Source organism: Hydractinia symbiolongicarpus, chromosome 6 (assembly GCF_029227915.1).
Source record: "Hydractinia symbiolongicarpus strain clone_291-10 chromosome 6, HSymV2.1, whole genome shotgun sequence".
Lineage (NCBI taxonomy): Eukaryota > Metazoa > Cnidaria > Hydrozoa > Anthoathecata > Hydractiniidae > Hydractinia > Hydractinia symbiolongicarpus.
Genome location: NC_079880.1, coordinates 13,519,289 through 13,591,377, shown reverse-complemented (window position 1 = coordinate 13,591,377; position 72,089 = coordinate 13,519,289). Strand labels below are relative to the sequence as shown.

The window sequence follows — 72,089 nt, the reverse complement described above, 5'->3', positions numbered from 1 at the left end:
CGAAAATTTCTTGTGGTAGTATTTCTCTGTCTGCTGTTGATCTCGTTGTTATACTTTGATCAGGCTGAAGCATCGAAACGAAGACAAAATGCATTTGCAGCTAGGAGAAGACGATCTGTGGCTCCGCGCAAACGTTGTAGATATGAACGTTATCGCACATGTAAAAGACATTGTGTTTGGTGGAAATGTTGGCACATTTGTAGGTGGCACATACGACGAATTTGCTCTGGGTGAAGACATGACTGCTCGTGTATGTTTTAACTTACGTATTTTATGCATTTTTTTGGGCTATTGGACTATAAAACTATTTTAAGTAAAACTAAAAGATATATCTAATAATTAGAATTTCTCATTCTGGTGTAACTACTCGTAACATTAAAAAATATATATGACACAGTTCTTTGTTCTGGCAAATTCTAATAAGTTTCTTTGTAATTATATTATATGAAGTTATTGTTTTACGCAATGAATAATCCAAAAGACTTTTAACTTATTGTCAAGCTTCGTGTCGCTATAATGAAAATTAATTGCTTGCTTTTTTACATTTTATATCAAAATGTGTTATGAAACCTTTTAAAATATCTATGCCTACATTCAAGCAAGATAAAGGAAAAATGTAGCGGCACAATTTATGCCTATGTTGTGTACTATTATGTGTTTGGACGTAAAAATGGCATAAGAAAGCCAAAAAATAAAAGAAATAATATTCAAGATCATTAAATGGTGAGATAACCAGAATTGTTTCCATTGTAAGCAAGAAAAGCATTTGAGATTTTTGACTTTTGCCGTCTTACCAAAATGATCGTATGCCTTTACCCCCCCCCCCAGGTTAAATAGGGTTAAAAAAGACAAGTCTAAAACAACATGTCGTTAGTTGCATAGTGCAATTTTATAGATCTGCATGAATCGGCCTCGGAAGTCAGAAGTTTGTTTATACTGCACGCTATGTTTATGTCAAAAAGCGAGTGTCAACACATCTGTCAACCATTGTTACATTTGGTCCGCTAACTCTTATTAAAAAAAGCCTGAAACAAATTATAGGTACGATAGCCATAGTAAGATAGCTGGCGTGAAATATAAAAAATAAATACAGTATATAGTGCAGTACACAGTATTTTGTCAGTGTTAAATTTGTAAAATCACATTATTTTATTTCTGTATAACAGCAAAATAAAAATTTTCAGCTACAATGTTTTAAAAGTCGTAAAAAAAGTAATTTTGCCTCAATTCATTTCTACTTTCACTTCGTGATATTTTTCTGCAACAAGTAGTCTGGACACTAATATTCTTCTGATGTCATTTGTGACAAAAACATTCGCTGCGGTACTTTCTTCCAGTAGTAAACTTATCTTGAAGTAGCTATGTCATATTTCTCTTCTGATGTAAGCTCAAATAGAAGCTTTTTAACACTCTAGAACTGCCTATGTTGTCCCTCCTGGAAAAAAATTGACAGGTAAGTTTATTGGAATTAATGAGGCTAACCACATAAAATATAGATCACTACTTTTTGTGGCCAAGACAACAGAATTGAAAGCACTGTGTTTCATTTGGAAAGCAAAAATTGTATATATTTAAAATTTTCCTAAGCTTGCCCTCATTGGCTTTTTTGGCCAGTTGACACGCATACTAATCTACCATACTGAACATAAAAGTTACGAAAAACACGAAATTTGATTAAGGTCTATTATTTGGTTTCACATTCTTAAAGGGTCATTCAAGAGTAGTTTTTACGTATCGTAACTTAGCTATACCACATTATTGTAAGCTCATGAAACACAACGCAAAAACATAGGGTTGTAAAGAAAATGATGAAGCCCTAAAAATATTTTTTATCTTTTTTAAATATTTTTATATATGTCCAAACTTATCTCCCAAAAACAATAGTTACATTAATGGTCGCTACCATTATCGAACAAAAGTTCACTAGGCCATTCGTGACTTCACATGTCGTACATAGCACACTTCTTGAAAAATTTACAAAATTTACATCAAACCAAGGAAAAAACGTAAATATAACTTTCAAATCATCCATACCTTCGCAACCCACTTTTATTCTGCTGTATGAAAAGGATACAACAAACATGCCAATTCAAGCTGATAATTTGGTACTTTAAAATCTTCTTTTTAATGAAGCCATAAATATAACACGTTTTTGCGCATTATAAACGTTTAAATTAGTATAAGTGCCTTCAAAGAAAGAGTATATACTAGCTTTCCAACTCCAAATATTAAGAAAAATAGCATGCCAGCTAATTCAATTATTATCAGGACTCTGTATAGACTATGTATTTGTGTTAGGTCTGTAAAATACACGATAATTTAATATAGCCGATAGCCGTTTTCTGATTGCTTGAGTGTACTTCCCAGTCTTTTTGCTTTCGGCAAACGGAAAATTGGGAAATAACAGGGAGGAGGGTACGAAAGACGGGGAGTAGGGGTACAAAGCTTTATTGGCATTATTAACTAACATTTATAACAGCTGCTTGGTCCAAACTTACTTGTTCTATTAGACAAAAAAATAACCTACCTTTTCGTGAAAAAATATCAGTCATATTTCCTTACGCTGATGTTATATGATTTTTTTTATCGAAATTTTGAGAATCTCAATAATTCCGTTGGTACACTTCGCGTAGCAAACGTGCTCCACAATTTCGCTTCGCAAAAATTGGCAAAAGCCTAGCTAAGCTTTACTCAAAATATCTTCACTTTACTAAAAGGCACAGAGTTGAAATTTCCACCAGATATTCAGATTATAAAGACCAAGTGATACATAATAGCATAATTTGTAACAGTTAATCATTATTACTTCAAGAACTATTTTAGTTTACACTTGGCAAATGGGCCATTCTTTAGGTTTACACATATTATACAACTGCTGAAAATTTGAAAGCAAACGGATGAAAAGATCTTGAGATATTTCGTTTACGGCGGTCAGGAATATCGTTTTGAGAAAATCAACAAAATATGAAAAATAGAAAAAAAAATAATCTAAAATCCACTAGGATTCTTCCTTTACAATCTCTTTTTCCTTGACAGAAAATCTTTTTTTATTGTTCTGAGTGATTTTCTTGCCCTTTGTCCCTGTTCTGAACTTTTTCTAACTGAATCTGCTATTCTTTTTGCATCCCGTTCATATGTACCGATCCGTGTAAAGCGACCGCTTGATACACCAAGACGTTTCAAAACACTTTCAACTCCTTCAGAACCATCATTATACTCAACGATAGCTTCGTTTATCCCAAATTCTAGCACACTATTTCCAACAAAAACATTTTTGGGTACTTTTGGCTAAATAATTTGATTGAGGGCCTCATTTGCATTCTGCGTTTGCTGCGTTTCATCCGTGTATCAGTGGTTATAGCTCGAAGGTAATTTTTATGTGGTTCAAAAAGCTGAAAAACATCGTTCACTAACAGCATTTGTAGCAGGCATAACTAACATCAATTTTCCCACTTTTATAACTTCAAACAAAAGTAGTTTTCTTGGGTTATCTAACTTTTGGAGAAATGGCACTAAATCTGTCTCTCTTTTTCTTTCTTTCTTTCTTTCTTTCTTTCTTTCTTTCTTTCTTTCTTTCTTTCTTTCTTTCTTTCTTTCTTTCTTTCTTTCTTTCTTTCTTTCTTTCTTTCTTTCTTTCTTTCTTTCTTTCTTTCTTTCTTTCTTTCTTTCTTTCTTTCTTTCTTTCTTTCTTTCTTTCTTTCTTTCTTTCTTTCTTTCTTTCTTTCTTTCTTTCTTTCTTTCTTTCTTAGGAAAAAAATTATTGGGGGCCTGGACGGCGGTTACGGCAGTGAATAGCACTGCACCGATAGCTTCATTCTTCATTGCATATATGTTTCCCAAATTGTTCCTTGTGGCTAAACCAAAATAATTTTGCATAGAAGTTATTACAGTGTCTGTCAACTTCCTTTTTTCTGATAATTTGATGATTTTTTGATGATTTTTTCTTTCTTGGTTATCGACTCCTCCTGCCTGCACCCTTTCACAAGTTTACGAAAGCGGGTACCCAGGCGTTGTTGTACGTGACCAACGCATTTCAATTTCACTGGTGTGAACTGTTGCAACCGAGCCATTTGTATTTCTGTTTTACTGTCTTTTCGGGCGTATTTTAAAGTTTCTAAATATATCAACTTTGAAAAATCGATTTTTTGATATTTTTTCTATATAGTTCACCTTAGGTAAAATCTTAATCTTAACAACATTTAAGGCAATAAGTGACCCTTTAACAAATCCACAGTTGAAACTCAAATCTCTAACTGCGGTGATTCTGCACTGATTTTCTTGTCGTGCAATTCTTAAATACACTTCAGTAAACCGCTCATCATTTAAGGACAACAAGTTAGTCAACTGTTTGACGAGAATTTGCCAATTCATGCAACTGAGGATGTCTCTTTCAACAAGAAGTACAATCTAGTCTCTATCATCAATCACTCGGCTACCTTAACAGCTGGTCGTTACTAGGCTTTTATTAAGGACCAAAATAACACCTGGTTTAATATGTAATGATTGCTGTGTTTTCAAAGTAAAGACACACCACCTACATAATTTTTCGTCCTACATACTTTTTTAAACTACAATTTAGTCAGTTTATGTCCTGAAATAAATGGGGGAGGGAATCCATTATCCTAGCGGTTTTATTTACCCCAGCTGATCCATGTTGGTCAGTGCACCGTGATACAAGAGTTTTCTCACTTTTTTCTCTGTATTGAGAACGCGTAATATGCATAGCAAGGGGGATTGATATCTTATCTTGTTTTGGGGCACTTAATCATTGCATAAAAAGACTTGCAAGGGGGGCAGATTTTCTTCTTTACTCCGCAACAACAATTATCTGTGCAAAGTTGAGTGTTGGAGCTCCGTAACACGTGTAAGGTTACAGCCAGGGTCACAAGTCCTGGCACACTGATAGTTGTTACTCCATTTTAACTTACTCTTGTTAGGAATAATTTTAAAAATTTATCCGTTTTAGGATATTCCAATGATAAGTTGAACTTGTTTTGTGTGCCTATTAAATTCAGTTTGAATTACTTATTAATGTTGTTGTTGTTCTTTGTGTTGTGGCATTGTTGTTGTTTTTCTGGCTTTTTCGGTCAATGTTTTTATGAAAGAGTTTTTGCTGTGTTGCAAAACCTTTAGAGGGTTCCAACCTCTACCTATTGCTTAAGCTGCTGTCTTAAGACAAGTGTTGCATTGCAGCTTGCTGTTTTGTCACCTCATCGTCACGTAGTTTATAAACACTGAACAATTAATTAAATAGACACTGACTTTAAGATCGTTCATGGAAGTCGGCTTACCATCTTGGTTTGACTTATCTTTATGACTACCAGGCTCGGATTGTTATTTAGATAATCGGTTTCACTACTCGGTTCGGCTTTTAAGTTTGACTGGTCGGATTTACTGATGGATTTGTTGATTTGCAGGGTCAGCTTGTCAGTTTCACCGTTGCGTTCTCAAATTAGCATTAAAATAGACTATTTGTCCACAATCTGACTTCATACATTTGGCGTATACTTTTGAACAGAACGGGGTGTGCAAAATTAAAAGGTGAAGAAAACATCGTGTCTCGAAAAACAACAAATAAATAGCAAAGTAAAGGTTGTATTTACGCGAGACATAAATAGACAGTAAAGAAAGAAAATGTTTAACGAAATATTCCAACGTTTTGTTGATTGAAAGTGACTTTGTCAGATTCTTCTTTCTCGGGCTGAAAGATTTTTTTTCGCGGAAGATTGTGCTCACGACTTATTTTAAGCCAGTTTAAATATCTAGTGGAGTTTTTTTATCAATGCTTAGGAAAACAATAGTTTGAACGAATGCTTAGTTTGAGCTACACTATCATTCCCCTTCCTTATGCACGGTACACATGTTCTACACGTTGTTTTTCGATATGAAAAAAGTTTATAAGAACGGAAGGCTTTAAAATCCCAACAATTAAGAACATGTCAAGAACATTATGAAGGTTTCGACGCGATTGGAAAAAAAAAATTAAGGTCAGAAAAAAGAATAATATTAAATCACAAATAAATTCGTTTTTTTAAATTAACAAAAGACCTCAGACAAATAATCTATAATATATAAACATAACTTTTAAACTTTTGTTTTTAAACGTTTTAAACTTTACAATATTTTCAGATCGCGGCAACCAATTTCCAAAACACAACTATGGTCATTTCCTGTTAAAGCCATGTGTCATACTTTTGTCAGCCCATATGAAGATTTGCTTTGGTGGTGGTTTCTCTGACATATTATACGTCTCTAGATTTCTCTCAAATTTTCCATTAGTTGGAGGTGTATTCAGTTTGACATTAAGACATCTACCACTTGCTATATTACCCGCGCCTTATATTATGCATCAGAATTTGTTTTAAGTAAACAAAGAGTTGTCAGACATAAACACATATTTCTGCTATATCATCGGACATCTTCAGTTGAAAAGTTATGTCCCTTCCAGCCAGAGCTGTTTTGAGTCGTTAAGATCTAATTTTTCAATAAAAGCGTTTGCCACTATCGATAGACTTATCTCGAGAGGCACTACTCTCTCCATATATACTGTGAATTTCTCAAATGTGGAATTAAAACTGAAAGTATAACAGTTAAAATGAGTAGCTAGCTATAATACTAAAGTAACAAAATTTTCGCTTGTTTTTAAATAACAAACTTTACCACAACGATCTAGAGTAGTGAATACAGCGGACATTCTAACCAATCCGTAGTGTTATCTGAATGATAGGAAGCAAAACACTTTGCACATTGGTTCTCTTCAACTGTAGTCGAAACGTTATGATCACAGATCAAGCCACCAGCCTTGCTGTACCGATGAGTGTAATACGGCTCCTCATCAGCAGCAGTTTTGTAAAATGCAATTGAGGAATCACCACGTTGGTTGATTGACCTCTCAAACTTGTGAATCTTGAGGGTTTCGCGGATGGGAGAAGCGGCTTCTATACCTTCCGGCTCCGTGATTTCCGACTCACTCGGCATGTAGACAGTGATCACAGATGGAACAAACTGCGAGGCAGCTTCGGCAAATTCTTTCGGGTTGTAAATCACAGCCTTGTTTGATTTCACCTTCCGAAAAACGACATTTTTTAGCGTACCTCCAACCCCATCCATCGGTCCTTTTCCGTGGTGACGCTCATTGTAGAACCAACTCAAACTTTTATCAGCAAGGATGGTAGCAGATAGAATCTTGAACACGAAACGCGAACGAAATTGGGAGCCCATTCCATCACTCCAAACGATTAGGCGATGAAATTTCCGTTTAGTCCATTCTTCAGCAATCTCCACAACTTGTTTCAAGGAGCTCATCGAAGTTATGCGATTGTGATCTGAACTTTCGGTAATAACGACAATGCTTTTATGATCTAGCTTTTGCTCTTCGTCCAGGAAATAACAGCATGATGTAAATAAGGAGAAGCTCTGGTGACCAAAATAAGCGCTCTGAATTTCGTCTTGCTGATCGTTCTTATAGTTTTCTGCAAAATCTACGTGCACAAGCAAATCATCAGCAGTGAGATCTTGTTTCTGTTGAACATACGCAGAAAACTGGATGCGTTTGACCGAAATATGTTCCTTCAAGATTTTAATTTTTTCCTTCATTAACGCGACAGCATCCTCTAAACCAAGAGAAAATTTCGCTTTTGTTATCCTTTTCTCTATGGTTGTCCAACAGAAATATTGAATGTCGTCATCGGCACTGTCCTTTTCAGATGAAGACGAGGATGAGGATTCGGAGTGTGAATCGGACTTTCTTGGACCAAAATCAAAAGTAGAACACTGTTCACACTGACTAGACGCACATTTCTTTAAAGAGAGGTTACATGCAAACTTCTTCTTGATTGATTGTTCTTGAGATTTTGGCGCCAAATCTTTTTTCGTAGCGCCTCGGTTTTCTTCTTTTCAATTGTGTTATTCTTTGCTCGATAATTTTTGTATTTTTGAGAGTTCGTCATGGGAAGCTCACCCTTTCTTGGACGACCTAGAAAAAAAATTAAATTTATGAAAAAGAGAACAATCGAATCGCGACAGATTCATTATGACACACATAATGGTATTTTAGTGTTGGACGGAATGAATAAGTCTTTTCATCATGTTCTGATAGTAAAACAGTTAAAAAGGATTATTTGGTTCAGCAATAAATAATATATAATACAAGAAATCTATGATATCTAAGAAAACTTAGGCTACGTGTTTAAAAAAAACTTACCACGTTTTTTAATAATGGCTGGTGCATTTTCATTGGTCGTAGAAGAATGAGACATTGCTGACGAGACAGACGACGCATTTTCGGTTGGCTCCATTTTAAATGTCAGCAAAGACGTGAATGATTTAAAAAAATAAACATTCGATCATTTGAACGACGTTCGAAAGTTGTAAAATAGCTTAAAGAGCAATGGAGTGACATTATTTCTTTTAGTGTCGGACGGAAAAAAAGAAATCGCTTTAAAATAGTCTTCACATTGAAAAATCTTGACAAGTTATGGATGTATTATCTGTGTTTCTTTTCTCCGAAAGGGTTTAATTGATACTTAGCAACAATTTCGGTTTTAATAAGCTTTCTTATAAACCGTGAAAAATATTCAAAGTTTTGTGTTTTTAGAAGTTCTTGAAAGTATTCATTTTTATTGGACGCACTTTAATTTAAACAGCTTTATTTCAATCTATTTTTTTAATTATTTATCTTTTTTGGACAGTTTTTTAAACCCTCCACCAACTCAAACAGATTTGAGACGTTCAAAAACTTCTTTTTTAAAAAGAAACGCCGGTAAAAGGCTATAATGAAAATTTCCGTCCGACACTAAATTTTTCAAGAGAGTTGTACAAATGGTGCAAAATGTACGAAAAAGTAGCACCTATCTGGGTATTAAATGTTATTTTCCCATAGCATAAGCCTAATTAAAACTAAATCAAATGTTAACGGGTGTTTTTGTAGACTTTTTATTTTTGACCTAAATGATGACCAATTCTCAAATAGCCCCAGCCCGGTCCCTCGACTTGTGCCATTACCCCGTGAATAAGGTTCCTTTCGCTCTTAAATAAAAATTTGATGCAGTATCACAGTTTGTCAAACGATAGCCTAAAGCAATATTTCTAATCATTAGCACTCACGCGCGGCCTTTATCCACAGATCCTAACAATTCATAAACAGCCGGCGTGAGACTAGGTCGCGGGGTCAAGTCTGAATGTTACGGCAATTGCTTCTAAAATTGAACTTTTACAGCACTTAACGGTAATATAACTCTTAATCTCATTAGCTTTTCACATTCTTTACCTCTTCCAATAAACGTTTTCTAATAAAAAAACAACTTAAATTTTATTAATTTCGATTTTTTATCAGTAAAAGTCATTTAGATTTTTGTAACAGGAACCAACTGCATGAAAATTGCAAAATTATATACAAAGTTAACCAAATAGTCGCGAGTTTAGTCTGAAATAGATAGAATGCGGAATAATACGCAGTTGCAACTCCTTAGAGTGTACTCGGTAAAATGTAATCTAGTAACAGGGAACTCTTATCTTATATGTTTTGTTTCGTCCAGTTATAATTTGTCAGATTTTCTATCAATGTGGAAACCATAGAAACGATTGCTAAATCTTTGTTAAAATCTCTCTTAACATTGATTTCAAAACAACAATTATACGATTCACGATAGCTGTGTTTCTTTGTTTAACTAACGTCAGAAGTTTCTTAAATGAAGTGTCTTCCAGGACGCATGGTGTGCTTATGCTGTCTTGTAGGAGGCCGGGGATGCTGCCTGACATTAGCGCCTGCACACTTAGCTTGTTCATATTTTGAGATAAGATTCGTGTGATATTTTGTTCTCTCAGATCTCTAGTCTTAATAGATTTTCTTTCTTCTGGTTAGTGGAAAAATGTTTATTTAATATTTTTGATATTCGAAAATTATATTTTAAGAAGAGAACCGATTGAAATTAAGTTGCTCTAAATTTAACATTGTCAATGAAATAAGTTGAAGAATATATTATTTACATGAATTAAAAACAAACGTGAGACCACAAATTGCGTTGTTGGACAAAACGAAGAAATTACAAAAAAAAAGCTAAAGTTTGTTTGCCTACATGCTCGTGCTGATTAGTATAAAAAAACGGAATAACTCTACCTTTTTCGACAAAATTTCAAAATGAAAATGTAGGCAAATTGGATTTCAATTAAACGAACCCTTACCTCTATTTCCTGCCTTATTTTACGGATTCGTTAAAGGGTAAAATATATTTTCCCCTTTGAATATATATATATAGAATTATAGAAAAAAGTTGGTAATGAGTTTGTCCGAATAATTGCTAAACTATCGAGGTTTGGAGCAATTAGAGGAGGCTGTTCTTATAAAGTAAAAGAGAGCCGTAGAGTAGCACGATCAGACATGCAAATGATCTAAAATATCTTACAGATAAACTTTATTCCAGTAGTTTAATAGGAAATTTTAACTTTTAAAAAATAGTTCGATGTATGTTGTCTTGCAGGATGCAGAAGATGCCAATTCAAATGTCGCACCAATTTCCAGGAACAAATCAAGTATCATAATTTCTCGTGCCTCCAATTGTTCTCTGATTGACCATCGCTCATTTAAAGTATTAAAAACCCTAATGTTGATTCCACTTAGGCTAACTCCCTAGAGGAACCAAACATGTGCTTTTGTTTTTTCTTTTTCCTTTCACAAGGTTTGATAACTTAGACCTAGCAGGTTATATGAAATCATTCTCAATCATGAATTTTAATGAAAGTAATTCCGTTTAGAAATAACATTATGATCCCCACCAGAAAACTTTCCGTTATTTATATTTTTACAATATTTTGCACTTTTTAGAATATGATAGATCCTTGTATACTGCCTTGAACATTTGTTACTAAGCTAGTTCCTCAATATTAGGGGTCATTGGATTACAACTTTAATCAAAACTGAAACCATTTAATCCGTTTTGGTCGTGAGCTATTATTATACTGAGCAAAAAACCATTGCGGAACAATCTCCTTTTGTATATAAAAACCTCAGTTGTGGTCTGGTAGTTGTTATCGCGAACTCCACGAGAAACTACTTAGTCGATTTGAAGGCAAATATTTTTTATCTTTAAAGGTAGGTGCTAACACATTTTTTATCATTAAACTGCACGAATTGGACGTTCGCATGTACCAATTTGTGAGATCAAAATCATAGGCATTTGAGACTGCTCTGCATTGCTTTTTGACCTAATTTATTGGCCTATAGTGAGTCGAACTTGCAATTTATATTCAGTTGGTGTTCCAACCTTTCAGTGAACAAAGCAGAAGCAAAGATGCGATTACATTGGCTTATTTTTGTATTGAGCTTTTCGGATGTTTTGTCAGGTAAAAATGTTAAAATTTTATTTATTTGACTTAAGAAACACTTGCAAAAAATAGCATTAGGACTTTATTCAGTTTTGCTTATGGTGTTAGTGTTTAATTCGGATTCGTTATTTTTTACTATTTTTTAGCAGACAGAAAAGCTGGTACTTCCTGGAAAAGAATTTCTGGCGGATTAACAGTTGTTTCGGCAGGTCAAGCAGGCGTATGGGGTGTTACCAAACGTGATCGCATCTACTACAGAGTAGGAACGTATTTGTCTGGATCAACTCACCAATCTTCACCGATAGGTTCAACATGGAACGAGATTGGTATGTTTACTTCAGTATTTTCAGCGCACCTCAGCTCTAACTTTATTGATCAGGACTTTTCTTGTATCTCTTTCGCTTTGGACGCCACCTTTTTACGCGTAAGTTCATGCAATATATATTTATATATTGCATGAACTTATATATATATAACTTTATATATATTTATTGTACAAAAGCCTGCCATACAACTTACTACATTCCAAATGAACCTCGTTGTTTTTAGACGGCAGACTAACACAAATTAGTTCCGGTAACGATATTATATGGGGCGTGAATAAGAACGATTATATTTACACCAGACCAATTTCAAAATCCCATCCGGGCGGAACTAAATGGAAAAAGATTGATGGATTGTTGAAACAAGTTAGTGTCAGTTCTCGAACAAATAACGTATGGGGTGTCAACAAACACGACGAAATCTATTACAGAATTGGCGCAAACACTCGAACACCTAACGGTAAATACTTAACGCCATTAATATAAAAATTTATGACAGGATCATCCTAACCTGCGAAAAAAAAACACTGTTTGGCGCTGAAATCGATTCCTTGTGCACTTTAGGGAAACGTTGGAGACGTATTAGTGGTGCCTTAAGGCACGTATCTGTTGGAGATTCTGGTGTGTGGGGTGTTAATCGACATCACAAAATATATTATCGCGTAGGTTCGAGAGGTGGTAACAGCGCTGGTGCGTGAAAATTTGATTTTTTTATGTACTTACTTTGGTGAGGGCGTCAACACTTACATATCTTCTTTATTTCAGGTACAACCTGGAAACTTATTCCAGGAAGAAGATTGACGCAAATTAGTAGCGGTCACGATGTAGTGTGGGGAGTCAACAGAGACGATCACATATATATAAGAGAAGGTAGCAATTTGACATTAGATTGTTTCACTGTTACATAAGTTTTTTCGCAAATATAAAATTCTAACACCACATTGGCCTACATTTTTAGGCATTAGTGATAAACACCCAACTGGTCTTCGCTGGGTCAGAGTAAACGGCGGTTTGAAATATGTATCAGTGAGCAGCTACGATGGAAGTACATGGGGAGTGAGTCACAATGATCAGATCTGGTACAGACAGGGCACACCGACGATCACCAATGCACCTTCAGCGTGCTAATTAATTGTAGTTATTACTACAGAATATGACAGAAAATCATTGTTTTGTAAATACTATTATTTTATTCCCCTCCTCATGGTAGTACACGTTGTGACCTTGTCTTAAAGTAATAAAATAAATGCTGATTAAATGAACAAAATCTGTAACTAAAACCTCTTCGCGAAGTAATGCTGCCTCTCAAACTCAAAAGTGTAGTGAAATTTTGTAGTTTTCGTATTAAGTCTCCTTTTGTTTTGTCAAAATCAAAAGTAATTAAAAGAACTTCAAATGACTCAAATAACATGAAAACATTAGTGCACTCAGCATATATTTTCTGGCAACTTGGTGAGTTTTGTTTTTGTGATTTAGATTTAGATGACGTCAATGCATGCATGTAAAAATATATTTTCTAGAAATTTGTTTACTCCTTCCACCATAGCACAGATTCAAAACATTGTAGGATGACGTACTTTCCGAACGATTGAATAGATTTCAGGAGTTAAAAGTTTTTTAATGACTAGTCAGCCCATCTGTTTCGTTCCGAAAGGGGTGGAATTACCAAGCTTTAGAAGATTGGTCCCAGATGTTCTCTAGTTACCAACGTAGGAGATGATGTCAGTTATTTCCGCCTGTTTCTAAGTTACTCAAACTGCAATTGAATAGTCTTAAAAAGAAACAAGAAAACGCTGGTGGTTTTAACACTCAGCCAATAGTGGAACCAGTAAAGAAAATAGCGATTTTATGTTTACTGTAAGCGTGTCTAACATAACCTACATATCTTAACTTTGCAATGAGGAATCTGACGCAAAAACAAATTTTTGTAAAATAAATTTCCTTTGATGATACATGATCCTCGAATATCTTCCATTACAAGATATAATAATTTAAAAACGAAAACAAACTCTGCCATATAACAAAAGTGCTGTAATTGTACATATTTTGAAAAAAAACTTTAACGCATGCTGTGCTAGATTGACTGACGAGCTAAAAAAAAAATAAAACAACAAAGTAGAACTATGTATCAGTTAAGATTTTTTAAAACAAATCATGACAATAAAAACAAATTATAACAATATACCACCCTGTTCTATCATTGTGTGTTCACACGTATGCACACCCAACGAGGATTTACAACAAGTTTTGCTTTTTTATCAGTCAGCATACGAATTACTATGTCGTCTGAGTCAATTGGTATTTCGAAGTCAAAATTATTTTTCATTAACGATGAAACAGAGTTACTGTTTTTAATGCTACCAGGCGAGTCTTTGAATACAAACTTTACGGTGCACTTTGGCAGTTTATCACGTATTGTCATAGCACCACAACTTGAACAATTAAACAGCTTGTCGGTGCAATTCCTGCGCTTGTTGCACGAGGGACACATTTGGTGAGATGTAGCACCAGTTACAGTATCAGGTGGAAAACATACTGTTTCTGACGCTAGTTCCCGAGGGATGGATTTCGCAGGAGCAATATCTGCAACGGGTGGTACAATGATCGAGGATGGTGTGGTTGTTAAAGCCAACACACTCGTACTTTGGCTTTTTTAATAAAGTAAACACCATTTTTAGGAACTAAAACTATGTTTGTGCCTCACAGGGTTAATTTAATGAGACCTGTTTCATCATTTAACGGTACTTCTTTTCTCAAGGTAATAGAGAGCTTAAGTACGGACGACGGCGATTTGAAACTACAGCGTTCAATACGTCAAAGGTGCGCATGCTCAGAAATGACGACGACAACGTGAAAAGATTCTGTCCCGCATTATAAATACTACGACAGACATGAACAAAGCAAAACGATCGTAATTTTGGAGAATACTTCAAAATTAGAAACTTTTTTTGCTCTTTATTGCATTCAGATAAAACTGGAAAGAGAATTATGTATTTGTGCATTGGTCTTCATTGCAGAACAGTACGACTTTCGGTTTTCCCCATGAGTATTTAGATTTGGTTGTATCCTTTCTTTAGGCCTGGTATGACCTGGACTAAAGAACATGATGTTTTACTTTGTAGAGAAGCCAACTTTTTATGTGGATCAACGCTTAGTTCACAAGCACTTTTCCCTACTCGAAAAAAGGTACACAAAGTTTCAAAACATGAAAATGCATCTGGTATATCCCCACCAGAAACAGAATTGGACATACTTCTTATGAATTCTTGCTGAAAACTAAAGAGTATGAAGAAATTATAGCCAATGAAGATATGACTGCAAAAGATAACCGGAAAGGGAAAGAAAATTTGACTAAAGGTATACGTCAAAAATGTATAGAAAGTTTTGCTGAGACGTCTAAACGAGGATACAGAGAATTACGATGAAACAGGAATTTTCTCAAAAAAAACAAAAGATATACTGGAAGTGAAACACTTCACGCCTTCGTTAAAAATGAGAAAGAAATGCAGCTGCAGGAACAAGATATGGAAGCAAAAAGAATTGAGCAAAACCAGTTTCAGATGCTCATAAACTAAAAAGAAAGAATGCTACAGTATAATCAACAACAACACCAAGCTCATAACACACTTATGCTTCAAATGCAACAGTCTTTAGTTGCATTAATGCAGAAAATTGCAGACAACACGTGACATTATTATTTTATCTTTTTTCACGTACATTATATGTATTTTCTTTTTAAATTTTTATGAAGTTAGATAAAAAGGATTTCCGAGAATCTGTCTCTTTTTTTATGAATTAAATAAATACCTTATATTTTATTGGGTAGAAATGTGATTAATCAACAGATTCATTCAAAATTCTGAGATAATTCTTTAAACGTTACACAAAATAGTCATGAAAGGACGGTATTTCGACGTCAAAAAAAGCTGAAGTTGTGTTACCATACAAACACACTCTCGCGTATAAGGGCACATGTCAAATAAATTTTCCCAACTGCACTCAGACCGATTGTTAGGTTTTTGCGACAGTCAAGAGAGGCGAAATAGCTATGTCCGTCAATGCTCCTTTAAAGGTGCCTTGCAAATGTACTCGTAGTGGGTACGCTGGATCACCATATATACAGAGAAGGGAGCGATTTCTACTGAAAGAATGTAAGCTCAGCTCATTAAGTAAACTAGAAGCTACTAGCAGAACACAGTCGTGTCTTCATCCTTCCATGACACCCCATAAGTTTGTAATCACACCGTTTGGTATAACAACAGACTGGAATTTTATACTATGTATCTTTTATGTCTAGTATGCAAGATTCGTTGGTGCTCTTGAGGCCTGCAAATTAAGCGCAGAGTACCGTCAATATAACTGTAGCATGTGTCTCCACCTTTGTTATGCATAGCTGCTTCGTATTCCTCTAACTTTTGAGGATCAAGATGAGGTATGCTAAAACTTCATAGAAGATATCTGCCATATATTAGATCCGTTGTATGGTTTGAAATGATGCCTAATTCTGAGATACGGATCGGCTAAATATTCCAACCATGTCTTCGTGCGGTAAAGATAAGCAAAACGCTTCAGAAAGATACACAGTGATTCTATTCCACTCAGTACAGTTCTGTTATAACACACAATTTCTTCCGGTATATGCAAAGTTTCAGCTAAACAGTACACATCTTTCTTCAAAAACCAAAGATTGGCTTTACATTCATCGCCCGATAACAGATCTAAGTCAAAATAATCGCAATTCTAATAAGGAAAATGGGGAGTATTTGACCTGTTTATGTCATATAACAACAAATATTCTTCGTCAGCTACGACTTTTGTTGAATTTACTCTTCTCTGACTTTTTGCAAATACGGCATCGGGTTTGTATACATTTAAATTTTGGCGGTCTCAAATTTTTTTTCGTAACGTTTTTAAATGATGGAAGTACATCGTACTAGACCCAAACTTCTGAAATTTTTAAACGCCGTAGTTTTAATTGCCATCGTCCGTGCTTAAGCTCTCTAGTTTGCATCACTGGACGGTTATTAATAGAAATATACCCAAAAATAGAAGCCAGGTCTTGATGTTTGCATTTTTGCAACACATTGGTGAAGGTTTCCTGACAACAATTTTCGTCAACAATTTCTTGAAATTTGAAATGAACTTCACCAATCTCTTGCAGGACTGTAGTACTGTCGTTGATTTCGACATCTTCTTTAGCCTTGTCATGAAAATTAAGTTTTCGTTTAAATTTTTGTAGCGCTATAGGTGATTTATGAGTTTGAGCTTTCAATAGCTCACTTCTTATCTCTTATTGTGAGAGACGCTACGATATATTTCGTACTGTGAGTGCAACATTATCTATATAATAATACGCCAGTTCCGTATGTCCAACAGGCAAAGTGGATGTGTTGTTTTTTCTAAAGAAGCAGCCGCGTGTCACCACATGTCACTTTTGCTAAACTTTTATTTTTATTCTCTCTTTTGCGTGGTTTTTCAAATCGATTTAAAATTTTTGTTTTAAAAAAGTCACGGTTAATTTATTTTATTGTTGTCATAAAAACCATTGTGATGTGAACTTTATTACACAAAAGTTACGGGTAATTTATTTTATTGTTCTCATAAAAACCATTGTGATGTAAACTTTATTACAAAAAAGTTACGAGTAATTAATTTTTATTATTCCCTTTAAGCATGTGTCTATTGTCTACTGTTATATGAAAAACATATTAGTTTCATTAATTCCCGCTTGATTGGAATTAACAACAAAACATTTTGACGAAAAGAACAATGAATTTTATGGTTAATTTCGCTTACTATTTGCTGTTTTTTTATTTGGTATCTATAGTGGATTTTTCCACGGGACTAAATACTAGTATTATAATAATTCACACTGGGATTTTTTTACCTGTCTTGACAGTAGGTACACCGTGATCAAAGCTACTAAAGCCTCTATAACGAAAAATTGTTCTTAATTTTAAAACAACTTAGGTGGTGGTTTACCTTGAGACAATTTAGTTGGTTTATGTTGAATTGACTTCCTTGCATATTTTCTTTTTGTGGTGTACCTTTAAGAAATACGCAAAAAAACAGTTGTCAAAACCAGTTGTAATTTTTTGAAGGAAAATAAAGCTGAGGTTTACTCCAACTTTTAAGTTACTGTATGTGAAAAAGAAATCTTGCCAAATTTGGGATAATTTTTTTATTTAAATTCTGTTAAAATTTAAAATCTAATTGAGTTTATTCTTGCCAAATTATATTGTTTCTACCAACAGCAGTTCTCCTACAGAATAGGATTTGCATGTCCTACCAAACTCTATCAAAGAGTCTGCTAGTTTGTGGGAGAGTTATTTAATTGCCCGTCCTTGTTTTTCCATTTTCTGTTGGTTGATTTTTTTCTTCCAAGAAATTTAATCGAGCTTTTGATTTATTTGCTCATTGTGTTACCATAGTTCCTAAAAAAAATGAAATGTGATTGATATGTATAAACATTCTGCTATATCAACAAAGGACTTTATAACATAGAATAAATAGAATTAAAACACTAAAAAATCTATGCGCATGTAAGAATGAACAACAAAGTAAAAACACTAACTGACACAAACATAATTTTTTTTAAAAGCTCGAATTTGACAGCATCATGGTCAGCGAAATACATACATTTAACAAAACATTTTACATCAAAAGACAACAATAAATATTTCTTTATATACACATGATCAAGAGTGGCAGTGGCACAAGCTAAATGTATGGATTCAGAGACTATTGTGTATAATCTTGATAAGTAGTCACTAGATTGAAGAACTCTGGATGTGCTTCTCTTTTAGAAACATCCACCGTGATATTTGCATCTACAAATTGATATATATTCATCAACATTGTGCTTTGTTAAAATGGGTCCATTCAATACCCATATAAAAGAATGGATATGTTGGCTGCCACGTATTCGAAATTCAACACGAATTCCATAATACGTAACTTTACGAAGCGGCCCCTTGGCTAGAATTTCTTTAAAAAACAGATGCCTAGCTGGCAGTATTGCGTTCAAATTCAAAAATGTGCATCTCTCAAATTAACTGCCATATTAACTGTGTCAGGGAAATTTTTAGACAACATTCCTGCATTAACAGAATTAGTACAGACTTTTCTTATGGCAATATTAATTTGGCTGCTCAGATTAAGTTGCTGCATGGTGCTTAAAGCATAAATAATATAATCCGAGTCTGATGAAACTTTTTGTTTATAATTAAGCAAACTTTGAGTAAAGTATTTTGCTGCACTTCGTTTTACATCATGTTAAACTTTGTAGCCAAACTTTTCAGTGGGAAAAAGATATGGATGTGCTAATCCTTCACAGAATCATTGAAGCTGGTTTTTTACCTTCGTCTGGTGCAATTTTAATATCTTTTGGTTCTTGTACATTTGACAACATTATGCATATGTACATGTAGGGGATTTTCAACTTCTTCAAGTTCATTACTAGTAGCATTTAAGACAGGATTGATAACTGGTTTTACATGTTCGCGCAAATCTGTTAGTGATTAAGGAATTTGTGTTTCATCTACCAAAGAGGCGAACGCTCTACTAGAAGGCTATCAGTCGGTGCGACAAGTATGTAGTCAAACCGCATTCCCAAAATCGTATTAGAAGATGATATTTTCAAATTATTAAATCAATTTCTTTGTAAAATTTAATAAAACCTTCCCAACCATGTTACTATACTTCTGGCCTGGTTAACTAAGCTTTTTTCGAGGATAACAAATTCAGTTTCTCTCAAACGAAAGCTCAGACGCAAACAAATGTCATAGGGGACCCCAATTACAACCAACCAATGAGCACAAAGTCGGCGTTGTTGTATCTTACCACTTTATATAACACAAAAATTAATTTTAATTCTTCAGATGAATAAGGCTATTTACGCTCAAAACAATGAACTTTCCGATATTGCCCACGGAAGCAAAGAATAATAAAAAGTTTTCTGACCGCAGAAAAATCGTTTAAGACCAAGCGTAATTGTTACCACTTTAATTATTCTGATTACCTGGTGGTGAGACCTACTATGTTCCGCACTTTTTTTACTAATCCGTACTGCAAAAAATCTCCAACATTATAAAACTTTTTTCATTTAAAAAGGATGGTCAAATATGAATTGTGAAAACTGAAGATGCAAACTTATAATAGAATACTTTTTAGGGACTGTACAATAACTTCCGGACATTGACCAAAGACAATCCAATTCTAAAATCACCCATATTAACACTAACTGTGCGTGCATGTAACTGGCACAGTGGATGTTTTTATTCCTTTTTTAAAGTCACCGAAAAGCAATGTCTTATTTGTAAACTATATTTTAGACGTCAAAGCATTATATAACATTAAGGATGCAGTAACTCCTTTTGACACACACTCAGTATATTTAAAATATATCCAGATTACCTGATATTTTTTCTTTTGAAAATGTATCTTCTAAAAGATAAATAAATAATCTACAATATAAAGATATATTATATTTACTACAAGGAATTTCCAAAAAGGAGAAGAAAAAAGTGAACTAAAAAATACCCCCTCCACTTGGCGCTCCGATAACACCTAAAAAAGAAATTGCCACAAGAACTACAAAGTGGTATTATTGTTATTTAGATGTCCATCGATGTGATCCATCTTTTCAAAAAAAATGCTTTGTTTAAAAAAATTATGACATTTACTGTTAAATACTATAGAGTTACTGTTGTTTTGTTTTTGATGCATTTACCGCCATATCTCGCTAAAAACTCATTATTAGCGAGACACAACAACACGTATTGATCATGTTTTGACAAAATAAAGGGGAGTTCCCAAAACAATTCCTAGCCATTACGATTGAACATTACTTTAAGAAAAAAGGGTTTAAACATTTTTTATTCGACCAATTAAAATTTAAAACTCGCATTGCTCTCTACAAAGTGTGAAACTTTTAATATTTAATTACTTGTGTATAATTTTCTTTAAAAGTTTAAGTTTCTCCTTAGCTTTGAAATAAAGGTGTGAACAAGAATGTAAAATGTGTGAACATAATGAGCACAAATATTATGGAAGAAATATTTTTATTTTTTTCTTGTTTTGTCCTATATTCTGATAAATTTCTGCAATTTTTACTTTAAAAATTTATATATTAAAGTATTTTACGGAATCAGATTTTTACATAACTTTTAAAAAACAAAATGGAATAAAGGGGTTACCGTATCCCTAACGAAACCATTCCATTGCACTTCTATGTTCGATTTTGAAAAGCCTAAGAAAAGGGTTGAAAAAATCGACGTCAGGTTCTTGCTGGGTAACTAAGGGACAGCTGGGACTTAAATGGGTCTCCCCGTATATTCTAAAGCGCTCGTCGAAAGCACATGTGATCTTATACATTATTTTTGTCAGTGTTCTAAGCTACACAATAGAGGCAACGGTAAAGTAGTTTTACTTTTGCGACTCCACAGGTCATTGCTTGCGTCATTAATATTTAACCGACGGATTTTGCCCATTGTTCTGCTTGAGTGTATATTTTTTAAAAAATAGGTAAAATAGCTAAGAATGAAGTAAAAACAAGTATTTTGCGAGAATAAATTTTCGCTATTTATAGAATTTATATTTTTGCGACTTATGCCAAAATTTGAGAAATCAGAAGAATTTGTTTCCCAAAGGTTTTTACCCTTAAAGTATATAATTACTAAAGTAGACTCATTAGCGTAAAGACATCGAAAGAAGATTAATAAAGCCATTACATTGCATTTATAAGTTTAACGTTAAATACTTTTGAACCAAAAAAAAAGCAATAGACGTCATCTCCTGCGCGGAAAACTAGCGACCGCTTTGGACCAAATTGGGACCAATTTCTTAAACTTAACGAAACAGACGGGTTGATTTATAGGAATATCTAAGAAACTGTTGATCACAAGCTTACTTTCATATACATTCTCTTGATCGGCTTGTAAAGGTAACACGATAGAGGCAACGGGTAAATAATTTCATAAAAATAAATTTTTGTCTCGATGGATCATTGCGATCGTCATCAAAATTCAAATGACTGACATTTTGGTTTGTTCTTTTGCCTACGTTTTTTTTACATTGGCCGATTGACTTCTCTATAAAATATAACGCTAACTGTGTGTGTCTGTGACTTTTGCAAAGAGGATGTGTTTCTGTCTCATTTATTTGCCGTCAAATTAGCTATTTCAACGATAACAAATTACTTCGTCGTTAATAAGTTTTTATCATTAGTAGGGTCAACTTGGGACTACTTCGGGCCAATATAGAGCACTTTTCAAACGCTGGTTCAATTCAACCGTTTCGGAACATAGGGGTCATGACATTTAATCTCTATAATAATAGCCGTCGTCTGTCTGTCTCTGCATGGACCCCCCGCTGAGTTAAAAAATGATGGTACGGAAAAACGAATATCAAATGCGATATATTTATATCCACTTTGTTGCGACGGGTAAATATAATTTTTCCGCGGGCTATATTATAATACCCGTACATGTCTGTCTGTCACGCAAAATGGTAGCTTAGCTGCGTAAGTAGCGAGACGCACGCAATGCGGTATAAAAAGGACGGGCTAACCCGTGGATTTTTCCAAGGGCTAACGACTAGTCTCTATATTAATAGCCGTCGTCTGTTTTTTTTGTCTGTTACGGAGACACGAAATGTGATATATAAAGGACGTTCGATCTGGTTGATTGTTCCACGGGTTGACGGCTAGTCTCGATAATAATAGCCGTTATCTGTCTGTCTCTGCGAAAACAGTACCGCAAATAGCGAAACACACGAAACGCGGTATATAAAGGGCAAACTACCCCGTATTGCATCGTTTGGATACAATTATTATATGATCGGTGCTCCATATAATTACTTGTTTCCTTGCTTGGATGCTATCACAAAAGAAAACAGCTTAATAACTTTGTCAAATAAATTATAATGAATATCGAAAGTTATACTTTAAAAGACAAAAACAAAGTTGTAGAATTTAATCAAGATTAATCTTTATTAAGTTTACTTAGAAGGAAAACTAATTTACATACAGGATGTGTCTCCGTCCTTTTAAACTAGATTTTTAATGTAAATGGCTCTTATGTATTTTAAAAGATCTACGTTAGAGAACTTTTGTAACACGTTAAAATTAAAAAATTAAAAATAAACGTAACATCGCAGTTCTTTATATGTGTACAAGTTGGTGGGAATGGATAAATTTCAACAACACCTTCTGTCTCATTTTCTACAGAGAGATATGAAAGTTATTTTGCACGATTCTGCAAATTCATTCGAAGTAACTGTCAGTGAAGAAGCAGCTAGGTGTTTCTCATCTGTAATGCGTGCTGAGTTGGAAAGCAAAAGAATAACATCTGGTTCTCAGGATTCTTCAGAAAGCCTTGTCACCAGCAGTGTGGCTTCTAGTAAACCTTCCAGGTCAAAGTTTTTACAAAGGATTGTTGTCGATGGCTTTCGAAAGGACACGGTAGAGAATTTTGCCCGTTGTATCCATGGTAACGGTAAAGATATCGAACTTGATTGGAAGTCAAACTTGGATTTGTTGCGAATGAGCAGTTTTTATCAGGTTGAAACATTGTTTAAAACGTGTGAGGAGATCGGCAAGACTTTCATTACTATTGATAATATACTCGAAGCTGTTGCTACTATGGAAACGTATGGTTTTTACTCATGGTGTGAAAGCTGTGTGACTGTTCTGTTAACAAAAGGTAACAGATTCTCTGAGTTTCGTAAATCTGACCAATGGCAAAAAGCATTACAGGATCAACCAAAAACAATGGCTTGCTTGCAGAATATTCTACTCGATAGTGTAATGTTGGACGATTCAATAATTCAATCGTTGGGTACTTATTATTGCGGTTATTGTCAAAATACTACAATCCTGCAAGAGCAACTCAAGGCGAAGATTTTCAATTAATCTTAAAATAAGCGTAAAAATAAGCGAGCTTTATTTTTAATTCATTATCGATGCTTTTATTTTTTGTTGCAATAAGAAATAAAACAAAATCACGTTTTTTTACTCGTTGAACCACTGCTATTGATTTTATGTAATAAATCCTCTGGTTGAGTATGTTATTCAATCAAATTTCGCTAAAAACGGGCTGGGGTCATTTTATTCAAATAAAGCAATGAAACCCTTGCGGTTTTAACCCTCGTCATGAGTAGAACTTGGATATCTATAGGTAAATTCAAGGCAATTGTCTCATATTCGCTTAAATTAAATCTCATAAAATTCTTCCAACAGTCTACTTCACAGATGTGAAGACAATGACTTTTTTAATTAGTCTAGGTAATACATGGATGGATCCAATTCTTAAAACTTTGCGAAACGTTGCATGGTCGGATCCAAAGTTTATGGGATAATCCTGGTTTTACCATTAAACTGTTTTATCATCAGAGAAAGCTTTGTAAAAATGCTAAAGAATTTTTTAATTGTGTTTTGGATTTCATCCCAAAATAGTTCTTTCAAAAATGATTTTTAAAATCTCTGATAACAATTTTGTTGTTAGTTAATTTCAAAAAATTGGATATTTGACAAGATCAAACACGATTCTTTAATTCTTTAAATAGCACGGTTTAAATTTTGTCGTTGACATCTACATTTTTTTCTTGCGTTTTTTGCGTTATTACTGCCTGACTGATTATTTCCTAGTAATTAACATTTTTTTCCATTTTGCAAAACTTAATAATCACATGCTGGTTTGCCACGTTTTGCTTAGCTGGAATATACACTTATGATATCTTTTACACTCCCTGTATTTTGCAGAATTCAACCTTTCATGCTTTACCTTTAATAATCGACTAGCTTATATAATAGCTAACTGTGTGTGTCTGTGACTTTTTGCAAGAATGATATTTGTTTGTCTCATTTTTTTACTGACAAATTACGACTATTTTGCTGGCGGTAATACATTAGTTCAACATCAATAACTGGAGAGACATTGTATTGCACATTTAAGTTTCACGTCTTATATCTTCCAAGTAATTGACAGCGAGTTACCTTTTTATACCCAAGTTTATGGTTGTTATAATAAAGACCCAAGTTTATGGTTGTTATAATAAAGACCAATACAGATGCCTGATTTGAAAGGAAAAATCATTTCATCTTATTTCTTGGCAAATGTTTCTGTCTTCAACCAAATTAAATTCCCTCCGAAGTTATTTATTTACGTCGCCATCAAATTAAATTTCTACAAGATTGAATATATTTGTTATCCATCAAATGATTATGTGTCAATAAACTGTCTGCGAATTTCGACACTTATATTTTACCTTTTAAACTTGAAAAATATTGGGAAGTATGATTCCAGTATGTCTCATTTACTCTTACCCTGCTAACTATCTGTTCTGGTCAAATTAAAGAATGTCAAGTAAATAGAAGTATATAGAAGATTCTGCTACCGCATTTTAAAAGCCACATACTTGCTGAGGTTGATTGTATGTAAAGCTGCACATGATGTAATCAACACCTTTTTTTGACTGGTAAACATTTCAATAAATAAAATTCATCTTAAAAAAATTATTGCAAAAATTTTTCGGAAAAAAAAATTCCCAAATTTCAACCAAATTTGCGTAATAATGTTTGAGCAAATTTTAAAGAGCATCGCTTCGTAAAAATAAACGCAAATAAATCTTTTTCCTTCAATTTGCGAAAGTTAATGTTTGCAAAAAGAAGATTTGACCAAGAATGGTCTTATTTTGACTTCGAATTTTTGCTTTAAAAAAAAAATAAAGAAATTGAAAAAAGAAATTGAATATGATTCCAGGTTTAATCTTTGAATTTTTGAATATCAACTTTTGTTGATTCGCGAAAGTAAATAACAAGTATTTTCCAGGAGCATCGTTTCGCTAATGTTTATGTACAAAAAACCTTTTAAAGCATGAAAATTTTATATTCCCATCACAAAAAAATATTTTCTACATTATTGTTGCAGTTTTCTATGAATCTCATCTACATCAAAAAAGACTTACCAAAAATTGTACTAACCTAACTCTAAATAAGGCCGGGAATATTTTCTAACCCTTATTTTATCATTCCACCAGAATGTTAAAATATCAATATGTGCGTCGCTTAGCAGACCTGCTCCATAATTTTGATTTGCAACATAATTTTTTTAAAGCTTTTTTACCAGTTGTTTCTTGCATATGGATCGTGTGCTTTTGAGAAACAGTTAAAGAAGTATTGGAGTTTTGATGATTTTATCAACCAGTCTGTTCCAAAACAGATGGGTTAGCATAGCTTTCGGAAATTGGTGCCACGTTGTCACTAGTCACGAACGCGGGAGATGACGTCTGTTTTTCCACTTGCTTCCAAGTGTCAGGCTTCTTCATCATATCTTTGAGTGGCTGCTAAGTACAATGAACACCTTGCACCAACCTGCCAGCCCACTTGGCTGATTCCTTCGGGTTATATATAATTTTCCGACATTACAGCTCGATAAACTACGTTTTTATGACAACTCTCAATACTGTCTATGGTGGTCTTATTCCACGAATTAACAAGTGACGTTGACACGATTCGGAAGAAGTGATGTGCGGGTGAAAACATATTTTGATCGGAACTGCGGACTACAGCCTTCACTTCAAATGTCCAAATCAATGGAATTAAAGGTAAAAGTGTTTTAAAATCATCATTTTTACAACTTTTGAAGTACATGTCAGACACGATAACACAATTTTCATTCACTGGAGAATATTCGTAACGGATGCAGGTAGCTACAGTAAGTACGCTGAACTACAAATGACCAAAATAAGCAGATTGACATTCGTCCTACTTTTTATTTTTGTAACTTTCCGCGTAATCAGCATGAACAAGCATCGCATTTGGTGGCATTTCAATCTTAAATTTGTTATTATTATGTTTATTTATGTCTGTTAATACTATTATTAGAATGATTGTCTATAGAAGTGGACGCCAATAAAGAGACATTCTTAAAGTCATCAGTTGGTATTAAAAAAAATTGGAAAATATTTCACAGGCTTTTTATACAATTGGTGCTGGTGAAGTCACATAAATACACCCTGATCAGTTCTCTTTCTCATTGATTTGAATCTCACTTTCAACCCCTGCATTTTCCGATTTATTGGAGTTGTGAAGAAGGCGATATTCTCGCACATATCACAAGTACATGATTCGTGTGGTGTTTGATTGAAAACTTATATTACTTGACGCTTTTAAAAAAATCTTATAATTTTGCGAATGTCAAGTCTTTATCAAGTAATCTAAAAACCTTTAGCATTCTTTAATTGAAGATTTCCAGTAATGATTTCTAGTAATTCCCAAATAGCCCATTGCAATACGGGTTTTGGGTGTACTGCTTTTCCCTATTTACTTTTCCAATGAACACAATGTCTTTTTGTCCTGGTTTTTGCCGTAAGATATCGGCTCAATCTAAGAACGTGAAAAAAGCACTCTTCCCCTCATTGCTTGCCAGGATTTGTTTTGGGCGTACACCACCTATCCCTCGGAATTAAATCTTCAAATGTTTTTGAAAAAATTATCTTTCTAATTTTTAAAGTTTTCTTGGGCTCTGTTGAAGACTCTTTTTCAGCTTGCGATAAGGATTGGAGTTTGGTATTTCTATGTTTAAAAGGTGAAGATGGGACTGGGCTGGGCGTTGATGTTTCATCTTGTGGATCTAATAGAAGTATGGAAAAGTGAAATTGCAACACAATATTACAATCTTCAGAATTTGTGACTTGAGCAGTTTTGACTTGTTTACTCTTTTTTACTTCAATCGAAATATATCAACTTCTTTGAAAAGAAACTTAGTAACCGATTTAAGGAATCGAATAAATACCTTTGGAAGATAAAACTTTCTTTTTTTACCCCTTTTCCCTATTTTAAAAAGAAGTCTTATCAGTTTGGATCATCATTTTTTTCGGATTCTTTTACTACCTGTTTCTATGTGTAATCTTCCCCTTTTGTCTAGCAATTTTTTCCAAAGTGCATCTTTAGCTCTTTTGATTCTTTATTTTTTGTTTCCATAGACCCTGCAACGCTCAGCGTTGGATGTTTTATTTCCTTTCTATAACTATCCTCTTCCCATTTAGTAAGTAGTTCTAATGTAGTTTGAGTCTATGTACACATTTTCTATAAGAGACATAAAATTTGAGCTGAATCTGACTGTTGCTTCAATAATATTCCCAAAGATCCCTGGCTTCTGACAAAGCTTCACCTTTTGTTCTACATATTTTTTGGCACATTCAATTTCATGTTTATTCCTGTTTTATCGAAAACAATATTTATTGCTTGAGTCTTGAGTTCCCCAAATGTAATGGGAATTCCTTCTTTTCCTTTTAAAAATCTGTATACATCTCGTACTTTCACCATTTCATATTTCTCAACATAGGGGTTAAAACGTAACCACTTTAACTAGGATTTTGTCTTGGTTCTACTAATTATTTTAATATAAGTCTCTGGATTTAAACACTGAGAGTCTATGAAGTTTTAACACTTCTGTCAGCAATTTTGTCCAACAAGTGGTACCTGTAAACTATTTTACTTAACTAGTTAGCCAGCTATTTTCTTCTCATATTTAAAAAATATGAAAATAAGACCAAAAACGCGTGAATGCATTCTCAACCTCAGAACTCTTTGAGATAAACTCGTTTTAATCTCAAACAGCTCTGGGGACGATGAATGCAAAACAAATCGTCACATAATTTCCGTCTGTCTGTACGCTATTCACTGGGGAAAAAATTGCGAAATCGCAAAATCTATTAGATAGGTTTGATAAATATAAATTCGACCTCCTTTCAAGGGTATTTTACTTTTTTAAAAACTAGATTACTCCCTGATAACACCGTTTAGTGGGACCAGTGCAGTGTGCGCGGCCCTTTAAATTAGTGTCGAGCAAAAATAAATAAAGAGCTGGGTTCGATAGTGTATTTCGCCACAGAAGACCCTGAAAAACAGGGTTGTAACTTTCCCATAACCGTGATATCGGAAGATGTTAAAACACAAAGAAGATTTTTATTTCGAGAAAACGTGTGTGGTGGCACGGAAAGTTTTACGCGGCCGCCATTTATAAAGCCGTTCCGTTGGTTAACTCTTGGTGCAAAACCTCTTTGCTTAGTGTTTGAATAATCGAGAACGGAACATAAACAGAAAAAATGGCGGCAGGAAATCACCGCCATACATCAGATTTGGATCATGAATATTTCATGTTCTATTATTTGTTACTACGTGTGATAAACCGATGCTTTTTAATAATAATAACGCATAAGTTGTTGAACGATGATAAAGTGATCCCAGAGTTACTCTAGTTTATAATTATCTAGAAGTAGTGTAGCCTCTAGCTATCAAAACAACCTAACCAACAGACATCATAGTACAACACAGATAACTAGCTACCTAGATAGATGGCAGACTCTGGATACTTTCCCTAACAAGGTAAATATATAAATTCTAAATGTCAAGAATGAACGCCGGCACTTGGCAATGACATTTTAGGTTAATGCAGTTGACAGTGAAGATATATACAATATACCAATAGAAAATGGAAGCAACTATAGAATACCCTCCCCCCCCCCCCCCCCCTCCCCATAAAAAAATTAAAACTATGTAACTCAGCAACGCACATACTTAGCAATACAGCAATGTAGATGCTCAGCTACGCAGCAATGCATCTACTCAGCAATACAGCAACGTAGATGCTCAGCTACGCAGCTACTCAGCAATACAGCAACATAGATGCTCAGCTACGCAGCAACGCATCTACTCAGCTACTCAGCAATACAGCAACAAAGATGCTCAGCTACGTTGCTACTCAGTAACACGACTATTCAGCAATACAGCAAAACGTAGATGCTCAGCAACACAGCTACTCAGAAAAATGGTTGAAAATGGTTTTAGATAGTTCAGAGGGATCTGAGCAAAAGTTTCGTTTTTAAAATTAAACCAGTTTAAAAAACATTATATAACATTATATAAATGTTTTTTAATAACTAAAAATATTAAATGAATAAGGAAACTATTTAAAGAACGAAAATTTTGTCATTACGAATGTATACACTATGAGGCTAAACTATAGAATCATGAAAGCGAAGTCGTTATATTGCGAAATGTTTAGTGTAACAAACCAACTTGGTATGTTTGTTGATATATTACTTCAGTTTAACTGACCAACTATGTGTTAATCTAGAAATAGTGAGCTTTGCGTAGCTGCGTTGCTGCTGCTATATTTGTTAGTTTATTTTTTATTATTGCGTTGCTGTGTTGCAGAGTTTTATAGTCTAAGGGGCTGTTTATATGAGAGGCGGGACGGGACGATTGCCGGGATGGGACGTTTGCCGGGATGATTTTATCCCGCCTTTATATGGAAAAAAGTGAGCCGGGACGATTTCACAACACAAGCGCCAAATTTAAATTTTTCTAAAGTATAATGGCGCGTCAAAACGAAAACAAAACAAAATTGCAAGCGAATGAACAGATTTTTTTAACATCATCAACATTGTTGTTGCAGCTCAATACATTGTTAATGATTTTAGCACTTCAATACACTCACTATAGAACTCTTTTAACTGCATCACTTTTGAGTGGAAGCAAAAGAAACTGTTGGATAAAAAAACAGAAAGCATTGAAAGAGCAAAGGAAAAACCGAATTCCTCGTTTAACATGGTTCAAACAAGGACGAGTGGAACAGTGGTGGTTGAACATGTTTTTTGATGTTCTTCCCGAGGAGGATTGGAAAAAGAACTTCAGAATGACAAAGGCTATGTTTACTGATTTAGTAGATCAAATACGCATATGAATAACTCCTGACAACACATCTCCAAATTATCGAGCCTTGTCTGCAGAAAAAAAAGTTGCAGTAACGTTGTACTACTTGAAAGACACAGGATCTTTGTCAATGACAGCAAACACTTTTGGCCTGCACATATCTACGGTGTCAAAAGTCATAAGAGATGTTTGTAACTGCATAACTTACAAGCTTGGACCAAAATACATAGCCCTGCCAAAAACGAAAGAAGAGATGCTTGAAAAAGTAGGAGAATTTGAGGCCAAATTTGGAATGACGCAAGCTTTTGGCTGCATAGATGGCACCCACGTACAAATTTTACGACCTAGTGAACATTCACAAGATTATTTTTCTTACAAAATGTATTTTTCTCTTAACGTTCAGGCAGTATGCGATTTCCGTGGCTATTTCATGGATGTTGATTGTAGGTGGCCAGGCAGTGTACATGACGCGAAGGTGTTCGCCAACTCAAATATTGCTGCTAAACTTAAAGATGAGGAAATACCCATTACTTATGAGGACATCCTGCCAGGCCGAGCCAAAGTTCCAAACTATTTGATTGGTGACCCTGCATACCCCTTGACACCGTACTGTATGAAAGAGTACCATAGTTGTTCAACAAATGCTCAAGTGTTATTTAACAACATGCTCCAGTCAGCAAGAAACCCAGTCGAGTGTGCTTTTGGACGCTTAAAAGCCAGATGGGGTTTTTTAGCAAAGAAAGTTGATTTAAAAATAGATTTTGTTCCTGTGGCAATCTATGCATGTTTTGTGCTGCACAATATATGTGAACTTAACAAATGTGTTATTGACCCTGATTTGGTGAAAATTGAAATAGAAAAGCATAAAGCAGAGACACAACAATTAGATTACTCTGTGTATTTAGGAAATCTTGCAGAGGGTGATGTTGTACGGGAAGTAATAACAAATTTTATACAGGACAGTCTTCCATACTAACAATTATATATATATACAATATATACAAAAAATGTAAAGATTTATAAAGTATTGCATGTTCTGTAAAAGGAAATGATAAAGGCTAAATTCAAACATTCGCACATTAATTTCAATAAAAAGTTTCTTCTGATACTGCTAAAGATTTGAAAGCCTATTATGCTCAATGTAACTCACAGTGAAAATATTTTTGTTTGTTGTTAATTTTTGTTAAAAATCTACGGATTAGAACGTTTTGGGCATATAGTTTGTTGGGCAACTAACATAACATAAATGTTTAGGCAATCAACATAATATAACTTTTAGGTTTGTCTGTGAACATAAACTTGCATCAATGTAATTGTTCCTGAAACACTCTCTGAACTATATACACATGTTTTTTTTTCTTCGTATCATTCCCTCATTAATGATTGATAATAACCACCGCCACTGGGATCGTTGGGACTTATGTTGTTGTTTTGGGTTACGATGCTTGAGACGACATTACAATTTGGATTTATATGCTGAAAATGGTGACGTCTACCATAGCTTTCATAATTTTGTGAGCTTGGACCTGCTTGCTGGCTGAATGATTGTGCCATCAGCTGCATGGAGTGTGACATAGTTTCGCTAATTTGCAACATAGCCTGGCTTATATTATTAAGTGCAGCTGTAAAGGACTCATTAGAATTTTTAATCATCTCTTGGAGCTCTTTACGATCAAATCTTTCTTCTTTTGCTTCTCTCAACAGTAAGGTATCACGCTGAGCAGATGACAACTTTCTCTCAAGTTGTTTTCTTTTATTATCAATAAGTTTTGGCACTGCTGATGCAGTTTTTGGTGTGGAAGTAACAATGAGTGAATTTTTCGAGACTGACTGATCACTTGATGACAAGCTCAAATTATCGTCATCTGCCTGATCTTCATATTCACCACTGTCAACACTATTAATATTTGCAGTTGGATCATCATGGTCAGATAACATTTCATTACTTGATTTTGTTTGATTCACATCAGCACTATCAATGCCATTGGGTAGGGGCTCTGTGTTTGCACTTCCACTCCAAAGGAGCTTCAAACTGTCATAGTGTTCATACACTAATCTGCCACAGCCACTACGCGTGCCACTAATTGCTGCTTTAGAAAATCCCTGCCATAAATCTTTTATTTTTTCTAACACTCTTTGGTAGCCTCTTGCTATCATTTTTTTCATTTCCCTAACATTTTCTTGGGAGAGCTCAGTGGAGGTATCCTCCACTGGCCCAAACACTTCTTCTTCATTTTGATATAATTTTGCCAACTCAGTTTGAATGACTTTGTATTGCATTGGTTTGTCTGCATCAAAATCAATGTTCTCAAACTCACACTTTGCTTTATAATCTAATAGACAGTTAATGAGGTTAAAAACCATTTCATCATTGAATCTAAAACACTTTTTCTTGGTTGGAACATCTGTTGGCTTCTTAACAAGTGCACGTTTAGCAGCCATGTTTGTTTTTTTCTTTCTATTGAAATATGCAAATATTACCTCGTTTGTCCCGGGACAATGTGTTTATATGGAAAAAAACGTCCCGCCTAAGCCGGGATCCCGCTTAGCTCAAGCGGGATCCCGCTCAGCCGGGACGGGACGAAATTGTCCCGGGACAAAAATTTTCCATATAAACGCAAAGTGATTTTAAGTTTAATTATCAATGAGAGCAGGATCCCGGCAAACGTCCCGTCCCGGCATTCGTCCCGTCCCGCCTCTCATATAAACAGCCCCTAATTTTTTTTATGGGGGTATTCTATAGTTAGCTGAAAAATGTATGCTAACATTTTTTTATTCCCTTTTCTTTGTTGTTAGCTCTGTCTTGTGTCCTATTGTTTGTGATAAAAGGATTGTTTTTTTATCTTCAAAATTTTCTCAACAAATAGTTATAGGTCCAAGTAGTTGAAACAGTACTCATGCTTGTAAAAGCAATCAATATAGAAAGTGTTGTGGAGCGGAGGGGACAGGGTCACAAGCGGAATATTTCACATGCCCTTTTCGGTTGAATCGTATAAAAAAACAAGTTCCTACGTGCTCCATGGTAATCGATCAAATGGTTTCATCTTTACCAAAGCGAAAAAAGTTTACTAATTATGTTTCACCAAATTAAATTTGGTGAAACATATCCTGGGGCTTTCTGCATTAGCAGTACCGCAGCGTGTTCCGGACGGAGTATTGCATGGGCCAGTGACATGTTTTGTAGAACCTAGAATATCAGAAAATGCATGGGTCAGAACCTAATATATCAGAAAATACTAAAAAAGGTTAAAGAAGGTTAAGCCCCATCAAAAATATGTTATGTTCGCGTCCTCAAGACCCTGCAAATATGAGTCCGCCGGTCTGTCGCCGGATTTTTTTCCGGAATTTTTAGATTGGAGCAAGTAAATTCGTTCTCAGGGCCAAAAAAGTATAGCGTCACTCGACATCGTTTGCAGACCCTTTTTCGCCGCCCCGTAAAATGTCAGTAACACAGGAGTACCCTAAACGAATTAATTTCTACAGGAATTGCAAGGTTGAACCCGTATCACACTATTGATGTCGGTCACATAAAATTATCTTAATTACTAAAACATGGCCATATGAAATTGCCGCACCAATGAATTCTTGTGAGACGAATTTTCTCTTCTTTTTTTCTAAACAATGACTGTAAGTAAGTCCCAAAATATATTTGAGAAAAATATGAAATCGTTCATGCTAATTAAGAGTTGTGGTAACCCAAATTTCATGACCTTTTTTTGCATTTGGATTGGAAAAAAATTTCTGTTTTTTTTCTGACTTACCGACCCGGGTTTTTATTACCAATAGTGAGTCAGTCGGAGGACGCGAACATAACATATTTTTGATTGCGGCTTTATTTCTTTATCGGGAAATTATTTCCTGGTTTAGAAATTATAAGATTTCCCAATAAGGATTTTTTTTAATGTGGACAGTTGTAGCTAGAACAAGCTATGTGAGGTGACATTCCTACTAGTTTTAGATCACATTTTAAAAATTTAAGAAGGAAGAAAGGTGATAGAAAAGGTTTTTTAGATTGCATTTTAAAAGGAAAAAAAAGTACGTTGTGCACTCGATATGTTACACTGTTCCATTCGGAGTGTGCAGCTATACGGAGTACGGCTCCGTATAGGTATGCGTATTTGGAGTATAACTTCGTATAGCGACATGTTTACTCCGTATAGACGGAAATATTTAAATATCTCAAAGCCGTGAGCTTTGAGAGTATAATGCTGAGACTGGTTTGGCTAGACATTGAAAGGTTACATAGAAATGGTTTTTTAGATTGCATTTTAAAAGGAAAAAAATATGTTAAAAAGTAATGCTTAGAATTACTTTAATAAATACGAAAGTTAAAAATTTTCTTACAATATACACTTATTTAAAATAAAAAAAATGATAAAGCAGAGATGTGTTTGAAAAAAAAAAGAGCTTTCTCTTTATTCTCATTAAAAAAACTTTTTTCTTTATTCTCATTATCACCTACCATCGCGACACATCGAGATGGATTTTGCACGATACTAGATTATGGATAGATCGTGACAATTTATTTTAATCTTTTTTTATTATTATAAATGCTGTACATCGCGTATCGAGGGAGTCCGCTCACGTTGTGCGCTCGATATGTTACACTGTTCCATTCGGAGTGTGCAGCTATACGGAGTACGGCTCCATATAGGTATGCGTTGGAGTATAACTTCGTATAGCGACATGTTTACTCTGTATAGACGGAAATATTCAAATATCTCAAAGCTGTGAGCGGCGCAGACAGCTTTAAGAGTATAATGCCGAGACTGGTTTGGCTAGAAATTAGCGAATGCAGCATGAACGTCGAAGTCTAAACTAAGCATTCTTATTAAAAAATTACTCTGAGCTATTCTAGTTTAGAAAATTGTGCCTAAAACAAGCAAATAATTTGTGTAAGAAGAAAAACGTCTAAAGCATGAGGCAAGAATGCAGAGTACCAATTCCGTAGATAACAGTTCCAGCTAATAAAAGTTCGAGTTAACAGGTGTTCAATTACCGGCAGTCCAACTGTATGATGTAGTTTACTATTTGCGTTTTGTGTAAAGTTTATTTTTATGGCTTCCATTATATTCATTCTAGGATTTATAACTTTGTTTTGTATATTTCTGTATGCAATAAAACTAACCATACAATCAATGACTTTTTATTATGTAACTTTAAAATCGTGTACTTTTATACCAGCCATTGTAAACCTTAACTCATTAACAATACATTGAATTCTGTTCCTACCAAACACAGGGAATTCCATGAAGAAAACAACACGCGTGCTACACATCACACGCGTAAATCTATTTTAGAAAATTTCCTTGTGCGTTTTCCCGATTTTTTTCCTGGTTTATTTCACTCTTATCAGTCCCATGAGTTTTCTTTAAGTGGTGTAAAAGTGCTAAATATATTAACAAAACACCTTGGTTCGTTGTAGAAAGTAATTTATAATAGGTAAATATACCCTATAATTAAATTTAAACAGTGGACAAAGAGACGCTGACACGTGCTACACGTTGCACTATTGAAATGGTCTGTCATTTTGTTTGTAGTGCTATTTATCCCCAACCTTGTTCCCAGGGTTATATTTTCTCTGTAGGTTATCTATTATCTATAACAATGGTAAAAATGGGAGTCATTTTTTCTTTATTGAGGTTTTATTTTAAATTAAATTTAATTTTTAAAAAAAATGTTCAACATACATTTAATTAACTTTTTAAAAAAATTTAATTTAACCACAAGTGATTATACGCTGTTTTTAATGATACAGTTGAAGCTGTGGATGTAAAATGGTTGATTTTTGGAATACAGTTTTTAATAGTTAAATGCTTAAAGCAGAGCCTTAAGCGGCGACATTAACTGCGCTGTAGAAAATCGACTTTTATAATTCCTTCGTTAATATTTGTTATTTTACGCAAGTAAAGAGCGTAATAAGCGCGTTCGTTGATTCGCACGCCTTAATAGCCGTTACGTGTGTGTGGGTGCGTGCGCGTGCGTGCAATCGCACGCGTCTCATTGAATTCCCTGAAACATTTCACACTCCGCATACTTAGCATAGCACACTCCGTATACTAAGCCTGTCACACTCCGTATAGCATACTTCGTATATTAAGCATGTCATACTCTGTATACTAAGCATGTCACACTCCGTATACTAAGCATCTCACATTCCATATACATAGCCTGTCACACTCAGTATAGCATACTTAGTATATGAAGCATGTCACAGTCCGATGGCATACTCCTTATAGTAAATTCTGCATACTCCCAATAGTGAATTCTGCATAACATACTCCCGGTATCTCACAATCTGTATGCCATAATCATTTTTTTGCAATCAAACTATAATGTTCCCACACTCCATATAACTACAATATACCTTGTATGTTTACGATGGATAAAAAGTAGGAAAATGACGTGCTTGTTTTTTTAACTTGTTCTTTATGGTGATTATTTTTCATTTTTTTTCAGAAATAGTTTTAAACTGTCATATATTGCAATATTTCCACTTTAAGAACATTCGTTGGCAGACTCCGTATAGCTAAACCAAACTCTGTATCGCAGCTATACGGAGTATTACTCCGTGTAGAAACCACACTCCGTACGTCACAAAACAACCTTTTTCCAGTACTATATTTTGCTGATTTTATACCAGCTAAAATAGTTAATTTTATGCTAGCAAAATTGATAGTTTTATCCCAGCTAAGTTGTAAATTTTATGCTAGTTTAATGGCACTGTTTTTTTTTTTTTTATGGGAGTTAGCTAACTCTTCTTAAAGTAGCGATAGCTACTAGCTATAGCTATATATGCTATCTAAGTTTTAATATTATTCCAGCTAAGTCAGCAGTCTTATGCTAGCTGGCTTTAGTCGGGAGTAAGGCTAAGAAGGAGTTTATTAGATGTAAATAAATAGTGATATACTAGCTGTACATACCCTTTCTTCGTTTTCTTGAAAATGCCCTTCTGTCCATTGCGACCTTATATATCGAACTTAAAACGGTACCTCTCCTTTAAGCATTCAACATTTTTTCAATCTGAAATATCAAAGGTCAACTTCTGTAACAAGGGGGAAATTGCTTCTCAATAAACCTCTGGTAAGAACTTCCTATATTTTCGACTGAAATCAATTTGTTATATGTCTATTCTTTCTTGGAGTATAGCTTCCAGAATATACACCAACATCATGAACTTGCCTCTGTTGACTTCAATATATTTAAACGCTTATGTAAAACACATTTCTTAAGCCTCTATGTATTGAAATAATCACTTGCCTCTGACTATTTGTTAGTTAGCTAAGTTATGAGTTCGTCAGCAAAAAATTAAGAGGCCTGGGACAAGCAAGCGAGTGTCATTTTGGCAAAAAATTTATGCTAATTAATTAACCTTTATAATATCTATGCATTGATAAAGTTTGAATGCACACCCCTTAACAGGTCTAAATTTACTGATGAAAGAAAATTTCTAAATTTGCTATTACTGAATTATGACATCACAATTCATGCAGCATAATTAAATCTGAAATTCCTTAAATGTGAATATCTTAAGAACGAAAAGAGCTTTTTAAAAAATTTAAAAAGACTTAGCTAACTTTTTAAGCTCAATAATATAAGTCCAACATCATTTTATACCTTGGATTTCCTTTAAACATTGCCAGACCCCGGAAATTATATCCTAGTGTATATGCCCTTCGTATTACTGATCTTAAGGTGAGCAAACCACTATACTTGCTGTGATTTGATGTTATTTAGAAAGAGCAATCATCCCTTTTTATAAACAAAATTATCGCAGCCAAAGCGAGTTGCAGCAAGTGAAAATCAAAGCAATCAATCAATTTATCCTAATTTTATGATTTAATTTCATGATGTATACAGTATAAATCTTTACATGGAAACCTTTAAATTCAATCCTAAATCACTTTTTAGTCCTCTAAGCATAAGAAGAAATGTATATATTCCCCAAATTATCACCTCAATAGTATTGTATGTAATATAGATGTTTTTTTGTTAAAGGAATTTTGAAGTACTTTTACAACTTTGACTCGCCTCAAAGATTTGCATGTCAAATTCTAAATGATATATCCACTTTCTTGTTAAAACTTCATATGACTCCACATTGCTTTTTAATTTTTTTTGTTTCTTCTCGCTCAACCACCATCTTGGCTATCTTCGACCTTTTTTGTTAAAAATTTTCAAACTAGCTCCAGTCTTTTTATCGACATGTGACCCTATTGCTGACTGTTATGGCCAGGAGAGATGACTTCTTGCTACCAGAGCAAAAGAAAATTCTCTATGAACGGTAAATTTCAAAGGACTTTTATTGGAGACCCAGGTTGTGCATGGTTTTTATTATTACTGGTGCACAGGGTATATTGCCAATTATCACAGCCATCACACTGAACTATCATTACCTAATAATATTGACTTAAATGTATATATCAACAAGTATATGTAGTTTAACAATAATTATATATAGCAAGATACATTTACTTAAGGTATTCATTACAGAAGAACATATCATTGCCTATTTCAAAATCATTTCTGCTCCACAGTGTATAGTGCCAATTATCACAGCATTAAGAACACCTTACGTTTTTTTTTCCAGAAGGATATTTGGAGATTTTGCAGGGATCTTGGTTTTTTCATCATCTGAAAAAGAATAAAACATTGATTACTTTCCTCATTCGCCACCATTTGCTACAAATATTCCCAAGTTGATTTTGTATATCTTGAAGGCTTTCTTTAAGGGTTGTTTTCCAGAGTTTTCTTCTTTGCTTTTAGCATTCTAGTATGCTCCTGCTCTATGATTAATTATATGATGCTGTGGGCATTGCTGTTGGTTGGAATATAATAGTCTGCAATAGCCTGGACTCTTGTCATTTGCGTTTCTGTCAAAAGGAAAAATCTTCCCATGCTTTTGATAAATACCTGTTAAATAATGCTCTAAAGTTTGTTTTATTTAACCCCAGTGACACAAAATTTTACCCCATCAGTCAACTTTGAGAAGTTTGACTTTAAGGGACTGGAAACATCAATTTAACGTTTACGGTAGAGTGTGTTTTTGCACATTTACTGACTCCCAATCTTCAATTTCATAAAGCAACAACATTGGTCTATCAGCATTTTGGTAAGGGATTAACACAAAAAAATGTTTAAAAAGTTAATTACCCTTCGTGTCTCTATTGTTTTAGCACACGAACATCTTTTATTCACAATTGAATTTATTTGTTAAAGTATCTCCGATTTTGTAAACACTTATGCGAATGTTATTGTTCTGCACACGAAAGAAATGCTATATCTTTTGTCTATACATCCAACGATTTTACAACGAAAATATTTTTGATTTAAAACAAAAACAAAAAACAATTATTCATATTTAATTGCGCTATTCTCTCATGACATTAATTACGCAATTGTTATAATGTTTAAAGATGTATCATGACGGTTGCGATATGGATTGCGAAAGTCACTATGCATCGTGAAAATCGACCCCACGATGGATCACGACCTTCACGATGCCAAAAAATTTACTATCGCGACAGCATCATAAATCGTGCGCAACGCGCATGATACGCGATACACGATGTTAGGTGTCCTGATTCCAGTACTGTATCCATCCATCTATTTGGTGTGACAGCATAAAATGTGTTTGGCAGACCATTTTCTCCTCTCCAAGTGGACTAAAAGTTTTTATCTGGAAATATGATCAAAGGTTCAAGAACTTCAACAACAGCGTTGTTATGTTTTTCTTACTGGCCCTAAATGATAGCTTGAGCGCTGGTTGTGTTGTTGGACCTATCACCTGAAAAGAAGCATATAGTATAATATATATCCTGTAAATACTCAAAAGGGAAGGATATGACTTTCAAAATCCCTTCTAGCTTGTCAAAAAAATTGTAAATTACGAAAGGATTGGCAGTATTAGACTTTCCGGAAATGCAAATCATTGATACTTTTTTCAGAGAAAGTTAATTTTTCTTCATAAATGACTTCATCCAGTCCTTCCAGGGCGGTTTGATACGAATGGTGTGTTGATATCATTGACTGTCACGTACCGCTTTACTAACTTGTGATAAAAAGAAAACTTTATAAATAAAAAACAAACAAGGAAAAAAAGATGAGCATAATAAAGTTGGTTTGGTGTACTATGAAATACTTACTCGTATCTACACTAATTTTGGACTGACTCCATTTTCACAAACCACACCAATACACTTTTTCAGTTCAACTTCCTCCTATTCAGTAAAAACACATTTTCAACCAGCTTTGGAAAGTGACCTTCCTTTATCCATTTCTTTGAGGGAAACAGAAGCAAAGATTTAACAACTTTACACCAAAAAGAAATTTTATATATAAATATAAAAGCAAGGAGAAATAATGAAACTTATTGTTGTATTATCAAACTTGCATTACAATACTTGATTAAGGTTATGTTTATATATACCTCTTTTGCAATAGGCTTGCATAACGCCAGTGCTTTATGCATATCATCCTCTCAATCCTTCTCTTAACTATGTTATTTGCCATATTTGTATAATTAAAATACCAATTAAATTCCTGGTATATATGGTAAAACTGAATTACAACTTTAACAACACGTTCACACCTGAATAATTTTTAATTATGAATGAATCCGATATATACATTCATGTTCACTTTTGATTTATAAAAGGCGCCATTCGCAACAACCCTTATGTCTGATATTTTTGAACATGTTCTAATATTGTTCTAAAATAGTTGCAAAGTATAAGGCTCCATAAACTTACTCTGATTTTATATTTTTGAACATGTTCTAATATTGTTCTAAAATAGTTGCAAAGTATAAGGCTCCATAAACTTACTCTGATTTTATATTTTTGAACATGTTCTAATATTGTTCTAAAATAGTTGCAAAGTATAAGGCTCCATAAACTTACTCTTGATTTTTAAACGTTCAGCTGGCTAGCCATTTACTTATTGCAGATTGATCTTTCTCTGATGAAAGTGTGGGACGATAAACCACATATAAGTTTATGTTTTAGCAACTGTTCAGCACCTCTTCAGCAACTGTGTAATGTAAAAAAAAATTGTATATGTATACATATTTGACTTTGTTATGATGGGAAATTTTCATTATATGCTTATACATTTTCTTTTTAGAAATAAAAAAGAAAATTAATATTAAATAAAAAATGTCTGACTACAGTTCTGATGATTATGGTATGTTTTCGAACTTGTCCTGTAGGATGAGGATGTTTTGGCAATATATATATATACTACTTCTATTATTTCTTCCTGGACGGTGCTGTACCCACATTCTAAAAAATCATGGATAAAAACTTTTAAAAATCTCATCCAATGTGTTGTTTTTTTCTTCTGTTAAATGCTTGTCTAACGATCAAATAGGAGTTTTTTAAGTATGGTTGATTACAGACCCTTTTATTAATGATACTGGAAAAAGGCTTAAAAATTTATGTCCAGAAATTTGCTGACTACCTTTTTAAAAGCAATAATTTTTGGTAAAGTTGAAAAAAGGCTTTTTTCTGTTATAAAAAGATTTTCCCAGTCGCACTGTCTTGTTATTTTCATACTTTTTATACTTTTTTTTATTTTAAAACCAATGTGACCTCAACCCAGAAGAAATGTTTTCCTTTTTGTAGAGGATGATGAAGAAGAGTATGTGCCAGTTCAGTTGGAAGAATGCAATAAATGTGGACGAAAGTTTAATCTTGAATCATTAGTAAGTCACTTTGTTGAGATGTATATATATGACGATTTGTGCAAGAATGTCGAATGGCAAAACCGGTGAACTTGAAAGTAAATACTATAAGAAGAACATAATAAGTTGACGTATACTCTTTCACGTTTAAATAAAACGCTGTGAATTTCTTGCACATAAGTGTTTACTGTACCAGCAACAACTTTAATTAAGCATAACTTCTTTTTTCGGACATCAGATGTTAAAATTTTGTAACTTTTACAAACTTTATTGGGTTTTGCTGATTATTTCCTGAATTGACATTTGCTGCCCTTGTTTTCTTAATAAATGGGCTTTTCAAAAAAAATCTTTTTCCTAAAAGCCAACAGACAACAGTGTTATTGTGTAGCTAAACTGTAACGCAAACTTGTTACCAACCTACCCATTCTTCGATTCATACCAATACAACTGACCAGGGTTTTTGTATTATCAGGACTAGAATTTGTCATTTTGCAGTCAATATATATGACAATTTTTTAAGTACTGACGTAATTTTAAAATTGTTTTTGTAACACATTTATTGAGTTGTACTATCATTGTGGTAAGCTTTAAATCACAAGCATGCTTAGTTTAGACACTTATGCAACTGATATTTCAGCAAAAAGAGCTTTACTGAACTTTTTTTTACTAGAACGATTTTATTAAAACTGGTTACTACTGGCTGGTTACTCCTGAAAAGTAAGGACACTATAAGAACAATGGATAGGCTGAAATTTTACAGATTTTTTCTTTTTTCTTAAAAATCACAAAAAATGTGGATATATATTACAAGACAAAAATTTTCTAATCAGCTGGTGCGAGTTTGCAAAACTTGTTATTGTTTTAAAAAATTGTGAAATGGTGTAAGACTAATATAGATTGGAAGAAGTAAGGACCATACTATAGACTTGGTATGTGAAAAAATAAAGAACACATTTAAAGCCAGATTTCCTGGATTTATAATATAAGTTAAATCAAACAGCTTTTATCATCTACTTTGTGTTCCCCTATTTCTCCTCTAACTTTTTAGGCTCGCCATTCTAAAATATGTGACAAGGTTAGCAAGCCAAGAAAAGTATTTAATTCAAGGAAGCAAAGATTACAAGGGCTAGAAGCAGTGGACGTTAAGAAAACAAATGTCACACCATCAGTTGTGCAAAAGGTAAATTCTCACAAGGTAACCTCAAGTCATAAAAATTTCTATAAACGCACGCCTTCCGTTGCTCAAATTGGAGCTTTATGCCTTCGCAGGACCATCATTGATTACAGTTCTATTAGGAACTGAAGAGGCTATTCTGGGTAAATAATAATATTTATTGAATGCGTGTAATCTAGAAAAAGTCATAAACCATCTTCGGAAAGTCATGGATTTTCTGTTTCGAAAGTTTTATTTTTAATGTGGGTGAATACTTGTTAACGTTAAGTATAGGTGTTGTATGGTATGTGGTTCACACTCATTTGACTTTGGTTTTTCCATCTGTTACCTTGAGTTCCATACCATTGCAGCAGGAAGAAAAATTAGTCAATTTATAACCTCGTGTTTTGTGGTCTGAGAATTTTTTTATGTTCATCGTTAAAAAATTGTTAAATTTATTTCAAAATTTTTGCGGCTACCTGGTGTCAGCGTTATGTTAAGTTTGTTGTTGTGAGGTTTAAGATATGCGACGAGATATTTAATTTTCATTTAATGCATCAGTGTTTATGTTTCTCAAATGTTTTATTATTTTGGGGAAACGATTTAGGGAAACATTTCATAGTCTGATTATGGATGTTTCTTCAAGTTTTGCACGGGCATTTTTCTTTTACAAAACAACTGGAATGTTCATCTGTGCTTTCGACCTGACTTTTAGTACTTCACTATTTTTACTAAATATCAATTTTTCACTTTTCAGGATAGAATATAATTTATTTTTTAAGATTAAAATCACCAATATTTGAAATATCTTTGCAGACATTTCTAACGTGTCTATATGTGTGTTGTGTATGAATTTGTACAAGCTATTCTTGGCGTCATAGGCACCTAGAAAAAAGGACTGGAGACGACAACATGAGGAGTTTATTAAAACCATCCGTGCAGCCCGAGGTGTTACTGCAGCTCAAAAAACTGGAGCAGCATTACCCCCTCCCCCATCGCCGACTTTTAATCCAGATTATATCCAATGTCAGTACTGTAATAGGAGATTCAATGAAAGCGCTGCAGAAAGACATATCAATTTTTGCAAGGAACAGAAGTCACGTTTACCAAAGCAGTCTGGCGATTCGAAGTTCTCCGCGAAGAAAGAAAAACAACAAAAACGACAGCAGGTTTGTTAGTCCGTTTTTTCTATTTAAATAATTTTAGTTCAATTTATATTATCTTAATTTACTAAAATATATCGAAATTCGAGTCCGCGGAACTAAAAAATTAAAGATAAGCCAAAAAATATATCAAAAATGCCAAAAAATAAAAAAAAATAACTTAGAAATACACGACCTTACAAATGAACCCATAAATTTAGTCCAATGCTATAAGAAAGGATCTTTGAACAAAAAAGATATAACGCTTTTTTTACCAGCTTGTTTAATCTAACACTCCATTAAACAAAAGCTAATTGACATCCGATTTTGGTTAACAAAGAACGTTTTTTATTGGGGGCGGGGGGTATTCTATAGTTTTTCCAAAGTTGCTTGCCATACATTTTTTCGTTAAAAATGGAAGTGTAAGTTATTGTTAGCCAGTATGTGACGGCAGACATGGAAAACAAATGTTCACACATATTAGGAGAAGTCACTGCATTGTTTCAGATGTCAACGTAGTGACTTCAACCGTTTCCTTCCGTCACCCGTCTGATAATGACATGCGCGAAGTAGGTCGAAATATTACGATGAGAAAGATATGAATGATCGTAACAGATTGTTTATAATCATGGATTATTAATACACACTTATTCAACTATGCCTCTAAAAGAAACTATATTATTGTAATCTTTTTATATTTTAGTATAAGCCGCCGATGCCTGGACAAAGGAAAGTCTCTGCAGAATCTCCAGTAAAACGCAGAGGGGGATCTTCCGGACCCGGTATGAAATATATATTACTTCTTTGAGAGCTCATTTTTAGGTCAAAAATTGGTAGAAATATATAATACTTCTCTGAGAGTTTATTTGCAGGGCAAAAATTTGTTTTAACCTGTAAAATCTGTGTTTTTTTCTGGATTTTTTTTCTGTTATCATTATTGTGTGGTGGGAGAATTATGTTTATACAGTGTCTTATTATACAATTTCCCTTTCGAAAATACACTTACACCTCAACAATGGCTTGGTGGAACGACGAAGCTGCAAAAAACCAGCAGTTTCCTTCCGTGAAAAAATAAAGAGGTTACTATAAAATGCAGTCTCTTCTTTCCTGTTAATAGTGAAGTTGTGTAGTGTTAAAATTGTGTTTGTAAAAGACGTGTCTTGTGTCTCTGCATATTCGTCAGATATACGTAAAGCATTGGTCTAACTTGCTCTCCTGCTACACAAACCGGAACGCGGTCAGTAGATGGTTTCAACTGGGCTGACAACACTACATTTTACTCTAACCCAGTACTGAAAATGTCTGTACGTATTCTCTCTGTTAATACCTGCTTTTATTAATAATTTCCCGTTTAGTTTCTTCGCCCGGTGCAAAACCTGTAACCTCACCTGGACCCATCAGAAGGAATATTCCACTTCCGGAGAAAAAATCTAAATCAGATACCGTTATAGCAGGGAGAAGAAAAGGTAACACCTCTTCTAAAGCCTTATTTAAAAATAAACTCTATAAAATTGGTGATATTGACTGACACAACATGATAGCAGTATAAAGTACTGTTTACATTTTGTCTCAGAGTGCCCGACTGAAAGTCATGGCTTCAATTCCCACCTAAAAAAGCTGCGTCGTTAACTAGTTGAACAGAAGATTTAGACGATTCTGTATGAACAAAATCATGGGAACTCATTGATTCAATTTGGATGGCACCTTCCTTCTTCCCAACCTGCCAGACTTGTAAAGGCTTTTTTTTCACTTTTCAGCTCGAAATGACAACGATGAACGTCCGCTAAACACCAACTCGAGATATTCAAAAACCAGTTCAGGATTCTCGAGTCCAGGTTCTGATAATGAAAAACCAAGGTCAGGAAAAAATCGTAACGGGTATGTCCTCTGCAGTCATTTTCTTTGATTCCACCATACTACGTACAAACTTAATTTTAAGGGTTGTTTACACTAGTGAAATAAATCTTTCTTTTCTCACTTTAAAACTTTATTACACTCTTCTTTATTACCTTTTATTACACTTACACGTAAAACAATCTACTTCGTAAATATCTCTTGTTTTTATATCGCCATAAAATCGCAATAACTTTAGTATAGTTTTGCTTGTGTGAACCAGGTTTTATCGTGAATCTTAAAACCGTTGTTAAATTTACTTTTTCGTGGAGCCAATGATTATTTTGATGATTTATGTGATTATGGCTTTCAAAATTTTCTATTGTTGATTGATAAAGTTTACTAAATTTACGATAGTGACCCGAAATGGTTCGAAGACTTGAAACGACACGATTCTGGTAAAAACGCACGCACGCCGTCAAACTATGACGAATTGGATTCTGGGATGGATTTAAACGACAATTTTACTTATCGAACGAATAAAAAAGAGCATCCCGTCGGAGTTGTCAGACCATCCTCTAGAAGCAAAGAAAGCGGATTGGGCGAAGAAAGAAACGTCAGTGCCGGCCGTCGCAAAATGGCGAATTTTTGTCACGATTGCGGAACAAAATATCCGGTAACGAACGCAAAGTTTTGTTGCGAATGCGGTGTCCGAAGAATGGCTCTGACGTAAACATTATTACCTGTTCATATCTTCTTTCTTAAGTTTCATTCAGGCTGCATAAAAAAAATATCCAAAAATTCGAGTAACCTCGTCCTTAGAAGGCTTAAGCACAAGGTTTTTTTTTTTTATTTGTAGTTTATTTATAGAATTCTATTTGTTAATAGCGTATAAATATTTGTTTCGTAACCGTGTGTTGTAAATATTGGCGAATTGATTTTTACTTTTACCATTAAAAGAGTTAATTATAGGTATATTGAAGATTCTATGGTACTTCCTTGATTACCCGAACAGGACACAACTAAGCCTCGGGCAGCCAAACCGTTTTTTCATATGTTATTGCGCACCAGTAACGCTATTAAGCTTTACGGTGTTTATCGCTCAACTTAAAAATAGAAGTTTTCACGACTGTTAATTTTAAAAAACTTTAGAGGTGTAAATTTTTGCAATTTCAAAAATTTTATTCATCATTGTAGAAAATAAAGTTTTCGAAATAAAATATGCGGCAATTTCATCGCCTCAAAAAGGAGAATTCTTAGCGCTTTTTAATTTTGCGAAAATACTGAAATATTGCGAAAAAATTTCGTCTTTAAGTTATTTTCCCTGTTATTTTGTAACCTTGAAAATTTGGGTGCAGAAGACTTTTGGGTAAGTCTACAATGCAACAATAACTCGTGAGTAATTAAACTTTTTTGCAGCTATTTGTCTTTTATGTTTCTGGTGAAGAATTTATGATGACAGTGCTTTTTATGTTGTTGAAAAAATGATCTTGAAGTTTTTTCTCCATGTAAATGAATTGATTATATGATGAATAAAGACCCTAAATGCTAATTCTATGTTTCTGAGTGCTTGGGAAAACCTATGGAAAAGCTTAAAAAGCTTGGGAATGAGGTTGGAGATCATCGAGGGCGTCAATTATTTGACGAGTAAGGAACTGTTTAAACCAAGTGTTATATCAGACCCAATTGGAAATTTTGACCAATCGCAATGATTTATTCACTGTCGCCAAATCTGCATTTTAGGCTGTTTTAATTTTCGTAAGTTGTCTTTCGCCGATTGCAACGTCAAAGTAAATGATACTTCTCAAAAAAACAAGAAACGTTGTTATGAAAATGGACAGGTTATACAAGATCGGCCAGCGTGTTGGAAACAAGCATGTGGGCAGCATAATGCCGTGTATCCGTTCTCACGGCATTTTGCCTTGTTGATGAAGTTGGTAGCGGCTCCGTAATAACGGCTCAGAGGCCACAAGACTCTGAGAACCAGGTTGCATAATGCCGTGTACCTGTTATGGAGGTGAATTTGCCCAATATGAAGGGGATTAAGCTCGGTAAATAGGACTGGCCACTTGGGCGGCACCTCACTGCATCTTATTATAAAATTGAGTCTACATCAACCTCGTCCCTCCAGGGCATCTTGTATCTTTTCTGACCACAAGACGGCGGAAATTTAGGCCAACCAACGTAAGAAGGATTTGGCTTGATTCGTCAGCACGACAGTCCGGCCTGGTGGAATAAACTTTGAACAAAAGCGAAAGCGTAAAATTATCATCTGGTGTAAGAATTGTCTTGTCCTGCGAAGTAGGAATGCTATTTAAACATTGAATTAATTTAACCTCGCTGGAGATAGTCAGCCAACACACATATAAATAGACACCTAAAATGGCTTTTCGGGACAAAGTTCACGAATATTTTATGTTTTGTCATACAGGTAGGCTGGACATGCCCAGTTAGAGGGTTGTGCGATAATCAGATGCCGCTTAGGAGGAAAAAACACACGTCAAGGAATCTTTAAAATTAATGTTTATTAAAAAAGGTTCTAGCCTCGTCCCTAGGGGTTCTTGGCTCTTTGACATTACGGCCGTCGGTATCAAATGAACGTTAACGACTTTGACATCAGGCAGCAAACCCTTGGGATAAGGATAATAAGATAACATACCACTTGAACGAGGAAAGAACGTTATTTTCCTCAATGAAGCAATAAATTTCGCCAACCTCGTTCCCAGGGCTTTTTTCTTTTTTTCCTGCGCAAGGAAAGTGGCTATCCTGTATATTCGGAATAATAATAATTGACAATGAGCGTCGTCCAAACGTCAAAAAGTTTTAATATGCCCTGGAAACGAGGCTGTAAATTTCGTGTAAAACGAACAGTTTCGCATGTCAAGATATATTGAATTTTGATTTCTCTGAATGCATTTACCCACAACACGGAGCCTGGGTAACACAAAACAGCAACGACCTGGAAATGAGGAAGGACGAATATAAAAAAGATGAACAATAAGAACAGATTTCTACATGTACTTTAATAAATGGTAATACACCTAGAAACACCAGAACACAAAATTTGGCAAGTGGAAAAACTCTAACAAATCGTTGGGGCTTCATTATTATTCTTCGAGTACATGTTTTACAAGCGCGTATAAAACACACGCTTGGAATCAAAATTTAACATTTGAAAAACAAAACTGCTAATAAATATAAATATACTAGTCGTTAGCCCGTGGAAAAATCCACGGGTTCGCCCGTCGCAGCTAAGCTACCATTTTGCGTGACAGACAAACGGACGGACGGACGGACGGACAGACGTATACGGGCATTATAATATAGATATTCATCGGTATAATAAAACAGGACATACACGTTGGCCTTGTTAGAAGAAACAGGTTCGCAAGAAACTTTTGACTGAGATTATTGGTACCTTCTACTGTCAAATCACAAAATGTTTAAAAACGTAAATTGCTGAATGGACAGGTTTTCTGCTGAGAAGCATGCTATGACTTTATAAATTTTTAGAAATGTTTCTTTTATTACACAACGAGATTCAAATCTGCAAGCTCTATGTTACCATGTGACAAAAAAACCTAGGGCAAATCTTGATCCGAACAACGAAGAATTTTTGTAGCTCAATGGTTTTACTTCCCAACAAATTTTAGAACAGGCTTCACAACAAATACCATACTCTTTTTGTTCATCTGATGCGTAATTAGTTTAGATCGTCTGTGGGGGGTTTATTGACAAAATAATTTTACAAACAAAAGGTCAGTCAAATTATGGATTTTGTATAAAGACCTTCTTGATTTGCATTTTCATTCCTAAGTGTTCTACAAAATGGGTTTACATAAATCTATCTGACTGTTTTTTTTAAACAAGGGCTGTAATTTTAAAAAGAAAAAAAAAACATTTTTAATACGGCAATAGGAGAATGGTCTAAATCTACAATAAGGCAAAACTAACAGGAAAATTCACTACAGTATACATACAAATTCCTAGTAACGAAAATACGATATAAGAACCAGAACAGTATAAGTTATAAAAATGCCCACAGGCGTTATTGAAATAAAATATATACAAATAGACGGCTGCACTTACGATAGGGTGGCACGAAAACTTTTAGACCAAAAAAGCATAAATAAAACGTTTACTTTCTGTTTTTACGACTTTTTTGCAAAAATTGTCACTTTTTTAAGCTTTTCTTTTTAAATGTCACGGATATTTTAGGAGTTGCCACCCTTTCGTGGTGTTCGGTCCACACGAAATTCTCGCGTTGCCACCATTTCGTGATGTTCGGTCCACACGAAATTCTCGTGTTCATGGATTCTTTTTAGCAGCGTAATAAATAACGACACAGATAACGGATATTATACATAGACAGACGAAGAAGAGCAAGATGCGGTTTTGAACAACCCTAAAAAAAAAACAACTTGATATAAAATACAGATTGAGATTATATGTGGCGACTATTAACAAGTCGTTTAAATTTTAAAGTTTGGCATAGCTATGTCGTTTGTACTTCGTACTACAAATGTATGCCTACTTGAGCGGTAAAGTTTGATCTATCGAGGTTCGTGAAGTGTTTTGTCAACGAGAACGAGAAGTCGCAATTGATTGAAAAACGTTACGAGGGTACCGCATTTCTGGAAGCGAGTTTTCATCAGAAACACGTGCCGTTTTTATTTGTCAACATACCTTTTCATCATTGTCGTGAGTATACGAGAACTTTTTGTAAGATCTGCGTTGGTATTTCGAAGCTAGAACAAAAAACATTGTGGCTTTGTTACGGCGACAGCAACAACAACAACAACAACTACTTATTCATTCGCAGCAATATTCTCTCTTTTGGGCTCCAAACACTACGTGCAAAATTTTTAATTCTTGTTGCGCAAAAATTCTTATCACTATGTTAACCTACTCCACACTATCGTATGGATGCGCTGAGCGAAAGTTAAGGGTTCTCTGCATATCACTCAGCGGCAGTAATTTTCACAGTTGGGGTCGACTGTAAATTAATTAATTTTTTTGCAGGCATTTATTTGAGTGGCTTGGCCTTCCTTTTGATTTTTTTCTTGCATCAATCTTTTAATTGATTGATTTATCCCTTGCACTCTGTTTCGCTTTTATTAAGTTCATAATTTAATGGAAAAACTTTCGTGAGAAAAACTTTCGCAATATCTGAAATTAGAATTCGCAAGATAAACTTTCGCAATTCGTAATTTATAAGTTTTCGATTTGCTTACTGAGAAACAAAGACCGTTATTATGTAATTTTAACATACATAAACTTTGAACGTGCCAATATATTGCAAATATAATTTTAAAATCCCAAGATTTTAAAAAGTTGAAATAGTTAGTAAACTTTCGTGAATGGTTATTTTGAAAGTTTCACAAGATAACGTTACGCGGAAAGAGCCAAAAATGCGAAATTTGCGAAAGTTTTTCTCGCGAAAATATCTCTAATTAAAATACTCACTCGATCCCTCGTTTTCGTCATCGTTTCTCGATCTCTTCCCAAATTTGTTAAAATCTCCTCACCAATCTCCTCTGAAATGAAACAAAACCTTTTTCAGGGTTGTGTTATTACGAAGTTCTCCTTTTCTATACACCAGTCTCAAAAATTGGTAAAAAATCCTAATGAATGTTAGGGTTGTATATGATGACTGACCTGTCTCGATACAAACTTTGTATCCTTCATCTAAACGTCTGTTTGTTCTTTCGAGTCGCTCATTATTTTCCAACAGTCTTGACCTCTAAAAAGGATTGTATGGAGATATCCCCGTGAAAATAAAAGTAACCAAAAAACTAGACGCTTACTGTATGAAAGGAGGACACAGAACTAACATAAACAACTTTTCGCTGCCGTTTTTTAAAACATAGTCTACATCAACCGTTTTAAAATTTTCAAAACATTGAGCAGTTGAAACGCTAGGCCATGTATCTTAAAGACAGTGCTTTAGTTGCCATAAATGTACTGCAGGGAACCCAAAAAGAAATGCGGATGGAATCATATCTTAATTAACAATAAAAAAAACTGCCATCACGTTCAAGTTTACCTGGTCTTCAGAATGTGCCCCATCTTCACCACTCAGTAATTCACTACGTGCATGCTCATAGTCTGTCAAAGCAATCTTTGCTTTTTTCTAAAACAAGTTACCAAAAAAATTGATGTTAAAGCTGAATTTATTATCGAAACAAATGTTGAAATAAAATATGTAAAAAGTTCACAATATTTCCAAAATTTCAGGAATATCCGTCGAAAGATCTTAAAGGGTATGCCTTGCTAACCCAACATTGTCTTCGGCCAATTTCGCTAAATTCTAATAAAAGTATAAAAAGTAATCAAGGTAACATGCTCACAAAGTTTATCTCCAAGTTTCTGATTTCGTCTTTATAAGATTTGAGCTTCGTTCCAAATTTAGCTTTCGTCTCACCAGACATACCTCGAACCTCAAGATCCATTTGTTCCAACTGACAAAAAATAAGTGACTGTTAAAATGAGGCCCCAAGGCTTACTCCTTATTTCACAAATTAAGAATGTTTGGTTGGAAATTGTCCGTCAAGTACCCCATTTTACCTCGAGCAGAAATATAGATCCTGTTGCATAGAAAACTAAATTATGCTTGCAATGCAGTTCTTATTTATCACAGTGTATAAAGGATTAGGAGTTGGTGTTTAAGAGATTGGGCGTTGGTGTAAAAGGGATTGGACCTTCGTATAAATGGAGTACCTTTTTTTAAAAAAACACCTTAAGTCATTTATTGGAAGTTTTTGTTAGAACTACTTAAATACGTCTGTACACTCTAGCCCAGTCACATAATCATTTTGTGTACCTTGAGGAAAGAAATGAGTATAGAAGAAAAGATTACGATTACGGAATTAATGTTTGCCTTGTTGAATTTAAAATTCTCATTCATACTTCACAGTACATTTAGGATAAATCTTAGTTAAGACTTAAGATATAAACAAAGCAACAGGTACTTCCGGTTATACTGATTTGCAACTTTTTATTTGTCGATTTTAATTAAAATGTTCGTCTTCGTAATTTCTTATTGCACATTTTGTACAATTCTTAAGACTCTTTGACCAATCTTCAACTGCACAATCTTTCTTTCTAGAATTCTTATTTCCATTGGCAGTATGCAGAGTGGTCACTTTTCTCCACAAAAAACACATTGCAGTGCATAAAGAAAACTGATATGGCGTTTAGGCGTATAAAAAAGCAAGAACAACAAAAATAATCTACCAATTCTTGTGCATCATCAAACTTTTGTTCAACCTCGTTTATTAAGATTCTCTTCTCTTCTAAAAATTTAAAACAAAGCAAACTTCCATAGTGCAAAATATATATATAACATATATCTGTTTTCTGGTATACATTGCGGAAATTTACATTTTTACAATATACTATTAGGGTATTGTAAATTAAAATCAAAAAGCCAATTACTATGTACACATAAATGCATCAGCATACCTAGTTGATACACCCAAATTTATTTCCCTTGATGTATTACAACTTCTTTCAAAAAGATGAATGGAAAATAGATGGAAAATTTGCAAACAATCGTTTCACCAGGTTAGTATTTGTTAAAAAAAACAGGAAATTCTTAAAGCAGAATCACTGGATAATTTCACATAAACAATTAGAAAAGCTTTATTACTCAAGTACGATAGGATCATCGACACCTGACAGGGTTAACATAAAACCATGTGTATATATAGAACGCTGATTTTCATGTGAGATGAATTGATATTGCTATGTCAGAAAAACCTTTTTAGGAATTGGGGGAGCAATTAATGGCTCAGCTAGTTTCTTATTTCTCAGGATTGGGGGAGTTTTTGCGTGAGCATAGCAATTGCTCTCCCCTTATTGATAGGCCTGGATCGTCTTGATGCATCGCTTCAAAAGGTATAGTAAGTAAACAAAAAGCAACGACTCACCACCATGCACATTGGGTGTCTTATTTGTCTTGGCGACAATATCTGCACTCAATACTGCAAAGTCATTTTCATAATCAGCAAATAGGTCACCCATGACAGTGACTAAATTGGAATTTACAGATACAGCTATATTTTTCAATAACATAGAATCATTTTTACTATGAACTTCTAAAAAAAAAATATATATATATATATATATATATATATAGCAATGATAAAGATGGAACACAATTGTAAATTAGGAAAACATTCAATTAGGTAAAAAGAGCCTTTGACTAAAGAAAACTTTGTGCAGTCACATCAAACAAAATACCATTCTGTGACATATTTACATTATTTTATCAGATAGCACACACAGAAAGTAACAAATTTACAATATATACCTTTTTTATAAATATCGACGTTACGACTTTCCTACAAGTCAGTTACAACAAAAATAAAAAAAAAGACTTTTTTCCAGAATTTTATTTAAAAAAATTAACTGAAATTCCTACAAATTTTCCTTCTTATCTAGAAATTATTATCTGATATCTATATATACAGCCAACTAACCCCAGCTTATTTTTGCGGAGTTAAGTGAAGAAAGTGTAGCGAGCTAAGAGCAGTGGAGCCCATTTGGCATATAAGGACATATTTTTTTCTATTTTTTACTATACTGCAAGAAAAAATCAAATTTTTGATGAAAGCATCACTTGTTTCATTTGATAAGTCGAATTTTCCAGTCTCTGTTATATCAATTTTTTCTTTCTTACTCTACGCTCTGGAAACGAGATGGATATTTTTAAGAACACTGTTCTATTCAAAAATATCATAAAAGGTTTTGGTAATGTTTTGGTAATATTTATATTAGTTGGGTAAGTTAAGTTAGTGTCACGTTAGATAACAAGAACAGGTCATAAAATACGTCAATAGGCCAATGGATTATATAGCATCGTCTCAAAATAAATGTTAAAAAAGGGTAGTTCGAATAAAGTTTGATCAACATTTGTACAGAGGCAATGTTAGAGTAATCAGCGAGTATACTGCTCCATACACTCGAGTATAGGCTCTTGCGCATGCGAGTACAATAGTGAATGATTTTTGAGTACGTGTGCGAGTATAAGATGAAAAACGAGAATTCCTTGTAACGTAATTTTTATTGAAGGCTCATATTTGTCTGCTACACCTTAGACATTGTGAAAATTTTTACTTTGTATTCGCGTTGTAAGAAATAACATTTGATTTTACTTTAATTTTTTTTATGTTGCAACAAATTCTCTTTAGTTCACATAAAATATACTAGCTAGCTATATAGCTAGCAGCTATATAGCTAGCTAGCTATATACCAAAATTGAAAAAACTTACTCTTGGAAATGTGAAGAAAGAAATTTATCAAGTAGCTATATTGTAGCTAGTGATTTCATTCTCAAAACTCCATTTCATTCTTTGATTTTATGAGTAAAGGCGAATCCCGAAAATCTCGAATTTGGAGTGAAAAAAATCTGAAAGGAAAAAGAAAAAAACATTTCTGATTTTGGAGACTCCTAAACTGAAAACAATCCCCCTTTTGAGATCTGTGCAGTATCGTTTAATTCACAAATCAAAACACAATGCTGCTAATTGATGAAACCGAAAGAATGAAGAGAACAGTACATAAAAAAAAAGAGAAGAAAACAAAAATCGCAGCAAGCAGTTTTCTCTTTATAAAATATCTTATACGTACGAATAAGCCATTATTATTATTTTTTTCTTTTATGACCAAATCCAACGGCTACCGACTATAAAATTTTAAATACCGGACGGAAGCCTATCCCTGCTAGAGGGTTTTTGTTCAACCTCGCCGCCCAGAGTCGTTTAGCCCCTGAGCCGTTATTACGCATCATCAACAAGACAAAATGCCCTGGGAAAGAGGTTGTTCTTTGTTTCTTAATTTTGTTGACGGATGGAGAGAGATGGGTTGTTGCTTATGCAATAACAACAAATTGTTTTCATTCAACTGGTAATCCCTGGAGAACAATAACTGTCTCAACTAAGAATGTTTCGCTTCGCTATTTTGATGTCCTGATTTGGTGTCCTATAATTGTTTTAAAATGAAACAAAAAGACAAAAAAATGCTAACCTTACCTTAAAAAATGGTGTTGATTTCCAATAAGTGTGTGTTTTGCAATGAACAAAAAATGAAAAAACTTTTGTTAATAACACAAAAAAAACTCCACAAATTACAGGGTTAAATGCAGTTAACCTTTAATCCTTTTACACCAATACATTAGACACATACGGTGAAACTGCTGCAAACAAACTTTAAAGGGTTGCGAACCTCATACCCATAGCCCTTTTGTCTCTTACCGGTGGCCGTAAACGAGATTAAGGGTCATTTAAAAAAAATAATCATCAATTAAAATGCACTTCTTTGAAATCATGAAATTATGACGACAGGAACAATTTATATCTTTGCTCCTTAAAGTAAACAGGAAAACTGAATTTGTCTAAACACTTTTGCTAGCATTTGATTTATAAAGTAAAAAGAGGAAAATTACGCGTTATTATTGTCATTGCACTTGTACTATCAAATATCAGATTTCAAAAATATTAGTGTTAATATTTTGTTTGTTTTCTATTAGAAAGTCAGCTAAGTTAGTAATTTTAAAATCGCAATACAGCTTCCCGCTTTTTTAGAACAACTTGCTTAGCGTCGTTATGACGATAATTTCTTATAAATACAACGTTCACTACCGTTGATGACGTCCCCGTGACTGACTTTTTGCTTACCACAGCAAAATCTGGCACAATTATTATCTGTACCTGTAAACATTATTTTTACACTCGCGCATGTTTTACACTAAACAAGAACGTGCGTACTACGAATTATCTTTTCTAAAATCTGCCCAAGATAATTATTGGTGACAAAAAATAAGTAGAGAAGTAATTCTGAGTCTATGTTCAATCTTTTCTTTTCCTTTAGTTATTTTCTTTTTACTGATTTGGAAATCAAGACGCCTGTTTGAAAAATGAGCTAAAAAGCGAAAAAATTGTGAATCATCGACTTAATATATCCGTTCTTTCACTGTCAACTCCATTCTTTCAATGCTCACTCCGTTTTTCAAATGTCCACTCCGTTCTTCCAATCTCCATCTTCTGATCTCCACTGTCCACTCAATTTTTTTCACGTCTCCCAAGATTGCCTCCCAATAAAATGACTTATTTTATTTAAAAAGACTGGAATATTTATTTTACGTAGCCGGAAATTTTTCCTATTTTGCTTTTCTCATATTTTTTAGTCATTCCCACCTTTTTTGCTGCTATAAAAATAATTAATAAAAAGAAGTGTACTATTGTGAGAATGAGTTACATGTATTTTCTTTTTAAAACACAGTTTAACGCTACAAGTAATGAATCGAACAAAAATCATATCCAAACGAAATAATACGAACAAACTAATTTCTGATAGCAACGAAAGAAACACATTCACTTTAAAACGATACAAAGTGAAGTATGTAAACATAAGTATTTTAAAATTATTTTAAATGCTAAACTAAATACAATGTAAAGAGTATTAAAAAGCTAAGTTTTGTCAGCAATACTGGGTGGGTATTCTATGATGCTGTGTAGTCAAAAATTTTGGCGTTGCTGTCAAGATCGTCTTCATCGAGGTGGAGCAGGATGTCCTCCAAGATGCCGAAACACGTCTAGCAGTCTTTTCCTTTTTTAATAAACTTTGTTTTGCAGTTAAAAGATTTTAAATATCCTTGAAAGGTTCGCCACCATCCCTCAATGTTATAATGTTTGCTCTCGTCAACTCTTCTTCAGTTCTATAGGACATGAGCCAAAGACCACCTATGCCAAAGATAACATAGGTGGTCGACAAGGTTCATTGCTCCTGGAATCTGTGAATGTGTATGTCTTCATAATACTCTAGAAGGTCATCTGCATCCAAATTGAGGTTATTATGAATTTCGTCGCAAAGCTAATCATAACTATTGATGACGTCATTCGGTGGTACAAAGGCGAGCACACAAATCATTCGGTGTTGCATCCCTAGCCTTTGTACATGTTTCCATACATTTGAGCGGAGATGGTAAGAACAACCTTTAACATACATCTACTGGATTCACGGTAAGAATGGCATTAATCGCACTTCGCTCGAAGTCCAGGAATATTTTTCCTGAATCGTTACCTTGAATTTGGTTGAAAAGTTCTTGGAAAGATCTTATGTATGTATGATTTATTTAAAACAAACGCAAATACAGTCGGAAAGATTCTACCACTAAACTGCCCATGTACAGTACACAACTGAAAAAGTATTTCAGGGCATACTTTGAAAGTTCCATCAACTGCAACCCTTGCCGTGAAGCAAATAGAATAATTGACTGCCACTCCACCCTCTTGAAAATCAGGAGATCTTACCATGGCAGAAATATCCGTGCAAATCTTGTCGATTTGCACGGATATTTCTGCGCATGGTATCCATTGATAGAAAGTTAACAGCAACGCTTCCATATATGTTACTGAGTTCTACAGTTAGGATTTGGTGGCTTGTATCAGCCAAGTCCTCCGCTTTTCGTCTAATAACAGATTTAATATTTGCCACTTTGGAACTGGTTTGAGACGGAGGAAAGGTATGCTCCTGTGTCTGGTAGAGTTCTTGTGTAGAGTTTTGATGCTTGATATATACCAGTTGGTATTTGCTCTATTATCCTTTCTTTGGTTTAATGGTAATTCGGCTTTCTCTAATTCAATGATGTATGAACAGAATTGTAAAAAATGTAATGTTTTTTCTGCAGCAACTTTTGTCATTTGTTTTTGTGCATTCATGTTAACCGTTTCGGCGGTTTTCTCGTGCACAGTTTCTGAGAATAAGATATTACCACGCGCACGATGCATTTATGCGGGATAATTGAGTCGTGGATAATCAAGTCAGTTTTGTTTTCGCCTCAGTTGTACAAAACATCGGGGCTTTTTTAAGAATAGTTACTATTCTTAAAAAAAAACATGTCAAAAAAAATAAATATACCTATAATCCCGTACAAATATTGTTGCAAATCTCAAAGCTGGTAGCTGCAAGCAATTGAGAAAGCCGTTTCTGTCTAAGTAAGACGCACTACAAACTTGTCAAAGCTTGCTTATTAAAGTCACAACGGATTTATGGCTTAGGATCTTGGGTTATTTAGTTAGATCCAAAATCTTAAAAAGTGTGCTAATTTGATTTCTGCGTTTTTTGAACTCTTGCTGATCGCAAAGAGGGTTGTTCCAAAATGTGATATTACAGAAAGTGCAGACAGCGCAATTTCGATGCTGGTTACTGGGCTTCTACAACCTTTCTAAGTCTAACTTTTGAAGCCTACCGATGGTTGCTAAGTACACTAGTAATACTGTTTTACCTTTACGGGAAATATACAAAAACACCCTTTTGCGAAAATATTATGTCCGGGATTGTAGCCTCAGCTAAAATTTAGGCACGCTGTTGTAACTAAAATGTAGATTTTAACGGATACCTGAAAAAAAACTTAAATACTATCTTAGACAATTTGATTTTATAATCAAAAAATGTTTTTGCAAAAAAACAACAGAACTGTAGAGAAATTCGTTTGAGTGGAAACACATGCTGCAATTCCCGGGGTAAACCACAGCCATGTGAGAAAATTTGGTGAGATTTTACACTGTGTGGGCCGTTAGATGTTGCAGGGAGATGTCTAGTAGTAGAGCACGGACCCTAATTTCGTCTGAGTAGCCTTAAATGAGCAGTAAAACTCTAGAACATGATCCCTTGTGGTAATAATAACCATTGTCGAAATTTGAAAGGCTAGACATGTAAATTATGCACATCTATCTATCTAGGCCTCTTCTACGCCAACGAAATACTTTTTGCGAAACAGCATGTTTTCGTCTCGTCATTTAGCGACTCGTTTACATACGTGTACATAACTAGTTAACTTAGCTTTTTCGACGATATCTAATTAATTGATTTCCTGGTGGTAAGAAAAATTATGCTGGCTCTCCTGGCTACCGTTTACACTGTTCTAGTGACTCATCTACAATCGTCTAATGGCTCACTACACAAGTCTGTGCTTTTTAGAACATATCATGAGATTTACTGTGGAAAGTTTATCATTTCTTGAACATGATAGTTTAGTAGGCGACGTTTCGGGAGATCCTTCTCCCATCTAATATGAATACTGAACAGACAAACCGAAATAATATCTTCAATAATATCATGAGAATATTCTTAATTTTGCAATGCAAAAAAAGTTTCTAAAATCGCAACAAAAACTGACTATGCACTGAAGATACTTTGCCATGTTTTTTTTTTTTTTTGGTTCTGCTTTAGGATAAAAATATGTCAGTAAAATTTCGACCTTCCCGTTCTTTATTCTTATTTTGATGCATGTCAATTTGTTAATGCTTTAACTTGTTATCAATGTATGCTCCACCCTTAATTTCTAATTTATCAGTTTAGCTGAAATTTGTGAAAAAATTAAAATTCCTTCGTCCAAATTACTTGTACTTTAGCCTTAATAATGAATCATGGTCATCCTTCTTTCTTATGATTATGGTACGATAGTGAATGCACCAATCAATTTCCGTCTTTATATAGTTATATTTAGGGGGTTGATTATTTTCTATTATTGGCTATATATCTAAACTCAGTCAACAATAACAACATAAAAATTGTTTTATCATACAAATAGGTCTTAATTTTGTTATATTTATTATTTACTTTTTAAAGTTTCCGAAATATGTGAAAAAGATGGGAAAGTTTTTTCTAGATTACCCCCCTCACTCTATGTGGAAGTTTCCCAATCGCGATCGTACCGCTACAGCGTACCACTTTATTTGTTATGATCAAAACCTAGGCGTTTTAACATAGCCGTGTGCCGAAATAAGATTCTTTTAGGGAGAAGTGCAGTGCAATTTGTTCTGGCTTTTTTTACACTTTTATTATCTCCACAGTATTAGAGCTACTTGTACTGATAATTTTGGTGGACTGACCTTGTCGAGCCGGGACAGGACAGGGTCCATCCCGTGGTAGTTGATTGCAGCATTGAAACAATTGCATTATGCATTGGACGAGTCAAATTTAAGAAGTACATGTTACCCAAGAATTGTGTCGATATGATTATTTTATTTAAACTTAACATCTTGCTATCCCTGCTGGGAATTATACTGAACTTGGTAGGTTCTATAATCACAATCTTTTTGTTAATAATCATGTATTAGCTTAAATTTTTATTAATGCTGGATAAATTTATGTTTTTGTGATTAAATATTAAGTCTTGCGAAATTTACTTGTGCAAATAGGATCTCCCAAAATATATTTATCTTGTATTTATTTTTACATTATTTTTTCTATGTAGCTAGCTAGCTAGCTAGCTAGCTAGCTAGCTACCTACATAGCTGTACGTAGTGCTTGGCTTTCAAACAAACATTGTGAAAGAAATTTATTTTGTGTTTGCTTGCCACATAAATCTATGCTTTTGACTATAAGCCTTCCACCCTTTGCAAACATTCACCTTGTTCACCAAACAAGGTGGTCATTTGGCACATCGTTAAGCAAAAATGAAATCGGCTGAAACACACTATTTCAACAATTTTTGTAATTATTTTTAGTTCTATTTTATGATTAAAATGATTGCAATACTTGGCAATTTTTCTCAGGTGTCGCTAGTAGCTGCTTCAAACATCGCTGTGTACCTTTTTCTGTTGTTCAAAAGGGACGAATATAGGACAACTTTGAAAAACAAATTACTAAAAAGGATCTGTGGAGGGCAGCACACATGGCAATAAATTTTTCTTAAAACTTCTTCCAGTCTGAACAGTTTTATAATAATATATTGGTGTTATAATGGTCACATTGGTGTTATAAAAGTCACACCACCAAGGACAAAAAATTTTTTCATCCATGATCTACCCGATGATTAGGCTGTCCTCTGCTGTAAAATACACAAGTTGCAGTACTGGTGAAAATAGTAATACCGCACATCCTTACTCAGGATATCATGTTATAGCCATCCAGTTGTTGCCAGTGAAAATCATGAAATTAAAGACATTTACGTTTTGTGGACAATATACAACATATGTATTCCAATTGCTAATTGCTTGCAAACATTTTTAACAACAATGCTTATTTGGCGAATATTGTTTAAAATTAAATTCTTTACGTGTTTTTTTATAAAGGGGGAGGGGTGCAGGGTGTAAGCAGTGTTTAGACACTTGTGTTTTACATCAAAGTATTTTACATAAATTTGTATACACCAGCTACAAGTCTATTTTTGATTGATGGGATGTTGTGGGTCTGGCCTTTATAGTAAAGTTTTAATGTTTTCATTTGACAGTATTCTTGCACATGCACAGAAAAAATCGAAAGAAATACCAGGTAATAAAATGCAGATTTTAGGCAAAGAAAGCCACATTCTGGTTAAAACTCTTTCTTTTGTGACTGTTGCATCTTTGAATTGCTATTTGTTCTAAATCTTAGCACCACATGCTAACTACCTTTTATTCCAGAGTTAAGAAAACACCTCTGCAAAAAAAAGTGGAATGGACTGATCCAGTTCCTACCCTCGTACTGTATTGCTTGGCTGATTTTCGTAAGAGGATATTAACAACATGTGTCAACATGAAACTCCTCTATGGAAACAAGTCTGAGAAGCATAAAGGTTGCTTCGTGTTAGCCCCTTAATCATTCTCATAGGATTTAAAACAATTATTAATTCACCTTTGGGTTTATAGTTGCAATCTTATCATATTACCTTTTAGGATACCGTAGTTGCAAAGGATGTCATACGAAAAGATGGTTATTGCACTATGTATGGTCGGCAGCCGACATCAAAAGCCAACATACCATATAATGGAAAAGCAAAAAACGTTTCAGATGAAGAATTAAAAATCTTAAAAGATGTTTGTCCTTATCTTACTAAAGGAAAAAGAGATGAAATAAGAAGTTGTTGTGGTTTAAAACAGTTGCAGACATTACAGTCACAATTAAAAACTGCCTCCTCAATGTTTTCCCGTTGCCCTGCCAGCTCTAAAAACTTCTTTAATATGTGGTGTGAATTCACCTGCTCACCAAACCAATCCAAATTTCTTGATTACAAGTTTGATGGTTTTGTTGCCACTGCAGATTATTACATCTCATCACAGTTTTCGAATGGATTGTACAAATCTTGCATTGATGTCAGTTTTCCAGGTGACAATGGGAAAGTGTTAGACCTTATGTGTGGGGTTACTGTTGATAAATGCACACCAAAGAAGTTTTTAGATTTCATTGGTAGTCCTAATAGTGGTGCACCATTTCAAATCAATTTTCATGTTAATGAAAGTGCTCCTAATATTACCAACAATGATTTCAAAATGATTCGCTGTAACGAAACATATTTTGATGAGAATACTGGACGAAACAGGTCAGCTTGCTCTTGCCAAGATTGTAGAGCCACCTGTCCACCATTGCCATCTGTCCCAGGACCAAAAAAACATAGACATATCCTTGGAATTAGATTCATCTGCTTTATCATCGGCGCATGTGTTCTAGGTTGGCTGCTCATATTTTTGTCATTAAGCGTTATAGATATATTTTATTCCTCAAGAAGATCAATGATGCATATTGAGGAAAGATCAAACTCATTGAGAACTGCTTCTCTTTCTTCTGCTGGTAATGGACCATATAAGTCAACAGATTTCTTACATAGAGAATCGGAAGACAAAAGCTGTTTAATTCGTATTGGAATTAAAACAGAATTTGCACTGCAGAAATTATTTCGAAAATGGGGTGCAATATGCTCGCATCATCCCTGGAAAGTGGTTTTCATTTCTTTAGCAGTATGCATTGTGCTGTCGATTGGTTTGGTTAAATTCACAGTCATTACGGATCCTGTGGAGTTATGGTCATCTCCGTCTAGTAGGGCTCGAATGGAAAAAGATTATTATGATGAGAAATTTACACCATTTTATCGAACTGAGCAAGTTATTCTAACAGGAACTGAAGACCTACCTGTTGAAGATTTTAAAGTGTACCAAGGAGCCCATTATAACTTTTCTGGTTTAATGCATTTTAATGTTTTAAAAACGGTATGTGTGTTTCATTTTATTTTATTACACCAAGGTTTAAGGGAATAAAATCTTACTCCTTTACAAATCTTATGAAAACTTTTGGATACTTTCCTAATGAATTGAGATTCAGAATAAATGTAATTTGGAAAATGGCTATTTAATAACAGCTACTTATAGAACACTGGATTATACACCAGGCCTATCAATAAGAAAATAAAACCTGAGCAATAAACTGCTTTCCGAAGGTTACAATAATTTCAACCGGGCGAGCTATCTGAATAAATGAAAGAAAGTTTATAAACACATATTTTATCACAAAGTCTTAATCTATTTTATTTTATCTTTTTTATATCTTTTGGTTCTTTACTGTAAATAATAAGAAAGAACATTGATTTCCATATGAGATGAATTGATATTGCTCAGCCAGAAAAACTTTTTTGGGAATTGGGGGAGCCTTTAATGGCTCAGCTAGTTTCTAATTTCCCAGAATTGGGTGAGCCTTTGCGTGAGCAAGAGCAGTTGCTCTCCCCTTATTGATTGGCCTGATACACACTATACATCCTTCAAGAAGCTATAAATTAACTGTTAACCAAAGACAATTTAACTAGTTGTTCTACAGGCCTGACTAACCATATATTTTTTAAAAAAATTAAAATAATAATGCATGTTTTTCCTTTTCTGACTTCAACTTGCATAATCTTTGGCTTAACTTTTTTAAACCAAATGGATTCTTTTCTCTTCCCCATTTAATTTTATTTATTTGAACATTGGTGCCCGAAAAGTATAGCAATAAAGTGTACTTTAAGAACTTACTTCAACTTTCTTATCTAAATTTAATTTAATTATTTAGTGCCATAAATTTTAATTTTTCAATATTGTACGCTAAGAAAAAGAAAAAATCTAAATTTTTTTGACATTGACAACCTTAATTTTTGGACCTCAAAGTATATTTTTTATAGAATTTTTATATTATGTATTATATCTGGAAAAGAAAATCTATTGAGAGAGTACTCAATACGAAAAACGTAGAGCTAATTCAGGGTTCCCAGGCTTTTTGAGAAATCTCCTAAAAAACAGCTAAAATCCTCCTAAATTTTCTTAAATATTTTTAAAAAGTTAATTGCAAAATGAGTGGGAACCCTGTAATATTCATTTATTTATTTACAAGATAAAATGAGATAAAACAAGATAACATTTTAATTTTATTTTGTAAATTAACAAATGTGTATTATGTATTCTTAAACTTATTTTCATTGTTAGGTTCTTGACTTGCAGCTTGAGCTGATGGATTTAACGGTGAAATATGAAGGGGAAACCATTGGACTTAAAGACATCTGCTTTCAACCTCTCTCAAATATCAAGGAGTGTGCTGTGTTTAGTGCATTGCAATATTGGCAGTTAAATAGGACAAGATTAGAGTATTGTGTGGATACTATGGGTTACAATTGCAGTGATCCATCGAGTTTTACAGAAAGAGCTGAAGATTGGCATAATCAGATTCTAGGATGTTCAAAGTAGGTTTTAGTAAAACTATGAACATATTCTCAAAAAAGTAAACACAACAAACAATATTTACTCAAATAAAAAGGCCCTGCTTTATAAAGCTCCCCTACAAGTGCCTCTTATTTGTTAAAAAAGAATGAACCTTTTTCCTTGAACAGGCAGCCGAGCCATGCAATAAAATAGTACTTTCAGAAAGTGACTATTTGATAAAACCAAAATACTAACTCGAGTTTTTAGGACTGTTCTTACTTTTATTTCAAGAAGTACATTTTTTTATCTAAATACAGTTGGACTAAAAGTTAAAAATTGTAGTTATTGCACGTTGAAAGGAAAAGAAAATTGTAACAACTATGCATCAGTTATGTTAATTAGAATATTCTAAAATTTTAACTGGCAAAAAATTTTTACCCCTCACATGGCTGGGATTAACTCAGGGGCATGGTAACATTCACTGTTGAATTGCCACCACAATGACATCCTCTGAACCTAAAAAAGCTTAAATTTAGTCTTTTGGGTAAGAAAAATGGTTGTGCAAAATTAAAATTACTTAATAGAAACATAAAAGGCTAATACATGACATTGGAACTGACACTGACACTGGAACTAAATTTATTAGGAAACAGTAAAATAAAAATGTATATGTACACCATTTTAAAAACATAGCTAGGTTTTAGGTTTAGCTATAGCTGACATATACCAAAAGATGCCCTCTTAAAATCTGCAATATTTTAATTTTTTTGTCACGCTACCAATACCAATACTCTCTTTTATAACCGTTTTAACTGCAGTTTTGTAAAACTGCCAGTTAAAAGCTGTGAAAGTCAACATTTTGTTGATATATTCTTTAAACTTGTATGCAAACAACCAACATTCCGAAATTTGCTTAACTACTAATCTCGTTTTCATGTTATTCTGCATTTTTGCATGAATATTTTGCAGAACCAAATGGATATGGAAATAGGTTTATTAATGCAGCATTAAATTTGTTGTTGAGCACTGTAAACTTGATTTGACTTCAATATATGTTCATACAGGGTGTAATCCAGCATTCTTAGTATTCATTAAACAGGCTTTTTCAGGCTTGTGATTAATTGCACGCCCGAAAAAAAATATTGAGTTTTGAAAATCAACTGATAAAATCCATTTTGTAGCGTGCGATGGCAGCCCTCGAAATGATTTTTAGAGACTCGCCAGACAAAATGTGCGACACATTACCAGTTCGGTCGGACATGTTTTTAGCTCCTTTCGAACTTTTTTCAGACAATACGTCTGATAGATTTCCGTCTTGGTCTCAGATTTATTGAATAGTCCTGGTCCTTTCAATCCATGAACAAGCCTATTCATAGCCAACCTGACCATCCTAGCTAATTCACCGACTACTGATTTAGTTAAAAAACTACGTAGACATTGATCTCTTTTGCCTGCCCCCTTCGTTATTGGTAACCAGGTCTTACACAAGAAATCCAGCCATGCTGCTCTTAACTAATGCGGAGGTGAACGCTGACGGAGCACGGATAAAGCAAGTCTGCAAAACTGCACTTTCAGGCGAAGTAGACATTTTATCATGGATTTAATTGTAGATAATTTCTTTATTTGACAAAACAATTGAAAACCATAGCAGGTCCGAATTTAATTGAGTTTTCTCTTTATGCCGCAAGTGTTATTTTTATGCAAACAATTTTAAAAACGAAAGCAAAGCATATTTTTGCCTATTTGCTTGTGATGACCTGAAAAATAAACAATAAATTTATAAAAATGACAGTATAGTCATGCAAACTATTATTTCAGACATGTAGAAAAGGAAGTTAAGATTGAGAGAGTCACTGTACGTAGACGCTCGATCATTGTGTTTGAGGTTTGAGATTGAAAACGTCCCACACTTCTCTCAAAATGAATGCGCAACAAAGATTAACCTCGAGCCCGTGTTGCACGCGTAACATCCTTTGCACGTAGGTTTTGCAATGCACACCTTACTTGATTTGCACGTGTGATTCATCGCACACCTACTCAAATATTCCTGAAAAAGACTGTTAAACGGCCATTTCCCAATCCCAAATTTCCCAGTTTGTTGAAAGAGCTAATTATATTTACTAATTACATTGTTTTGAGCAATCAGTCAACAAACATGCTCAAAGAAGCTAAGTGCAAGACTTATTTGTACCCACAGGTAGATGCTACTACTGTAGGTGGTTTAAAAGCAACTGGAAATTTAATTATCTTTTTTTCTTTCAGAAATCCATCAGCAACATCGAATGGTGATTACTTGAAGCTTCCATGTATGAGCAAATTTGGTGCACCTGTTAGTCCTAAACTTATCTTTGGTGGCTTTCCCGGAACTGCTTATTACCAGTCTAAAGCTCTGATTATAACATTTGTGGTAAAAAACCACAAGAATAAAGCTAATAATAAGAAAGCAGAAGCCTGGGAAAAGGTCTTCATTGACTATTTAAAGAACTGGAAAAAAAATGAGGCATGGAAATATAACCTCACTGTGGCATTTTCCAGTGAAAGGTCAATTCAGGATGAAATCAACCGTGCTAGTGAAGCTGATATTTTAACGATTATATTGAGTTACTTGTTGATGTTCTTGTACATTGCTATTGGTCTAGGTCAATTCAAATCAGCTGCAAGAATATTGGTATGTATATAATTTTGTGTTTTTATTCTTCTAAACTGTTACATATCATAACTTTATGCATATATGTATTGTTTTTTTTTTAATTTTTGGTCTGAGATTTTAGCCTGGAGCCTAGACATTTTCTTTCCATCATCAGGTAAGGATTAAAAATCCAACACAAGCCCAACTTCCAGTAAGATTATTGTACAGAAATAGGGGTGCAGGCATTGCCTCTAAAATATTAGAAAGCCTTTTTTTGTTTTTTATTCTGTTATTAAAATTTATGACAGGCTAAATTTTGCTCTTAAATTGTGCATTATGTTTACCTTGTTCAAGTTTAAACATTTTTATGACTGAGTGGTGTTTCAGGTTGATGCAAAATTCACTGTTGGAATTGTTGGTGTGGTCATTGTATTGTTATCGGTGGCTTCTTCGCTCGGCATTTGCTCTTATGCTGGCATTTCTGCAACATTGATCATCGTCGAAGTAATCCCCTTTCTTGTTCTTGCTGTTGGTGTTGACAACATCTTTATTCTTGTGCAAGCAATTCAACGTGACGTTCGACTTCCCAGTGAAGATGCTTCAGATCAGGTTGCACGGGTTTTGGGTGCTGTTGGTCCTAGTATGTTTTTGTCTTCATTATCGGAATCAGTTGCATTTGGGTTTGGTGAGTCCTATAAAATTTTGAATTCGCTATATACTTTAAACTGTATTAAATTCATTATTTTTAGATTCCAATTTAGCTATACTAGTTATTCGGATCTGTGAAAGTATCCACTTAAAAAAAGAAACTTATTTTAAATTTTTTAGGTCTGTCGCAAAACAATTTGTTGTTGTTAATTTCATTAAATAAAACGTTTTAAACCAAATGACAACAACAATTGCTCATGACATTACCTGTGCATTATTTTAAAGGAATAACTTTCCCTGTGAAATTAAAGCTCCAAATTTTTTAGCTAATAAAATTTAATCATTTTGTCACATTTGTCCCAGCAGATTAAATATATAAACAAAATTTTTATAAAGTAAGGAACTTTTTAGGAGATATTCTATCAGTGCTCCTAACGGTCGCAGACGGACAGACACAGTTTTCGTATCATTATAAGAGATGCGTCATGGCATTTCCACTTTGACTTATACTTATTTTATAATTATTATTTCGTAGGTGCCTTGTCAACAATGCCTGCTGTCCACACATTTGCTATTTATGCTGCAATGGCTGTGGCATTTAACTTTCTCCTTCAGATCACAATGTTAGTAGCTGTCGTAACCTTAGATGTTCAACGGCAATATCGCAACCGGTACGATGTGGCCTGCTGCTATGGTCTACCTAAATCAGACCAAACAGAAGAAGATTGCCTACCTGGTGGCATCTTGTATTTTCTTGTAAAAAAGATTTATGCACCATTCCTAATGCTGTACCCTGTTCGTGTTGCTGTGGTAAGTTTGTTCTCCATTGATATGTTGCAAGGAAACTGTCAATTCCCGTAAGGTATACCTCTTTGTACTAGAATTCAAATGAAACACCAAAAGTAACGATATGTGCGGCTAGTCGCCATTGTTTTAGGTCAGTGTGCTATTTCTTTGTTTATTTATTTAGATCGTGATATTTTCAATATTTTTGGGCTCAAGTATTTGCGAAATACCAAATTTAAATGTTGGAATTAGTCAAACAATCGCATTACCAAGAGACTCGTTCCTTTTGAATTATTTCTCCAGCATGTCAACGTATTTGAAAACAGGCGCTCCGGTGTATTTCGTTATAAGAGAAGGATACGACTATTCAAAAGTTAAAAATCAAAACATGGTGTGTAGCACAGCGGGCTGCAATTCAAGTTCCGTGACTGGTAATTTATTTTCACAATCTCTCATCAGCAATTATTCTACAATCGCGCTTCCATCATCCTCCTGGATTGATGATTATTTTACATGGATTGATCCAGGCACTCCGTGCTGCAGAATACTTAATTACACCACGAGTCCTGACAAAAATATCACGTATTATAACTTCACTTTTTGCCCTTCGACCGCTCCAGATAATTGGACTTGTTACAGTTGCTTACCCAACAGCAAAGCTGGTGTTCATCCTCAGTCGGAAGAATTCCGTAAATTCCTTCCGTGGTTTTTGAAAGATAACCCAAACACAAAGTGTGCAAAAGGAGGGCATGCGGCATATGCTAACGCTGTCAAACTAAACAAACCCAGCAACAATAACTTAGTGAACGCATCTTACTTTATGACGTACCATACGGTTTCCACTACTGCTGAGGAGTTCACACATTGTTTGAAATACGCAAGGGAGTTAGCTGCTAACATGACCCAGTTAATTGGACACGAAGTATTCCCGTACAGTGTTTTCTATGTCTTTTACGAGCAGTATCTGACAATAGTAAATGACACATGGAAAGACCTGATGATATCACTCGCTGCCATCTTTGTCGTGACGTTCTTACTCATGGGTTTCAACTTTGGGTTAGCATTTTGCATTACGTTGACTGTCGCGATGATTGTTACTAATTTACTGGGGCTTATGTATATGTGGGATGTATCGTTGAATGCTGTTTCACTGGTAAACTTAGTCATGGCTGTTGGCATCTCTGTTGAGTTTTGCTCTCATATTGCACGTGCCTTTTCAACAAGTCCTTATTCATCAAGGGTTAAGAGAGCAGAAGATGCTTTGGGTCGCGTTGGTAGCTCTGTAAGTTAATTCTTTTATTTCCATTTATTTCTACTTTCTCTTTTCATGGTCATGACTACTAAGAAATCGTATACACAGACCACTTTCCGTGCGACGACATGTTGTGATTTTGCGTTGAGAACAATGGACATGCACAGATGTAAACAACAGACCACAGAAGTCGTATAAATCCATTAAAAAACGAAATAGCTTGAATTCACCACCAACCTTTTTTTAAAAGAATATAGAGTGTAATTATTGTGCTTTTGTTCTTCCATAAAAAATCTGTATGAATTTCGATAATAGCTATTTTACCCGACATGATCATCCTGGACTACAAGAATGTCTGTGCGCATGTATAAAAATCTGCGGAAACATTTGTAAACATTGAAAAGTCATCTATCAGTTGGAGCTGTCTACGTATATGTTATTTCCATATCACTTTATTCAACTAAGTCGTATTTAAAAACTTCACTTTGTTTATCTTTATTTTACTAGCTTCCGTTATTTTGTTTCTTGACTTTCAGTATAAAACCGAAAATTATTTGGGCCTTCAAGAATATTTTGATTTTGCTTTGTTTTTATATTATTTATTATTTATATTTTAGGTACTTAGCGGTATTACTATTACCAAATTTGTCGGTGTTTTTATACTGATGTTTGCGAAGTCGGAGTTGTTTGAGGTATGTGTTGCTGCCAAACTGTTGCCAATTTGTTTGATTTTTTTGCTACCACTGGCTTAGGAGGATTTTTTGATCAAATTGGCAGAAGTTTCTAATATAAGCATTAAAAATAACGTCACGCTAATAAATCGTAAACACCTAAATTCGCGTAAATTTCTTGCAAAACGAAGAAAGATTTTTGAAACAAAAATTACTTCCTTAGTGTAGTTCATAAGCTTATTTTTTTTGCATTATCCTGCTGCTGATATAAGCAAAAAAAAAAAACAGGACTACGACCCTCGAGGTAAGTTTTAGTTAGATGTTAGTGACTTATATTTTAGATCTATTATTTCCGGATGTATATGGGTATTATCATAATTGGAGCGCTGCATGGTCTCGTATTTCTACCTGTGCTGCTGAGTTATTGTGGTCCAGCTAGTCGCGCAACAGAAGAAGACATACAGCGGGCTAGTCAACGCAACGTTAAAATCAGCAGTGGAAA

The 72,089-nt window shown here is 34.2% G+C and overlaps 4 protein-coding genes across 5 annotated transcripts in view; 3 read left to right on the top strand and 1 right to left on the bottom strand.

Annotated features, from left to right (window-relative positions):
* The first annotated feature begins 28,865 nt into the window (after positions 1–28,865).
* Positions 28,866–47,156, top strand: LOC130647093 (zinc finger C2HC domain-containing protein 1A-like). Of its 2 annotated transcripts, none has more exons than XM_057452822.1 (9): positions 28,866–29,034; positions 41,488–41,547; positions 41,988–42,067; positions 43,095–43,241; positions 44,081–44,368; positions 45,045–45,123; positions 45,697–45,807; positions 46,099–46,219; positions 46,592–47,156. In XM_057452822.1, the coding sequence occupies exons 2-9, from the start codon at positions 41,520–41,522 to the stop codon at positions 46,905–46,907; spliced, it is 1,170 nt and encodes a 389-aa protein (XP_057308805.1). In that variant the 5' UTR covers positions 28,866–29,034; positions 41,488–41,519; the 3' UTR covers positions 46,908–47,156. The 2 variants fall into 2 exon arrangements, with proteins under 2 accessions (XP_057308805.1, XP_057308806.1); XM_057452823.1 differs by having other exon boundaries at positions 28,869–29,034; positions 43,095–43,226.
* LOC130648059 (putative nuclease HARBI1) lies at positions 30,494–31,339 on the top strand. Its single transcript, XM_057454079.1, has one exon. It carries the CDS (start codon positions 30,494–30,496, stop codon positions 31,337–31,339), a length of 846 nt encoding a protein of 281 aa, XP_057310062.1.
* Positions 47,157–49,264: 2,108 nt separating the features above from the next.
* Positions 49,265–54,273, bottom strand: LOC130647090 (vesicle transport through interaction with t-SNAREs homolog 1A-like). Its single transcript, XM_057452816.1, has 8 exons — positions 54,106–54,273; positions 53,411–53,469; positions 52,525–52,635; positions 52,221–52,307; positions 51,833–51,917; positions 51,641–51,711; positions 50,861–50,922; positions 49,265–50,579 (listed from the first exon to the last, which is right to left on the bottom strand). Exons 1-8 carry the CDS (start codon positions 54,248–54,250, stop codon positions 50,483–50,485), a joined length of 717 nt encoding a protein of 238 aa, XP_057308799.1. The 5' UTR covers positions 54,251–54,273; the 3' UTR covers positions 49,265–50,482.
* A 6,768-nt stretch (positions 54,274–61,041) lies between these two features.
* The window catches only part of LOC130647088 (NPC intracellular cholesterol transporter 1-like), an 11,264-nt gene continuing 216 nt past the window's right edge, over positions 61,042–72,089 (top strand). Inside the window, exons 1-9 of the mRNA XM_057452815.1 lie at positions 61,042–61,254; positions 62,839–64,146; positions 65,389–65,642; positions 67,864–68,269; positions 68,618–68,915; positions 69,414–69,688; positions 69,849–70,946; positions 71,534–71,608; positions 71,929–72,089. The exon at positions 71,929–72,089 is cut by the window's right edge and continues 216 nt beyond it. Of these exons, the coding sequence (XP_057308798.1) occupies positions 61,171–61,254; positions 62,839–64,146; positions 65,389–65,642; positions 67,864–68,269; positions 68,618–68,915; positions 69,414–69,688; positions 69,849–70,946; positions 71,534–71,608; positions 71,929–72,089 (3,959 nt within the window). The 5' untranslated portion in view covers positions 61,042–61,170. The remainder of the gene's footprint in view (positions 61,255–62,838; positions 64,147–65,388; positions 65,643–67,863; positions 68,270–68,617; positions 68,916–69,413; positions 69,689–69,848; positions 70,947–71,533; positions 71,609–71,928) is intronic.

What these genes read in the sequence shown, in the direction of transcription:
- LOC130648059 (XM_057454079.1), top strand. Translation starts at nt 30,494, where the DNA reads ATGACAGCAAACACTTTTGGCCTGCACATATCTACGGTGTCAAAAGTC.
- LOC130647093 (XM_057452822.1), top strand. Translation starts at nt 41,520, where the DNA reads ATGTCTGACTACAGTTCTGATGATTATG. An exon ending in AGGGGGATCTTCCGGACCCG is followed by an intron (nt 45,124 to 45,696) that starts GTATGAAATATA and finishes TTTCCCGTTTAG; the next exon opens with TTTCTTCGCCCGGTGCAAAA. An exon ending in TCAGGAAAAAATCGTAACGG is followed by an intron (nt 46,220 to 46,591) that starts GTATGTCCTCTG and finishes AATTTACGATAG; the next exon opens with TGACCCGAAATGGTTCGAAG.
- LOC130647090 (XM_057452816.1), bottom strand. Translation starts at nt 54,250, where the DNA reads ATGTTATTGAAAAATATAGCTGTATCTGTAAATTCCAATTTAGTCACT. An exon ending in TTGATGATGCACAAGAATTG is followed by an intron (nt 52,636 to 53,410) that starts GTAGATTATTTT and finishes ATTTTTTGTCAG; the next exon opens with TTGGAACAAATGGATCTTGA. An exon ending in CAAAGTTTGTATCGAGACAG is followed by an intron (nt 51,712 to 51,832) that starts GTCAGTCATCAT and finishes GTTTCATTTCAG; the next exon opens with AGGAGATTGGTGAGGAGATT.